General features: G+C 35.0%; 3 protein-coding genes and 1 pseudogene across 7 annotated transcripts; all 4 read left to right on the forward strand.

Moving 5' to 3' along the window:
- Window positions 1–10,445: 10,445 nt before the first annotated feature.
- Window positions 10,446–19,717, forward strand: LOC108209555 (uncharacterized). Of its 4 annotated transcripts, none has more exons than XM_017380518.2 (11): window positions 10,446–10,585; window positions 11,260–11,456; window positions 11,967–12,038; window positions 12,118–12,242; window positions 12,322–12,482; window positions 13,227–13,296; window positions 14,271–14,325; window positions 15,729–15,812; window positions 17,428–17,466; window positions 18,210–18,256; window positions 19,223–19,717. In XM_017380518.2, exons 2-11 carry the CDS (start codon window positions 11,355–11,357, stop codon window positions 19,323–19,325), a joined length of 858 nt encoding a protein of 285 aa, XP_017236007.1. In that variant the 5' UTR covers window positions 10,446–10,585; window positions 11,260–11,354; the 3' UTR covers window positions 19,326–19,717. The 4 variants fall into 4 exon arrangements, with proteins under 4 accessions (XP_017236007.1, XP_017236008.1, XP_063942476.1 ...); XM_017380519.2 differs by lacking the exon at window positions 19,223–19,717 and adding an exon at window positions 18,651–18,940; XM_064086406.1 differs by lacking the exon at window positions 17,428–17,466.
- Window positions 19,718–20,448: 731 nt separating this feature from the next.
- Window positions 20,449–28,676, forward strand: LOC108206325 (E3 ubiquitin-protein ligase COP1). Of its 2 annotated transcripts, XM_017376584.2 has the most exons (14): window positions 20,449–21,228; window positions 21,992–22,069; window positions 22,789–22,944; window positions 23,459–23,818; window positions 24,212–24,369; window positions 24,530–24,595; window positions 25,559–25,637; window positions 26,384–26,539; window positions 26,629–26,727; window positions 27,214–27,318; window positions 27,417–27,596; window positions 27,898–28,008; window positions 28,097–28,265; window positions 28,408–28,676. In XM_017376584.2, exons 1-13 carry the CDS (start codon window positions 20,902–20,904, stop codon window positions 28,259–28,261), a joined length of 2,040 nt encoding a protein of 679 aa, XP_017232073.1. In that variant the 5' UTR covers window positions 20,449–20,901; the 3' UTR covers window positions 28,262–28,265; window positions 28,408–28,676. The 2 variants fall into 2 exon arrangements, with proteins under 2 accessions (XP_017232073.1, XP_017232072.1); XM_017376583.2 differs by lacking the exon at window positions 28,408–28,676 and having other exon boundaries at window positions 28,097–28,395.
- Window positions 28,677–43,027: 14,351 nt separating this feature from the next.
- LOC135150348 (uncharacterized) lies at window positions 43,028–44,748 on the forward strand (annotated as a pseudogene).
- A 3,241-nt stretch (window positions 44,749–47,989) lies between these two features.
- On the forward strand, window positions 47,990–51,694 carry LOC108207037 (probable disease resistance RPP8-like protein 2). The gene is made up of 3 exons (XM_017377503.2): window positions 47,990–48,108; window positions 48,693–49,718; window positions 49,962–51,694. Exons 2-3 carry the CDS (start codon window positions 48,695–48,697, stop codon window positions 51,587–51,589), a joined length of 2,652 nt encoding a protein of 883 aa, XP_017232992.1. The 5' UTR covers window positions 47,990–48,108; window positions 48,693–48,694; the 3' UTR covers window positions 51,590–51,694.
- The last annotated feature ends 12,349 nt before the right edge of the window (window positions 51,695–64,043 follow it).

Here is a 64,043-nt window from a genome sequence, read left to right on the forward strand (position 1 = left end):
TTATGGTCGTGACCAAATTCATATATCCATAGGGACCCATTTATGTGAAAATATTAAAAGAAACTCCCGGTGAAATTTTCATGAAATCCTGTGTACTAACCCCTTTGAGAATTCGTCAAAAACTCGAACTTCATTATATCTGCTACGATTCAGTCCCGACTGCCCCAAATATGGTCGTGACCAAATTCATATATCCATAGGGACCCATTTATGTGAAAATATTAAAAGAAACTTCCCGGTGAAATTTTCATGAAACTCCTGTGTACTATCCCTTTGAGAATTCGTCAAAAACTCGAACTTCATTATATCTGCTCGTATTCAGTCCCGACTGCCCCAAATATGGTCGTGACCAAATTCATATATCCATAGGGACCCATTTATGTGAAAATATCAAAAGAAACTGCCCGGGGATATTTTCAAGAAATTCCCGTGTACTAACCCCTTTGATAATTCGTCAAAAACTCGAACTTCATTATATCTGCTACGATTCAGTCCCGACTGCCCCAAATATGGTCGTGACCAAATTCATATATCCATAGGGACCCATTTATGTGAAAATATTAAAAGAAACTTCCCGGTGAAATTTTCATGAAACTCCTGTGTACTAACCCCTTTGAGAATTCGTCAAAAACTCGAACTTCATTATATCTGCTCGTATTCAGTCCCGACTGCCCCAAATATGGTCGTGACCAAATTCATATATCCATAGGGACCCATTTATGTGAAAATATCAAAAGAAACTGCCCGGGGATATTTTCAAGAAATTCCCGTGTACTAACCCCTTTGATAATTCGTCAAAAACTCGAACTTCATTATATCTGCTACGATTCAGTCCCGACTGCCCCAAATATGGTCGTGACCAAATTCATATATCCATAGGGACCCATTTATGTGAAAATATTAAAAGAAACTTCCCGGTGAAATTTTCATGAAACTCCTGTGTACTAACCCCTTTGAGAATTCGTCAAAAACTCGAACTTCATTATATCTGCTCGTATTCAGTCCCGACTGCCCCAAATATGGTCGTGACCAAATTCATATATCCATAGGGACCCATTTATGTGAAAATATCAAAAGAAACTGCCCGGGGATATTTTCAAGAAATTCCCGTGTACTAACCCCTTTGATAATTCGTCAAAAACTCGAACTTCATTATATCTGCTACGATTCAGTCCCGACTGCCCCAAATATGGTCGTGACCAAATTCATATATCCATAGGGACCCATTTATGTGAAAATATTAAAAGAAACTTCCCGGTGAAATTTTCATGAAACTCCTGTGTACTAACCCCTTTGAGAATTCGTCAAAAACTCGAACTTCATTATATCTGCTCGTATTCAGTCCCGACTGCCCCAAATATGGTCGTGACCAAATTCATATATCCATAGGGACCCATTTATGTGAAAATATCAAAAGAAAGTGCCCGGGGATATTTTCAAGAAATTCCCGTGTACTAACCCCTTTGATAATTCGTCAAAAACTCGAACTTCATTATATCTGCTACGATTCAGTCCCGACTGCCCCAAATATGGTCGTGACCAAATTCATATATCCATAGGGACCCATTTATGTGAAAATATTAAAAGAAACTTCCCGGTGAAATTTTCATGAAACTCCTGTGTACTAACCCCTTTGAGAATTCGTCAAAAACTCGAACTTCATTATATCTGCTCGTATTCAGTCCCGACTGTCCCAAATATGGTCGTGACCAAATTCATATATCCATAGGGACCCATTTATGTGAAAATATCAAAAGAAAGTGCCCGGGGATATTTTCAAGAAATTCCCGTGTACTAACCCCTTTGATAATTCGTCAAAAACTCGAACTTCATTATATCTGCTACGATTCAGTCCCGACTGCCCCAAATATGGTCGTGACCAAATTCATATATCCATAGGGACCCATTTATGTGAAAATATTAAAAGAAACTTCCCGGTGAAATTTTCATGAAACTCCTGTGTACTAACCCCTTTGAGAATTCGTCAAAAACTCGAACTTCATTATATCTGCTCGTATTCAGTCCCGACTGCCCCAAATATGGTCGTGACCAAATTCATATATCCATAGGGACCCATTTATGTGAAAATATCAAAAGAAACTGCCCGGGGATATTTTCAAGAAATTCCCGTGTACTAACCCCTTTGATAATTCGTCAAAAACTCGAACTTCATTATATCTGCTACGATTCAGTCCCGACTGCCCCAAATATGGTCGTGACCAAATTCATATATCCATAGGGACCCATTTATGTGAAAATATTAAAAGAAACTTCCCGGTGAAATTTTCATGAAACTCCTGTGTACTAACCCCTTTGAGAATTCGTCAAAAACTCGAACTTCATTATATCTGCTCGTATTCAGTCCCGACTGCCCCAAATATGGTCGTGACCAAATTCATATATCCATAGGGACCCATTTATGTGAAAATATCAAAAGAAAGTGCCCGGGGATATTTTCAAGAAATTCCCGTGTACTAACCCCTTTGATAATTCGTCAAAAACTCGAACTTCATTATATCTGCTACGATTCAGTCCCGACTGCCCCAAATATGGTCGTGACCAAATTCATATATCCATAGGGACCCATTTATGTGAAAATATTAAAAGAAACTTCCATGTGAAATTTTCATGAAACTCCTGTGTACTATCCCCTTTGAGAATTCGTCAAAAACTCGAACTTCATTATATCTGCTCGTATTCAGTCCCGACTGTCCCAAATATGGTCGTGACCAAATTCATATATCCATAGGGACCCATTTATGTGAAAATATCAAAAGAAAGTGCCCGGGGATATTTTCAAGAAATTCCCGTGTACTAACCCCTTTGGTAATTCGTCAAAAACTCGAACTTCATTATATCTGCTACGATTCAGTCCCGACTGCCCCAAATATGGTCGTGACCAAATTCATATATCCATAGGGACCCATTTATGTGAAAATATCAAAAGAAACTGCCCGGGGATATTTTCAAGAAATTCCCGTGTACTAACCCCTTTGATAATTCGTCAAAAACTCGAACTTCATTATATCTGCTACGATTCAGTCCCGACTGCCCCAAATATGGTCGTGACCAAATTCATATATCCATAGGGACCCATTTATGTGAAAATATTAAAAGAAACTTCCCGGTGAAATTTTCATGAAACTCCTGTGTACTAACCCCTTTGAGAATTCGTCAAAAACTCGAACTTCATTATATCTGCTCGTATTCAGTCCCGACTGCCCCAAATATGGTCGTGACCAAATTCATATATCCATAGGGACCCATTTATGTGAAAATATCAAAAGAAACTGCCCGGGGATATTTTCAAGAAATTCCCGTGTACTAACCCCTTTGATAATTCGTCAAAAACTCGAACTTCATTATATCTGCTACGATTCAGTCCCGACTGCCCCAAATATGGTCGTGACCAAATTCATATATCCATAGGGACCCATTTATGTGAAAATATTAAAAGAAACTTCCCGGTGAAATTTTCATGAAACTCCTGTGTACTAACCCCTTTGAGAATTCGTCAAAAACTCGAACTTCATTATATCTGCTCGTATTCAGTCCCGACTGTCCCAAATATGGTCGTGACCAAATTCATATATCCATAGGGACCCATTTATGTGAAAATATCAAAAGAAAGTGCCCGGGGATATTTTCAAGAAATTCCCGTGTACTAACCCCTTTGATAATTCGTCAAAAACTCGAACTTCATTATATCTGCTACGATTCAGTCCCGACTGCCCCAAATATGGTCGTGACCAAATTCATATATCCATAGGGACCCATTTATGTGAAAATATTAAAAGAAACTTCCCGGTGAAATTTTCATGAAACTCCTGTGTACTAACCCCTTTGAGAATTCGTCAAAAACTCGAACTTCATTATATCTGCTCGTATTCAGTCCCGACTGCCCCAAATATGGTCGTGACCAAATTCATATATCCATAGGGACCCATTTATGTGAAAATATCAAAAGAAACTGCCCGGGGATATTTTCAAGAAATTCCCGTGTACTAACCCCTTTGATAATTCGTCAAAAACTCGAACTTCATTATATCTGCTACGATTCAGTCCCGACTGCCCCAAATATGGTCGTGACCAAATTCATATATCCATAGGGACCCATTTATGTGAAAATATTAAAAGAAACTTCCCGGTGAAATTTTCATGAAACTCCTGTGTACTAACCCCTTTGAGAATTCGTCAAAAACTCGAACTTCATTATATCTGCTCGTATTCAGTCCCGACTGCCCCAAATATGGTCGTGACCAAATTCATATATCCATAGGGACCCATTTATGTGAAAATATCAAAAGAAAGTGCCCGGGGATATTTTCAAGAAATTCCCGTGTACTAACCCCTTTGGTAATTCGTCAAAAACTCGAACTTCATTATATCTGCTACGATTCAGTCCCGACTGCCCCAAATATGGTCGTGACCAAATTCATATATCCATAGGGACCCATTTATGTGAAAATATCAAAAGAAACTGCCCGGGGATATTTTCAAGAAATTCCCGTGTACTAACCCCTTTGAGAATTCGTCAAAAACTCGAACTTCATTATATCTGCTACGATTCAGTCCCGACTGCCCCAAATATGGTCGTGACCAAATTCATATATCCATAGGGACCCATTTATGTGAAAATATTAAAAGAAACTTCCCGGTGAAATTTTCATGAAACTCCTGTGTACTAACCCCTTTGAGAATTCGTCAAAAACTCGAACTTCATTATATCTGCTCGTATTCAGTCCCGACTGCCCAAATATGGTCGTGACCAAATTCATATATCCATAGGGACCCATTTATGTGAAAATATCAAAAGAAACTGCCCGGGGATATTTTCAAGAAATTCCCGTGTACTAACCCCTTTGATAATTCGTCAAAAACTCGAACTTCATTATATCTGCTACGATTCAGTCCCGACTGCCCCAAATATGGTCGTGACCAAATTCATATATCCATAGGGACCCATTTATGTGAAAATATTAAAAGAAACTTCCCGGTGAAATTTTCATGAAACTCCTGTGTACTAACCCCTTTGAGAATTCGTCAAAAACTCGAACTTCATTATATCTGCTCGTATTCAGTCCCGACTGCCCCAAATATGGTCGTGACCAAATTCATATATCCATAGGGACCCATTTATGTGAAAATATCAAAAGAAACTGCCCGGGGATATTTTCAAGAAATTCCCGTGTACTAACCCCTTTGATAATTCGTCAAAAACTCGAACTTCATTATATCTGCTACGATTCAGTCCCGACTGCCCCAAATATGGTCGTGACCAAATTCATATATCCATAGGGACCCATTTACGTGAAAATATTAAAAGAAACTTCCCGGTGAAATTTTCATGAAACTCCTGTGTACTAACCCCTTTGAGAATTCGTCAAAAACTCGAACTTCATTATATCTGCTCGTATTCAGTCCCGACTGCCCCAAATATGGTCGTGACCAAATTCATATATCCATAGGGACCCATTTATGTGAAAATATCAAAAGAAAGTGCCCGGGGATATTTTCAAGAAATTCCCGTGTACTAACCCCTTTGAGAATTCGTCAAAAACTCGAACTTCATTATATCTGCTACGATTCAGTCCCGACTGCCCCAAATATGGTCGTGACCAAATTCATATATCCATAGGGACCCATTTATGTGAAAATATTAAAAGAAACTTCCCGGTGAAATTTTCATGAAACTCCTGTGTACTAACCCCTTTGAGAATTCGTCAAAAACTCGAACTTCATTATATCTGCTCGTATTCAGTCCCGACTGTCCCAAATATGGTCGTGACCAAATTCATATATCCATAGGGACCCATTTATGTGAAAATATCAAAAGAAAGTGCCCGGGGATATTTTCAAGAAATTCCCGTGTACTAACCCCTTTGATAATTCGTCAAAAACTCGAACTTCATTATATCTGCTACGATTCAGTCCCGACTGCCCCAAATATGGTCGTGACCAAATTCATATATCCATAGGGACCCATTTATGTGAAAATATCAAAAGAAACTTCCCGGGGATATTTTCAAGAAATTCCCGTGTACTAACCCCTTTGATAATTCGTCAAAAACTCGAACTTCATTATATCTGCTACGATTCAGTCCCGACTGCCCCAAATATGGTCGTGACCAAATTCATATATCCATAGGGACCCATTTATGTGAAAATATTAAAAGAAACTTCCATGTGAAATTTTCATGAAACTCCTGTGTACTATCCCCTTTGAGAATTCGTCAAAAACTCGAACTTCATTATATCTGCTCGTATTCAGTCCCGACTGTCCCAAATATGGTCGTGACCAAATTCATATATCCATAGGGACCCATTTATGTGAAAATATCAAAAGAAAGTGCCCGGGGATATTTTCAAGAAATTCCCGTGTACTAACCCCTTTGGTAATTCGTCAAAAACTCGAACTTCATTATATCTGCTACGATTCAGTCCCGACTGCCCCAAATATGGTCGTGACCAAATTCATATATCCATAGGGACCCATTTATGTGAAAATATCAAAAAAACTGCCCGGGGATATTTTCAAGAAATTCCCGTGTACTAACCCCTTTGATAATTCGTCAAAAACTCGAACTTCATTATATCTGCTACGATTCAGTCCCGACTGCCCCAAATATGGTCGTGACCAAATTCATATATCCATAGGGACCCATTTATGTGAAAATATTAAAAGAAACTTCCCGGTGAAATTTTCATGAAACTCCTGTGTACTAACCCCTTTGAGAATTCGTCAAAAACTCGAACTTCATTATATCTGCTCGTATTCAGTCCCGACTGCCCAAATATGGTCGTGACCAAATTCATATATCCATAGGGACCCATTTATGTGAAAATATCAAAAGAAAGTGCCCGGGGATATTTTCAAGAAATTCCCGTGTACTAACCCCTTTGATAATTCGTCAAAAACTCGAACTTCATTATATCTGCTACGATTCAGTCCCGACTGCCCCAAATATGGTCGTGACCAAATTCATATATCCATAGGGACCCATTTATGTGAAAATATCAAAAGAAAGTGCCCGGGGATATTTTCAAGAAATTCCCGTGTACTAACCCCTTTGAGTAATTCGTCAAAAACTCGAACTTCATTATATCTGCTACGATTCAGTCCCGACTGCCCCAAATATGGTCGTGACCAAATTCATATATCCATAGGGACCCATTTATGTGAAAATATCAAAAGAAACTGCCCGGGGATATTTTCAAGAAATTCCCGTGTACTAACCCCTTTGAAAATTCGTCAAAAACTCGAACTTCATTATATCTGCTACGATTCAGTCCCGACTGCCCCAAATATGGTCGTGACCAAATTCATATATCCATAGGGACCCATTTACGTGAAAATATTAAAAGAAACTTCCCGGTGAAATTTTCATGAAACTCCTGTGTACTAACCCCTTTGAGAATTCGTCAAAAACTCGAACTTCATTATATCTGCTCGTATTGAGTCCCGACTGCCCCAAATATGGTCGTGACCAAATTCATATATCCATAGGGACCCATTTATGTGAAAATATCAAAAGAAAGTGCCCGGGGATATTTTCAAGAAATTCCCGTGTACTAACCCCTTTGAGAATTCGTCAAAAACTCGAACTTCATTATATCTGCTACGATTCAGTCCCGACTGCCCCAAATATGGTCGTGACCAAATTCATATATCCATAGGGACCCATTTATGTGAAAATATCAAAAGAAAGTGCCCGGGGATATTTTCAAGAAATTCCCGTGTACTAACCCCTTTGGTAATTCGTCAAAAACTCGAACTTCATTATATCTGCTACGATTCAGTCCCGACTGCCCCAAATATGGTCGTGACCAAATTCATATATCCATAGGGACCCATTTATGTGAAAATATCAAAAGAAAGTGCCCGGGGATATTTTCAAGAAATTCCCGTGTACTAACCCCTTTGGTAATTCGTCAAAAACTCGAACTTCATTATATCTGCTACGATTCAGTCCCGACTGCCCCAAATATGGTCGTGACCAAATTCATATATCCATAGGGACCCATTTATGTGAAAATATCAAAAGAAACTGCCCGGGGATATTTTCAAGAAATTCCCGTGTACTAACCCCTTTGATAATTCGTCAAAAACTCGAACTTCATTATATCTGCTACGATTCAGTCCCGACTGCCCCAAATATGGTCGTGACCAAATTCATATATCCATAGGGACCCATTTATGTGAAAATATTAAAATAAACTTCCCGGTGAAATTTTCATGAAACTCTTGTGTACTAAACCCTTTGAGAATTCGTCAAAAACTCGAACTTCATTATATCTGCCCCTATTCAGTCCCGACTGCCCCAAATATGGTCGTGACCAAATTCATATATCCATAGGGACCCATTTATGTGAAAATATCAAAAGAAAGTGCCCGGGGATATTTTCAAGAAATTCCCGTGTACTAACCCCTTTGGTAATTCGTCAAAAACTCGAACTTCATTATATCTGCTACGATTCAGTCCCGACTGCCCCAAATATGGTCGTGACCAAATTCATATATCCATAGGGACCCATTTATGTGAAAATATCAAAAGAAACTGCCCGGGGATATTTTCAAGAAATTCCCGTGTACTAACCCCTTTGATAATTCGTCAAAAACTCGAACTTCATTATATCTGCTACGATTCAGTCCCGACTGCCCCAAATATGGTCGTGACCAAATTCATATATCCATAGGGACCCATTTATGTGAAAATATTAAAATAAACTTCCCGGTGAAATTTTCATGAAACTCCTGTGTACTAACCCCTTTGAGAATTCGTCAAAAACTCGAACTTCATTATATCTGCCCCTATTCAGTCCCGACTGTCCCAAATATGGTCGTAACCAAATTCATATATCCATAGGGACCCATTTATGTGAAAATATCAAAAGAAAGTGTCCGGGGATATTTTCAAGAAATTCCCGTGTACTAACCCCTTTGGTAATTCGTCAAAAACTCGAACTTCATTATATCTGCTACGATTCAGTCCCGACTGCCCCAAATATGGTCGTGACCAAATTCATATATCCATAGGGACCCATTTATGTGAAAATATTAAAAGAAACTTCCCGGTGAAATTTTCATGAAACTCCTGTGTACTAACCCCTTTGAGAATTCGTCAAAAACTCGAACTTCATTATATCTGCTCGTATTCAGTCCCGACTGCCCCAAATATGGTCGTGACCAAATTCATATATCCATAGGGACCCATTTATGTGAAAATATCAAAAGAAACTGCCCGGGGATATTTTCAAGAAATTCCCGTGTACTAACCCCTTTGATAATTCGTCAAAAACTCGAACTTCATTATATCTGCTACGATTCAGTCCCGACTGCCCCAAATATGGTCGTGACCAAATTCATATATCCATAGGGACCCATTTACGTGAAAATATTAAAAGAAACTTCCCGGTGAAATTTTCATGAAACTCCTGTGTACTAACCCCTTTGAGAATTCGTCAAAAACTCGAACTTCATTATATCTGCTCGTATTGAGTCCCGACTGCCCCAAATATGGTCGTGACCAAATTCATATATCCATAGGGACCCATTTATGTGAAAATATCAAAAGAAACTGCCCGGGGATATTTTCAAGAAATTCCCGTGTACTAATACATCTATCATGGCCAAAAATTATAAATAATATGTATATTGTCATACAGGCGTGCGGAAGCGCGACCTGATGCTAATTTTTCGCCTGCGTGATTCCCACCAAAAACCCTTGGTGCCCACCAAAACTCTTGGTGCCTTTCGCCCCGTGGATGTCAAGAACTATACAAGATGATTAGTAGCACAATACACCTCTATGGAAAGAGACACAACGATTTACGGGGAAACCCCCAACCTTTTATTACCTCAAAAGGACCCTAGCAACTTAGTCCTGATGCCTTACAATGTTTGGCTATCTACCTTCTAGCTACTAGCTCTTCCCATGAAGAGTGCTACAAAAAACCTCACTACAATAGCTCTCTCTCTCTCTCAAGACTATTAAGTGACCTCCCTCTTAGATGCTCTCCTTGTGAATGCTCTCTGCTGAGATGAAATGATGAGAATGAAGTTGCTCTTCTTTTTATAGGTGGAACCACGGGCCCTTGTATGGCCTAAAGCCCATCCAATACTCTCCTTTAATGTTGAGATCCTCCCAGATATATTGACTCATCCACGATTCTTTCCCTTATTAAGAGATACACTTGATATCTTTCCCTTTACAAGAGATACACCTGATATCCTTTCCGAGCGCGATCCAATATTATATAATATATATTATATATTATTCAGTTTTTTTTTTCGGGTTTCGTGTTTGGATCGGGTTCGGATTTTCAGGTCGAGTTTCGATACAGAATACTTAATATCCAAATCCAAATATAAACTCGTTCGTGTCTAAAAATCAAATTCAAATCCAAAATATCAGGTTCGATAAAATCCGTTTGGTCGAAACGGTCGGTATCCATTCGGCTCGGATTTTTCTGCCCTGTTAAATAGAAAGCAGGTGATAAGAGTCTAGAAAATAAAAGATAAGCCCCCGCCTGCCCAAGTTAACTCTCCGCTTCATTCCCATTTCTCTTCTACTCTTCACTCAAAGTAAGCCTCTTGAATTGTAATATAACACACACACACACACACACTTGTTCTTGCTGTTTTCTGTTGCCTAATTTACTTGTGTTTAACTTGAGAATTGCTCAACTCGTGACTTTCTGTTTCAAGATTTCAGCTTTTTGAATTTGTGTTTGCAATCTTTCTTTTCTGTGAATGGGTTTTTTTAATCGTGTTAGTTGTAACTTGTAAACCCATCAATTGTAATTTGGCCTTAATTGTTATGTAATTGAGTTGACTAAGTGCTTCTGTTTTTGGGTATCTTGGATTGTACTGATTTTAGACGGGCTAGAATTGGGGGTGGGGATTTCGTGTTTCGGGTTCTTGTATTGAGCTATACATGCTGGACCCTTTAGTATTTGAGGTTCATCCTTGTACTAAATTTTATAAACAAGGCTCTTTTGTGGCCAGAGGGGATGCTGTTTGTAGATTGAATGCTATGCATTGTTAGTTGAGTTTATTTGTATATTGACTCTTGAAATTCCTTTAGCCAGCCTCATGGTTGAATTGCGGATAAGGTGACTATAAATTTATATTTGCTTTAAAACTGAAATGATTAGCAGAAGTTTACTTTCGATGATCATTGATGAATGTCTCTCTCCTGTGTTTTCTGATTTATAGTTCTTTTCTGATTAAAGATAATGGTCCCGTTTATCTTATAGGTATTAAGGAATTATAGAAATGAATGGCTGCTGCTGCTTCTTGTGGGATGCATCAAGATGATGAATATTGTAATTAATATTATGGTAGTAGACTAATGAAAGCCATTTCTACATTATCACCAGCCTTTGCTTTCTCTTCAAACATTATTGTTGCCCAGAAGAGTAAAAAGCCCAAGTCATCCTCCTCTCCTTCTAAGGTCAACTTTCGTGTTTGTTATTTGTATTTGGTTAAATGGTTATAGATGATGAAATATTATTGTAACCCAGAAGGGTATTTTTGTGTGTTTTGGAATTTGATGAAAGTTTAAGGGGGAGTTTAATGATATCATGTTATGTTGAGGTGTTTATTTGGCTTTTTACTTGGAATTTAATAATAAAAATTGGGATTTTGAGGTTTCAAAGTTTAAGACAGAAATCAATCAAAGGGAAATTGATGTATTTAATATGTATGTCATGCTTTTTTCTTTTCTTTTTGAAAATTATATGTATGTCATGCTTATGTGTTAGTTTTAGTTAATTATTGAACCTGATGAAGGTTTGGGAAATTGTTCTAAGTTTTTTATATTACTAGTAAAACGGGTCTATGAAGAGCATATATAGTGCAAGCTAATAGCAACATCGAGGACCTTTTGGATGTAAGAGAAAAGAATACGTTCGGTTAATTTATAGTTTATGGAGCGAGTTACTAACAAGCTTTGGTCTGATAGAGTTCTGATGTAGCGCCTCCGAGGATTACTTCGAACGTGAAGCAGAACTTGCAGTTCTTGAAGTTGTGGAAGGTAGAGCTTAATATAAAGTTACTTACGAAAAGTTTTTTGTTTTAATCATTGCTCATATATGTATTGATTCCAATTGCAGGAGTTTCAAAAGAGAAAATCTGGTGCACATGTGCCTGCAACTAGTTATCGCAAGAAAAAGGTGGAGAAGGATGATATCCCAGATGATACAGAAGTCTATCGTGACCCCACATTGACCCTTTATTAGTATGTTTTCACAGATTATTTTATATGTTTTTAATAGTAGCAGTTTGAAAACTTCTTAACATTTTAATGTTTGCAACAGTACGAATCAGGGTATCATTACTGCAGTTCCGGTGTTGCTAGTTGATGGTTACAATGTCTGCGGCTACTGGGCGAAACTAAAGAAACATTTTGTCAATGGAAACCTTGATATTGCTCGCCAAAAGCTTATCGACGAGTTAATAACATTCAGTATGCTTAGAGGTTACTTTTGCTTTTCCTTTCACATAAAACAGTAAGCATTTTTAATTAATATGTTGAACAGTCGGGTTGCTTCATTCAAAATTATATCTGGTATAAGTTTATGATCAACACAAATTTTAATTGCAAAATTTGCGGAAACAATCATGGGATGTGCAAAATTCCTGTTTCACCAGGCTAACTGGTCTTGATGACCTCTGCTTAGCTTTCGTTTGGTGCCTGGGCAACATATTATATACTTGTAGCAGAAATATATATAACTGTAATCCTCCAAGTACCAATCTCAGTATGCAAAATAATTTTACCTTGGAGTTAAGTAAGATAGTGGAGTGGTTCACTCAATTAATTAAATCACAATTAAGAAAAAAAAGGGGTAAAGTTAGAACAGATAGCAAACTGAACATGGTCCTTTATTTTAATGATTCAGAGCATTACTTCCTATTCACTATGCAGCACCGAGGCGTGTCCCTGGGTAGTCTGTCTTACAACCATTAAATAAAAGGATTCTGAATCAGGGCAAGAACTGAGAAAGATTTATTAACTTTTTCCTTAAATAATTATATGTATTTTTTTCTTCTTTTGACTCTGTCTTGCTTCCCATTCCACTATAATTTTAGTTTAAAACTTTGTTCTTTATTTTAATGTTTAGGTGCTATGATATTGAATACGATAAAATTAATGAATGTTCTCATGTAGCAATTGTTTAATGGTATCACATAATATCTTATTCCATCATTATATGTGCAGAGGTAAAGGTTGTGGTTGTCTTCGATGCTCTGTTGTCTGGGCTCCCCACACACAAAGAGGAGTTTGTTGGGTAATTTCTCCTGAACTTAAACTAACAGTAAGGAACTTGCACACAATATTAATTCTGTCTACAATTATCTAATTTAGCAAATTTATTATTTTTATATTTTTATATTTTGACTGGATGAATATTTAAAATTAAATTTTACATTCTCCACAAAAATATTGAAATCATAATTATAGTTAACACAAGCATCCCTGTGTTGGTTCCTGTTTCTTAGTCATGAGCATGTTCAAGGATTCAAATGATGAACATTTTGAAATCAATTTCTCAAAAAACCTATAAAAGATGAAAACTTTTGTGAATCTTTTCTTGTTTGTAAGCTAAACACACTAATGACATGTGCAGTCACCCGATTGCACATGTTACAATATTTTGAAGTGCCCCATTTTATATGGCTCGTAATGTATCATAGGTACGGTATAGATATGATCGCAGTCCATATGTTTCTAACTGGCTTCCTCACTCAGAAATGAAAACCACAACTCTTACTCTTCATGTCTAGTTTTATTTGTAATATTTGGTATTATTGAGTGATGCAGTAGATATTTTAATTTTTTTCCTTCGATTTCTAGTGGTTTATTTACTAAATCTTCTAATGACAGATTTTTGAAATTGTGAAAGATTTGGCATTTGATCAATGTAACTCGATATTTTAAAATTTGTTAAGTTGTTTTCTTCTATAAATAACTAACTGTTATATAAAAGAATATAAGAACACATTATGTTTATAATCTGTTATGAAATGAAAAATTACAGATAATATATGTAAGTTGTGATGTCTCACTATTTTCCTTTTCCATGCTTCTCACTATTCACTATGTCATTTATGGATTTTATGATGTCACTATTTACTATTATCATATATGAATGTAGCAAAATAAATTAACGTTCTGTTTTAAATTTCTGGTGCTGTAAAGTTAACTTTAAGTTCTTTCGAGAATCCAATAGAACTTCACTAATAAGATATCATAATCTTGCAGAATTGATGTAGTGTTCTCAAGCGAAACCTGTGCTGATGCCTGGATTGAAAAAGAGGTGTGTGATAACATTGTGTGGTTGTAAATTGTCATGATTATATAGAAGATTAAACCACTATCTCATATCTCACTCACTTGTCCAGTAATATCTACATAACTTCTTTCCTCCGCCGTTTTTATAAAGGTACACAGTTACGAGGTAAATAAAATGAGGCGTATGCCCCTGTACAATAATGCATGTATATCGCAATAGATGTGCAATATATGTTTCTTTAGAAAGAATGTGATGAGCAGGACGAAGCAGATAACTTCCTTCGCCTCTAAATTATTATGATTATTGAATAAGAAAGTAAATGTCCATCACCTTTCCCCTTGACAAGGTCAAGGCTTTGAATCATCGTGCGAGGTAGGGGTCTTCTTTATTACCCTGGCTTGCATTAAAAAATTATATATTTAGTTTAAATTAAGTAATATCAAACAACAGTAGATTAATAATTTGGCTATAGGAAATACTGAAGGATCTGTTTGAAATTGGCCTGAAATCAAAAGTTTGCTAATTCTTCAATAGATGGAGTATTTTCAGTACCTTGTGGCTCTCTTCAGAACTTTCATAAGACGTGCCACGTATTTATGGAATAACTATGTTTTGTTTTATAAATTTCTTCTTATTAGGTCACTGGTAGAAACTTTGGTAAAGAAGTATTTGTATTTTAAAATTTATTTAGAAACTACAATCCCGAAACACTTACTGTTTCTCTCTTTGATTGGTATTAGTTCTGTTATTGTATTGATTCTATTGACTATCCGACTTGGTTTTAAAGTGCATAGAAAATAGTATAACAAGACCGAAAAAATAACAATTTGATTGTATACATGCTTGAATACTTGGGAAAACAACTCTCTTTGCAATTATCTTCAGTGTCCTGAGCATGCAAATTTTATTGAGTGGGCAAGTGGGGAGGTATTGCAACTCCAAGTCTCAGTCAATTTGTTGTTGCTCCTCTAATATATCTTGAGTTTTGTAAAGTTTATCAATACCTATATTTTCGAAAATATACTTAAGCTTCAGGCAGCTGCTCCATAAATTTCTTATTATTACTTATCCCATTTTGGTAATAATTTCATCAATTTCAATGTTATGTCATAATATTATATATTTTGTTGGCTGTTAGAAACTTTGGAATCTTCATTATATCTGATATCTTATGTTTAAAATAAATTGCTTTATTATTCCCAAGTGTTGAGTATTCTTATAGTTAAATCCCTGACACAACTTTTATTTTGTTTTAAAATTTAGAGGCATTTTCTTCAAAAAATAATAATTTAGAGGCATGTAAGCACTGTTACCGATATTTTTTGTGGACACCTATTCTGGTTTGCCTGATTCACATGGTTAATTGTATCTATATATATAGTTTGTTGCCAATTTTTCCGGTAACATTATACTTCTTACATAAACAGGTTGTAGCCTTAAGGGATGATGGATGCCCAAGAGTCTGGGTCGTGACATCTGACCGTTGTCAGCAGCAAGCTGCACACGGTGCGGTATGTCTTCTCATCAAGAAAGCCTGTTAATACTGTGCATGAAATCATGTGAAGATACTATGGATGTACAATAGAGCTTGTATACTTGAAGTTTTGTTTCCGTCTTTTCTACTACCTCTTTTCTTTTATTTGTTAAATTCTAGGAAGCACGAGTGCGGGTGCGGGGGTGCGGGTGCGCGGTACGGGGATACGGGAATTCGTCAAATTCCAAAATATGGGGATACGGATACGGGGGGATACGGCAAATATTAAAATATTAAAAATAATATATATATATATATATATATATATATATAAATAATATTAAATTTAGTGTTTTCCCCTCTTTCTTTGGCTACTGCAACTTCAGTAACATGCCTCCACAATGTGTTTTCTTCCACTGGAATACATTGTGATGGTTGGTTGACAGAATTAGAGCCTCCTGTACTTGTAGTTGTAGCCGAGTTTGACATGAACTCCATTACTGAATAAGATTGCAAGCAACTGAAATTAATAAATATTCTCTTGCGACAAGTAAATCAAGCTGTATAACAGTTCTTAAATTATTGCAATTTACCATTTATAACTCAAGCTTAACACATTGTCAAAATATAAATCAAATCTTCCATATATAATATAACCAACCAAATCAAATCTTCCATATATAACAAACCAAATCTTTTAAAATTCAAAAATCAAAACGTATCAGAGATATATACTAATACCAGTATACCACATAACCCCAAATCACCAATTAATCAATCATACCATACCAAAGATATAAATCACGAGCAATTATATATACATAGAATCTATAGACACACGAGTAGATATACAAAAACACACTCACCAAACGAAATAGTTGAGCTGGAGATCTTGATTTGATTGAAGATTGATGATTGAAGTTGAGCTGGAGTCGATTTGATTGAAGATTGATGATTGAAGTTGAGCTGGAGTCGCCGCCTCTGTTCTCTCTCGTACACAAACCTAATTTTGACCCCAGACCCCTCTTTTCTTTTCTTTTGACCAGGTTATTTTAAGTTTTCATTTTTAAAAAAAAGTTGTTCAAAATTACAATTCGTGCCACTCCCGCACCCCTATTCCCGCACCCCCGCGTATCCCCCTCGCTGCCTCCACCGATACGCCACGTGGCGTATCCCGTGCGTATCCCGCCGCACTCCGCCGCACCCCCGCACCCCCGCGTGTCCCATTCGCAGTTCTTCTCCTCTTTGGAGTATCCCTGCTTTCTAGCACTAAATTAATGCGTATGTATGAGGTGGTAAAGGATAATGTGTATTGGGTCCGTAACTTTATTGACAGTATTTTACGGTTTTAGGTATCTTTCTCCAAGTACATGTCACATAATTGTACACATGCACATACATAGATATACAAAAGCAAATTATTACCCATACTTATTTCAGATAATAATGAATTTCATGTTCATATAAGCAAAATTTAATTCTTTTGGCAGAGAGTGTGTGTGTGTGTGTGTGTGTGTGTTTCTGTTTCTGTAGATAATTAGGTGGGATTAGTTTTAGCTTAGCAAAACTGTGTAAAAACATCTGATATTAGCTGATTGGCTGCTTATGACAAACTTATTTGGTTATATATAAAGTTTTTTAAGTTTTATCAGGGAGCTTTTGTCTGGACTTGCAAGGCACTTATATCAGAGGTTAGTGCAGATTCTGCTTTTCTGTAACATGGATTGGACATTCCGAAAATTATGTTTAAAATCTGAATTCAGGAAACGATGCAATCATTCTACCTGGTTTTCTGTTTTTTGATAGATATAATGATCAATAGTATATGTAATTGACTTGCCCTGCTCAAACACGTACTTCATACCTCCAAAGGAATTTTTTTTCAACAGGCCACCTGAAATTGTTTTTTTCTTTTACTTAAAAGTTCAATCTGTATATAGTTTTGAATAGCATTTAATTAGGTTTAGAAGCTTCCGATCCCTTCACCTCCAGCTGTGATATTTCCTTAATGAAGATGATGTTCATTTTAATTTGAACACATTCCAAAAGCTGAATTCTAGATGAGGACAAGAGATATATCATATTAGTATCTGGCCAGTATCTTCCTTTCAAATGTTGATATTTTTTTTTTGCCAAACCAAATGTTGATATTAAGAATATGTAAAAATACAAATATAAAATAATACAATATAACCTTCAGATAGGTAATGTAGGTGTGCTGACTAAACAATAATATGGAACTGGATCTGATAAAAAAGGGCTTTCAAATAAGTCGAACATTGGCAAGAAATAAAGGGTATTCCTATGAGGATTTGCGGATACATGGCATGTTCTAATAAAAATCATTTGCAACTAAATAGTCCATGTCCTCAGTAGTACATGCATTATAAGCTTGATTGCAATTTATCCTGATATGTGCTGTATTGCAATACAGATCAAAGCTTCACAAAAGGAGGTTGAGACAATGCTTCATGAACAAAGGTTTGTCCTTTGCTGTAACTGTATTTCTACAATATCCTGTTCAATTTTACTAGTCATAAATTTAAATAGTGCCCAAAAGTGATCTTGACTTGCATAGTATGAAACAGTGAAAGTAAGACAATTTGGCAGTACTTCTTTAAATTTAATTACGGAAGTATATAATGTATATTATTCAGCCAATGTTTCATAAGAATTAATCGAATCTTTTTGGTGCAAAGAGATCAAAGAGAGATGCAAAATACAGGAGAGTTGTACAAATTCAAGATTAGAACTTCATAAGAAAACTAGCAAAATTATAATTCTGATTATATAAGAATATTCAATCAAATTTAGTAGGAATTTCTAGCAATATATATAGGTAAACCTAATTTTTTTGCTAATTAATGCATGACAGAAATTGAGGGAGTCAAATGACTAACCATGGACTCGTCCTCGTCCCTGACTAGAGTTTTGGAGAGCGAAATTATAAGCTTTTACTTGCAGTCTAGAACTTTCGAGATGAGATTTGTGTAATTAGTGTTCTCTTTCATCATTACAGGAGATATTAAAAGATTACAATTATGTTTGTGTATGAACCTTGAATTTTCGGAAGTAACACAACCAATGTGCTATCTAGAAAGAGGGAAAATTGTAATAGTAGGGCCTTATATTCAATTCAGGAACCAGAGCAACTTAAAACTTTTATGGGTAACGCCTCTTTCCATTTAGTCACTGGTTTTTAAATGTTGAGATTGCAAAGTCGATTTAGTTGATTTGAATTATAACTAGAATCTAAGTATTATCAAGTTTAGAATAACAAAGACCACACTTCCAAAACGATGGTTTAGATATATGAAGGATACTGAGGCAGTGAGGCTAAAAACCAAAACAAAATGTTCTTACCGTAATCAGTTGTTTGTTTATAATAATTTTTAATCTTCATTGCTATAGTCATTTATGTTTTGCAATTCGTATGTGCAATTTTAGGAGTTCCTCTATGCAAGGTAAATTGTTGAAGCACAATCTTGATTCTCAAGTTGTAAACGCACTCAAGGATCTCAGGAATAAGCTATCTGAAAATGAGATGTGAATGTGCTCAAGAATCTCCAGAACAAACTATCTGAAAATGATTCACAATTAATTAAGAGATATCAGACCTTTCTAACTTCAGTTCTACTGAAAGCACCAGTATAAACCAACAAATGACATCATCCATTTGGTCCTCTAAATTTGACCTTACCCTCTGGTTGTACAGCTTGGGAATTTGATGTCGTAAATTTTCTGGCGAAGCACTTTCGTTTTATATTATCTTTTAAATGATATGCAAATTGCAATACATTACAGTTTTGCAGGGAGTTTTCTTTTCCTTCTGTTTTTCCTCTTTTCGCCTTTTTTTGAACTCTGTACAGTGTATATGTTTCATTCTTTTACTGATAACATGTATGTAATACAATATTTTATCATATAAATATTTAGTTCATGTAATATGTTTTGACTGTTTAACTTATCATTATATTATTATTTTATTATATATATAGTTGATAAGTTTGCTCATGATAAAAAGAGAAGAAAGATATCAAAAAAAAAGATGAAGAGAATACTAGAGCAGGTGATGGATGGAATAAAAAGTGATGGAATAGATTAGTATAACATATTCTGGATGACATCTCCACATGTGATGTAAACATGATGGTTTTATTATAATATCTTGCTTTATTTATGAATTCATGAAAGATATCTATCAAGGTTCAAAATTTTGTAGACATATGTTTCAATTTTTTTAATCTTGATATTAGCATTAAATTGAAATGTTTAATAAAATTTAATTTAATTTTATAAATATTGTTTTTAAATTGTTGATATATTATTAAAGAGCCATCGTGAATATATGACGAGTCTTAAAAACTGTTATGTTAGTAAAAATGCTGGTAAAAATATATTATTACGAAAATCATATAATTTTTGAATTTTTTTTTGATATTATAATTTTGAATTATAACATATAAAATAATATTTTTGGTGAAGTTCGATAATAAATTTTCTGAAAAACAGTTTTTTTTTCAAAATTATGGAGTACCTGATTTTTCTAAAACAACTTTTAAACTTATTCAGAAAAAACCAACTGATTTTAAATTTAGCAAACAGTGTAGCAAGATATTTGTAGCAGCAGCAGATATGCAAAGAAACAAGTTGATATAAACAAAGTCGAAGAATGAGAAAAAGAATTCCTGCATGAACGTGGTCTGTTTCTGCCCTCACAAATATCTGCTTTCTCTCTCTAAACCTCCCACACACACATAAAGTAATCTCACTCCTCTCCTCTTTCCATTCTCTCTGATGCATTCTACGCTTACATCTTCATATTTGTACACATCTGCTCAGATTACAGTAAGAAAATGCAGCTCTTTCGTGTATGATGTCACTGTAGAGCCACAAGATAAGATTATAATATACATGAAATAGAAATACATCGGTGCATGGTTTCCTGCCAGCTTTACATAGTGACGGAACGAGGGGAGGCTAATCCAGACTGAAGTCAGGTCTCGGCTTGGTCAGAAAAATTAATAAAATAATCATTTGACTTATTTCAAATCTATTTGGAATCCTGGTTCCGCGACTGGCTATATATACGCGGGTTTAGAGTGTATTGTGAATATTGTTTATTTATGGTGGGGAGTAGCTCAGTAGGTGGAGTTGTTCCGCGGGTAAAATCCGAGCAAGTTATGATGGCGAGCGGTGGCGGGATCACACAGCCTCAAGGGCAAGTGATGCCGAAAGTGGAGGAAGGAGTGGAGGCGGAGATGATGGAGATGGACAAGGATTTTTTGTGTCCGATTTGCATGCAAGTGATTAAGGATGCGTTCTTGACTTCGTGTGGACATAGTTTTTGTTACATGTGTGTGGTTACTCATTTGGAGAATAAGAGTGATTGTCCTTGTTGTGCTCATTTTCTGACCACTAGTCATCTGCACCCGAATTTTCTTCTCAATAAGGTTTGCTTTCGACCTCCTTGTTCGTGTTGCAATTCGTGTGATTTTGGTTTATTTGTCTGATCTTTGCTGTTTTCAGAATTTGTTTGAAAGTTATTAGCTCATGATGTTAATTAGTTGATAGTACCTTGAGTACCTCTGGCATGTAGTTGCTGAATTGCTTTGATGTTTGCTCAAATGTACTTGTAGCACCTTAATGTTGGTTCGTTAAAATCTTTTGGAATAAAGCTGACTATGTTTTAGGCATCGAAGAATTAGCATAAGGGGTATTTGGGAAATTAAGATGGGGAATTGCACGCCAAATTCTATTGAGGACTTTATAGTGCAGACATAATAGTTGTCTATTTGTCAATTGTTTCATGTCTTATGTATATGTGGTTTATTCGTTCACAACTGATTTGTGGGAGATTCGCCTATCTTTGTTCACAACTTTGTACCAGAAATGCATGTCTATTTCACCTTATTATGAAATGTATTCAAGACGATATTGTTAGTAAGCCGATCTAGCGGTAGACTCTAGTAAACTTGACCTCAGTGTGAACCTAGATGCATATAGGAAATAGTTCTGATGTACTAATGATGTGAAAACTGAATCTCCATATTTCGGACCTGATGGTTAACTGAAGTTCTGTTTGCCCCATGAAGCTCTGCATCAGCTTTAACATTTGATTTCCGTAGTAACTTGGGCTTTTCAAAATTTAAGGTAGCACACAAATTTTCTTTTGCATCTACCTATCATTTTATGAGTGTGTATTAAATTTTGCAGTTACTGGCAAAGACCTCTGCTCGCCAAATAGCAAAATCTTCAACTCCATTCGAACAACTTTGTCAGGCACTACAACAGGTCAGTTTGTTATTGAATCAAATAAAGCTCAACAGAGTACTTCATTATTATATCAATAATTATGTGATAGAAAAACAATGCTTGCTGTCAAGTTGCGTTAAGATGTTTTGTCTGCTTCTAAGGCTCTGCTGATGATATAAAAATAACAATGAGAATTGTAGTCTCTATCATTAGCAAAAAAAAGAAATGAAAATTGTAGTCCCTATGTAATTCATATTAAAGGAACAGTAGGCTAGTATATAAGAAGGATCTTCCCATTTCAATGACATGATATTGAAATGCGAAGAGGGTTATAGGAGCTGAAAATTGTGTATCTTCCCATTCCGAGGAAAGTTGTAGCATCCGATGTGTGAAAATGTATGCTAGCTTAGTAATTCATTGTGAATTTGTGGTCATGAAAACATTGAAAACTTCATACAGTTCCCTCGCCGATTGGATATCTTAATGCATTACAAGCCTTGTATGTTGAACATATAATTACTAATTGCTAAAAACATAAAGCTAGTAAGACTATATGGCTTGCAATTTTGTTACACGAAACTGATGGTACTAAACTCTAAATAAATGAGTACAGGTGGGATCATATTTATGAATTTCTTTTAAACTTTCTTCCATTTAAAAATTGTAGAAACCTTCCACACTAATTTTTTTTCCCTCAATAGTTTCACAACTTTGCATCACTTTTTATCTAAGAATGTAACCCTTGCCTACTTAGACAGGGATGTGAGGTATCAGTCAAGGAGCTCGACAGCCTTTTAGCTATGTTGGCTGAGAAGAAGCGGAAAATGGAGCAGGAAGAAGCCGAGACAAATTTACAGATAATGCACGACTTTTTGCAATGCTTAAGAAAGCAAAAGCTTGATGAGCTCAATGGGGTCAGTTAAATCAAATTCATAATTTTATCTTAATTATTGTTATGAGGCTCACGTTGGAAACAACTCCTTTGGCATGTGTTTGGGTTGGAAAACCATGTCGGTGACCTATAAATAAGTAAGAATAACAAGAATTATTATGCAGGTGACTACGTAAATTTGACATGTATTTCAATATGATTAACAAACATGATACTTGAAGATGTACAGAAGCAGCCAATAGATGAACTAAAATATAACTTTGCAGTATGTGATACTGTGATAATATCTTCAGATTGTACATTAGCTTAATTTTGGAGATTATTGTCACCGAGGAGCAACTATATATAACGCTTTTAACATCATTAATTTCTAGTAAGAGTTTTATGTTCTTCAAGATAATTGTTTTCTTAAACTTTTAAATTCTCTACCAATACTTATTACACTTTTTTGATGGTGACCAAAAAACTGGAAGCATGGCATCTCACGAAAGATTTTCAACTTTCTAATTGGTTGTTTCCTGCAATTCCTTTTATAGGTACAAACTGATCTCCATTACATCAAGGAGGACATAGGTGCTGTTGAGAGGCAAAGAATAGAGTTGTATCGAGCACGAGAAAGATATATGGTAAAAATGAGGATGCCTACAGAGGACACTTCAGCAAAACCAGCATGGCACTCCTTGATTGATAAACGTAGTAGCGCAATAATGTCTAGTCCCAATGTGCAAGGTCAGTCCTGGATGGGTTCAGGCAGTTTGCAAAATAGGAGAGCCGATGCAAAGGCTCTGGAAAATCCTCAAATGCTACAAAGGAAGGATGCTTGTAGTGGATCTGACTCACCACACAGCACCCAGTCAGCAGTCTCTGTAGCACGAAAGAGGCGGATTCATGCACAGGTCAACCCTTTTGTACCATATTTCAGAAACTAGGGAAGTGTTATGTGAAAGACACTCTATTAAAAATTAATTAGTATAAATATGTAGTAGTCGGATGGTAGAGACTAGAGACACGTGAAGTTCAGCTGGTTAATACCATAAAACAGAGGCTGCATCATGCAACTTTAAAATATTTTGGGGATACAGTGTTCCAATAGTAGGTTTAATAATTGTGATAGAGGGTTTCCATCCTTCACGGAATCACAGGTTGTCTGAGTTAGCTTGGTGCCTATTCTTTAAGCTTCTAGTTTTGCACAGCCGAACTTTTAGTATATTATTTGGTTAAGAATATCCAAGTTACAATTGTAATTCAGACCTGTTCAAATTTGTTTTCTCGTATATTTATTTAAACAGTTCAATGAGCTACAAGAATGTTATCTACAAAGGAGGCGCCACCAGGATAGAAAAGCACATAAGCAGGAAGATGGGGATATAACAGCTGTAAGCAGACAAGGATATTGCGCAGGACTTGAAGATTTTCAATCTGTTCTGTCAAGTTTTACACGCTACAGGTTCTAATTTTACTTGTATATGTTAAGACTTCTCCTAAAAGTTTTTCTAAATATTCTTTCTTGTTTTACTTTAGTTTTCTCTAACGCGCATGAGGACTAGTCTTATTTTCATATTTTTTACTTTAATGATTAAGTTACGACTATTGTTTGTTTTAAATAGCCGGCTTCGGGTTATAGCTGAGCTCAGACATGGGGATCTTTTTCATGCTACCAATATTGTTTCAAGGTGAGGTTATCTTATCTAAAAACTAAGAAATTCAGTTCCTGACTGAATACCACTTTCTCAAATTGTGAAACCTAGCAGTTTAAACTGTCGATCATAAATGTTTGTAGAACTTTTGGTAACAACTATAAGTTCTTGGCTAATCCTTAATAATTGTTCTACATGCTACCGCAAGGAAAGTCAAAACTAGAAAGAACGTCAGTCAACCCAACCCAGGAAAGGGTGTTATCTGTTTCCCACTAACCTTTACTCTGATAATAAAGTTGCATTGGACGAAGAATCATGTAACTTGGTGGTTTTCGTTAGCATTTAGCTTGATTTAAATGGATGGCTCCCTTTTCTAGTCAGACAGTCTTATAAAAGTGTAGATGGTGAGCATGGTAGAATATAGTAGAACCTAATTTGATAGGAGTGATGCCGATGCGTTTATACCAACCAAGTTTAAATGCATATAAATTGACCAAGACTTGAAACTTTTTCTGGCTTATGTTGTTTAGTACTCTTTTTTTTTTTGAGATACTGATTTGACTTCGGATCTCTAATAATATATACTTTAGATTGCTTTTTGATAGACTTGGTGTTCAAGATAGTTCTTACTGGAGTTAGATTTTGTTAGATTTGATCTTTTCTGTGACTGATTACTTTAAGCTCTGTGCTCAGCACTTTCTTGTTACATCAACGTGTTTTAATCATTATTATTATCTAGTTTTCTTGGGAAATTTCATTTTCATTCATGGCTTTGTTTAGAAGTGAATAGGATGAAATAGAAATACTTGATTACTTATCATAAAGTATGTTTTCATTAATTCTATTTATCGATTCAATTTTGTTGGCCTAGGTAGACAGTCAATTAACATTTTGATTTTTGGTTGCTGGAGTAATTTGTGATCAATAATCAGTCCTATGTGACTTCACATCTTTACTTACACTTTTGTTGACGGTTAGCATCTGCTCTCTCTTTTATAGTATAGAATTTGATCGAGATGATGAATTTTTTGCTACTGCTGGAGTTTCTCGGCGTATTAAAGTGTTTGAATTTTCTTCGGTAAGTCTGAAGTTCTATATGCTAATGAGCTTTTATGTTAGTTGTCACTATCGTGAAATTATTGAAGTATTATCGAACAACCAACAAATTGATAAAAAAAAAATTAGAAGATCATTTGTATAAACTTACCCTTGTACTGGTGATTTCTTACCAAAAGGAAGGTTGGATTTATGCCCTTAAGATTGTCACAACTGAAGTAAGTATAAGACAAACAAGATTGAAAAAAGTTTGATATATAAATTACAGATATCAGAGTATCAATAAAGGGTTCATGTGTCCATCAAAATACTTTGACGGGAAAGGTATTTGTGTATTGATTTGGGGCTCAAGATCTTAATTTGAAGGGAACTAGCTGTCACATTAATGCAAAATACAAGTTCTGTTGTTGCCTTTCAGAGACTATCAGTGGTTTACTCTTTATACTAATGTTTTTTGTATAGGTTTTTTTTTTCACATCAGTACCAACACATTAGCTTTTATAAAATCATGTGGAGAAAATTGAATATGAATAAAACGAATATTATTATATTATTTCAATTTATATGAATAACTAAAATAAGTAATTCTAGGTAAGCCTAGATCTCATTATTTTTTGGTTGGTGTCATTTTGAAACGAAATTCGATTGATATATCTGATGCAAAGTAGTAGCCCTCAGAGAAAAGGGACAGCTAGAGCAATTTTTATGAAGTAAAAAGTTTTGTTGTTTTACTACATTAGTGATTTCACTCGTACATACATACTGCAGGTGGTTAATGAATCAGCAGATGTGCAATGCCCTGTCGTTGAAATGTCTACTCGCTCTAAACTTAGTTGCTTAAGCTGGAACAAGTACACCAAAAACCACTTAGCCAGCAGTGATTATGAGGGTATCGTAACTGTCTGGGATGTAAATACCCGTCAGGTGATCTCTCTTAGTAATCATGAGTATATATTTTGTTTGTGTAAGTGATTTAAATGTGTAGCCGTCTGAAGTTGTGAATTCTCTTGCAGAGTGTGATGGAATATGAGGAACATGAGAAAAGAGCGTGGAGTGTTGATTTTTCTAAAACAGAGCCTTCAATGCTTGTGTCTGGGAGTGATGACTGCAAGGTATATAAAATTCCAGAAAACATATGTCCCTTTTTCAAAATTTTCAATTGAAGTAATCAAGATTATTGATTTATGATTTATTTAAGATTAATCAAAGTAAGAGTTTATTTGGCTTGATAATTAGGTCAAGTTATATGTATTTTATAGGTCAAGTTACATGTATTTTATGTATTTTAGTCTGTCTGATAAGACAGTTTCAGAGTTTTAGTCCACCTGTAAAATCAGAATTAGCATAGAATTGCTTTGCTCATCAGCTTCTCACACATGGCTGGTTGGGCTCGAGACAGGAAGAAGAGTTTATGTAATAAAATTTTAATTGGCCGCATGTGCTTGGTGAGAGAGAAGGCTAAGCATTTATTATAAAAGCTTAAACTAAACAGATAAAGCTAGTCATTCAATATTTATAGATAAACGAGAATGTTTTGTTTGAAGCAAATAAACGAGATATTAATATCATTGTTCCTTGTATCTACTTGGTTTCAACAGGTCAAGATCTGGTGTATGAAACAGGAAGCAAGTGTTCTTAATATAGACATGAAAGCGAATATATGTTCTGTGAAGTATAATCCTGGATCTAGCTATCATGTGGCTGTAAGTTCCAACGAGTTAAAAAGTATAAAATGCTAATCTTATTAGGGAATGATATGTGTGGCTATCACTATAATCTTTTCCATGCATGAATTTTACAGGTGGGCTCTGCAGATCATAACATTCACTATTATGACCTGAGAAATATAAGCCAGCCACTACATATCTTTAAAGGTCACAGAAAAGCTGTTTCCTATGTAAAATTTGTGTCTAACAACGAGCTTGCCTCTGCATCTACCGACAGCACATTGCGATTGTGGGATGTGAAGGAAAACATACCAGTAAGTTGTAAATTTCATGATGTTGCGTCGGGCACACACATATATGATATATGTACTTCATGAATATTACATAATTTCTTTTAAAGGTAATGTGATACAAGAAAATTATAATGATATTATTTGAGTAATATTATAAACAGTACTGTAGGCATGTGAATTTACCCTTTTATTCTAGAAACCATTGCAATAAACAAATTTAAGTATTATTTAATTTTTGATTTCAGAAGCTGCAAATTCTGCTGATGTTTAGAGTAGTCATTCCTTTTCTTGTATCTGATTACGTATAATCTTTTCTTCACAGTTGCGCACATTTAGAGGACACACCAATGAGAAGAATTTTGTAGGTCTCTCAGTAAATAGTGAATACCTTGCTTGTGGCAGTGAAACAAACGATGTGTTTGCATATCAGAAGGTTGTTAAATATTGTGAAGAAATTTTGATGAGTAGTAAGCCTCAAATATCTATGATTTAAAAAGTTACATGTTGTATTCGTACTGCAGGCTATCTCGAAACCAGCAGCATGGCATAGATTTGGTGCTGACTCAGAAGGGGAGGAAGATCCCGCTTCTTACTTCATTAGTGCCGTTTGTTGGAAAAGTGATAGTCCAACAATGTTAACGGCAAACAGTCAAGGAACAATAAAAGTTCTTGTGCTTGCTGCATAACTAGGTATACATGTAAAATGAAACTGTACTAATATAGGGTTATATTGAGTTTATTAAAATCTTGGCCATCAAGTTCAACTGCATTTTAAGCATGTTAAGTTCCTATGGTATGGCATATTGATTTTTCATTCTCATCATTCTTTCAGCTGCATTTGCTTACTTGACACTGACTGCATTATGGTGGTCATCACTTCTGTATAAGCATTTTAACTTCGGAGTCTTTGCATTACTAATGCGTTGATGCGTTGAAGTGATAGCTCCCTTGTAATTAAATATAAACTCGACAGATAGACGCTTATGAGGTTTAATTGTCACTGTTTCACTCTTCGCACCGGCTCTCACCTTACCTTCCTTCATCATCATCTCTTTTCCCCTGCAATTAATGTATGTGGTGACCCAATTTTCATTGGTTCTACTTTCTTTATTCATACTTATGTTGCTATTTTGTTTTCAAATGCATGATAAGATGAATATGATTACAATGTCTGTATGATCTCTTCTAGATATGCAGCAGTCTAAAATAGTTATCATATTTGATTAGAAAAATTATTTGAATGAAAGAAAAGTCGAGAGAATTAATAATCATGTAATGTTGTCTATCATTTTCTGTTTTTGTTAAATTAAGAAATTATATATGGAGTAAGCGACCAAACTAGTGAGAGATCACCTGAGCTGGAACGAATGCAAATTTTCTTAGAAGAATGATGAAACGAATCATTAATGTTATTCATTTGCAGCATGAACATGTCCATGAATCCAAAGCAAACATAGTAGGTAGATTACGTATCCATTTATATGATGATGGGATGTGTCGACTTTAAGACATCATGATCAACATCCACCACAAGAAACTAGGCCATTTACGACGGATAACTTACGACGGATCTGATGGACGCGCGAACTTACAACAGAAGTCAAATATCTGTCGCAATTACTTACGACGGAAAACAAGTCCATAGTAAAGTCGATCATTTAAATATTTTCCCTAATTTAAGAAAAAATCAAAAAGTTCCAATGCTCAGACCAGCGTCCTTTTACTGGACGGAGAGTATAGATCAGTCCTCGATCTGTGCAAGGTTTAGTTCTTGTCTCTTCTCTCGTTCTCGTCGTGGTTTACTACATTTTGAAGCATAGTGACCCATGATGTTACAATTGTAACACTTTATCCTACTCTTGTCATGGAAAGAAGTCAAGAACCACCTCTAGCTCTTTGATTCCGAGATGCCAGGAGAAGTTGTCCATCTTGTCCACCTGCGCTCTCGTTCCTGCCCTGCATCCTTAACTCGTGAGCCTTGAGACGACCTACTACCTCTTCAACTGTCATCACCTTAACTTTTCCAAATTGCTCTATGTTTGAAGCTATTTGAAGAAATTTATCCGCAACTGCACGTAGAATTTTCCTCACAACACTTGATTCTTCCATTGTTTCTCCGAGGACCCGGATATTAGTCACAATCCCGCTCAGCTTCATACAAAAATCTTCAATCTTTTCTGTTTCATTCATGATTAGGGACTCAAATTCTCCCTTTAACGCCTGCACTTTTGCTTCTTTTACTCGTTCTACACCCATACACATCGTTTTAATCGCCTCCCACGCCTCCTTAGCAGTTTCTTTCTCCGCAATGGTCAGCAACACTTCTTCAGGCACACCCTGATATATTGCTGCAAGGGCCATCTGCACCGTTTTATCATCTACGGTTACTTTGGGATCCTTCTGCTCGATTGCACCCCAAACTCCTTGCGCCTTCATCAAAACTTTCATTTTCAGGGACCACGTTGTGTAGTTGTTTCTGGTCAGCATCGGGTAGCTTAAACCCACAGAACTTTCTTTTGTCTTGATTGTTCCATGGTTACGTTTGTGTGTTTGGATTAATATTTAGGCATACAATAAACCTGGCTCTGATACCAAGTGTAGGATATAAGGCTGGTGTTTAAACTATTACGACATATGTATATAATATGTTAGACATGAAACTGAGAAGATAAACACACATAAAAGCATACGTCAAAAACCTGACTTCATATTAGATACTACATGCATTGCTGATATATATAACCGAGCCAAAACAGAGTTGTCCTTGAATGAGGAAACTAGAGAAGTAATCTAAACCAAACTGAAAAACAATCTAAATCAACTAACTCTTAGAAAAGCTCTACTTCCACGCTTAATCATCTTCATCCTACGCCATCCCCGCTGAGGTAGTGATTCACAGAGGCATGCACGCAGATAACTCAAAACCAAATTAAAACATAATTAAAAAAACAAATTAGTTTAAGATTAATATCCAACAAAATCCGTACTCTCGGTACTTACGTATGTCCAAATCTGGAGATGCTTCCTGAAGAGCTAACACACCTCACTACCTTGGAACACAGTGTACACAGTGTAATATTGTAATGATTGCACACTTTCTGCTCAAGCTGATGTTTAAGTGTTTCTGCCTTTTCAGTTTTAGATCCTATCTGAAATTTTGTTTTGATTTTATTAAATATTCTCAAACACATATTATATCATAATAATAGGTTTTAGTTTAGTAAAATTTTCCTCGTCTTTGCAGGATGTGTGTATACTTACTCAGTTTACTTTATACAAAAGAACACAAAAGTTTTCTTTTTCAGCTTCACATATGAAAATGCTACAATCACGTGTTTATGATTTTGTATCTGTCGTTCTTAGGCCCTTGTCATAATAATACATGAATTGATGCAGTGCTTTGAAAAGTATCTCTGACTGTTCTATTTCAGCCCTACCCAGCCCGGTAGGGTGTTTAATTGCACATTCACATCTAACAAGTAACAAGACACTTGATTTATAAAATTGTCAGATCAAAGCCTTTGTACAACGATCATTCATGTATTATACAAAATGGGTGGAAGTTCCGATGCGGCCTCGAAGTTTAAAATCGTTCGATTTGACCCTTAAAGTTTCACTATTGTATCTTTTAGCCCTTTCTTCAAATAACGGTATATAACGGGGGTAAACTTGACAATTCATATTCAGGGTAAAATTTGGGCGTATCTTTTAACCCCTAAAGTATACATCTCGTTCCTTTTAACCCCTAAAGAATACATTAAAATACATTAGATGTTCCTTTTAACCCTCGATGTTTAATGCCCCTTTTAACCCTCACGTGTGAAATGTCAACTTTGTCCATCTCGTTATATACCGGTATACGCCATAAGGGTTAAAAGGTACACTCGGAAAACTTGGAGGGTTGAATCGAACGACTTTAAACTTCGATGCTGCATCGGAACTCCCACCCATACTTTGAGAATGGAATTATTAAGGATTCGTAGGTGTAAACCTTGTGTTATTTTAAAGTTGAAGTAACTCCACAATATATTCACTTTTCCTGAAATACTATGTGCTGTAAGTTCATATGGTTCTTTATACCGTTCTCTCAAATTCTCTTATGAAAAATAACGGGAAATACCTGTATTAATTTGCTAAAGGCTAATGGAGCATATATTTTCCGTCCAAATAGTTCATTTCCCATCGATTTTAAAGGATAGGTATATAATTACTCAGTCAGACAAAGAGCAAGTCTTATATCTCAACCAAATGACTTCCTAAGCAAAATTCAACGCAAAACATATAATCTTGTTTGTGATTAGTACACTTAAAAGACATTTAAGTTTCTTAAGTGTTATTTTTTTTACGACTCTTGTAGTTCATAATTTCAGCCATATGTGCTTCGAAGATTGTGCGATTTTATTATTAACTGCTGCTTCATTCTTTACTAATATTTCTCCCTCATTTGGAGCTTACGAAATTAATTTGTGCTTTTCCTTGTTCCTTTTTAGAAGTTACTTATTTTATATTTATAGTTGTGTGAAGCAAGGATGGGTGCAAATAGTTATGGATGTCAAGCTATGATTATTTATGAACATTGATATTGTAGAAATGGTGGAGGATCGCAGGGGGCTGAAACCTCTCTGTAATAATTCTTGGCTCTCTGTAATAATTCTTGGTGGAACTTTGGTATGTCTTGTGAGACTATAGATTCATGTGAGGGATCCCTTTCTCTTGCTAGGTTCTGCTCACCTTTTATTTGTATTTAAGTTTTGATGATACCAATTTAATTATTCTACTCTTAAATTCCTCTCATGCAAGATGTGGTTAATTCCCGCGTATGTTATAATGGTCTCAATTTGCCCGATGGTGGTCTTGATAGGTAACTATATCATCTTGCTGTGTGTGAATTTAATATTTAGTCTCCAACTAAAATTTGATTATTTAATATTAAAATTTAGTTCACCTCTAACTTGGTTATATATAAAAAAATGTGGTTATAACTATAGCCACATTGAAACAAAGTATTCAGTTATTGATATCAATAATGAATCGAATTGTGATCAACATATGATTTTTTATGTGTTATTTATTTTGATTTACAAGGGTATAAAATTTTAAAAGTTAAAGAACTTTGGCCGACCTATTTAAAATTTAAGAGCATATACAATATAAAAATAAATTTGAAATTGATAATGTGACATAACAAGAGTTGATCATAAATATTATTTTATTTAATATTATTATTATTATCAATTAAAGCTTAGATGGAATCAACTCACAAGCTCAACTCTTAACTAAAGATAAGAGTTGAACACAACCTCATATAGAATATTATCGATTTCAAAAAGTGCAGGGAATTGCCGTACTCATATCTTCATATCAAGGGAAAAGGTAGAAGACTGTGTATGGTTTATTTGTTAGAACGTAATTTTAGTGATTTCATGAGAATAAATACTTTCCAACTTATGCACGCACTATTTGCTTGAGAACACGTATTTGGGGAGCAGAGATGGTGTGCTGACCTACTTAAGATTGACCTACTTAAGAAAGTGGATTCTAGATGAAGGAGCCATACCAAATATATATTCTCTCAATATGAGATACGTAAAGAGCGAGATACTCCCCAAAGGCCTAATACACCTCACTACCTTGGAACACATCATTCTTGATTGCATGCCTACCATATTCACATATAAGAGTAAGGTGATAGATGGTGTACAGGGTGCAGATATGTACAAGATTTGTTACACTAAAATAACATTAATTTATCATTTCAATAAAGATTTATATTGTATTTCAGATGTATTGTATAAGCTATTTTAAGAACATGACAAGAATAGTGATAACTATTGTATTTCGGATGTATGAACTATACTGTTGTGCATTAACTTTTAAACAATTGTTCTAAGCTATATAAACCATTGTGTGTCGAATTAAAAAAATATGAGTTTTGGACCTAAATTGTTGTACGTAAGCTTTCAAATAACAGTTTTTATATGTTAAACCATTGTGTGTGTATAATAATTACAATGGGGTAAATAAGCTTTGACATTGTGCTTGAGCTTTCAAACAATCGTGCATTCCTACAGAACACTTGTATAGAAAACAAAGGTAGCATTAAAAAAATTGTTGTGGGAAAGTATTTAATACAAGTATTTCTTCCATCAAACTATTGTGTTAAGTAGTTCCAACAATAGGTTTTCTTTTACCAGCCGTTGTGTCGTGTTTTTTCTAACAAGTGTTCTGAAACCGTTGCGGCACTCTCATTTCAACAACGGTTGAATAACCATTGTCTGATACTTAATCAGATATCGCCTCGATATTCAACGGAATCCTGGTATGACAGACAATGGTGATAAACCGTTGTATGACTCTCTTTTTCTTGTAGTGCACCTGAATTTAACTGCGTATGAATTTGTTTTTTGACACCTATAAAAAGGTCTTGTATTATGAGCATATCCTCGCTATAATCGTTGAGTAAATTGGACGTGTGAGACATTATATAAAATTTTCCGAACTTGTAAGACATTGTGCTTCGATGGTATTGGCTATATTGGTTGCTTATAATTTAAAAATAGTACGTTATTAATATTTTAGATTTTTTATATAGAATATATCATTTCAATATGATAATAAATGATGTGTAATCTTTCTACAGATTTGTTACAGAGGTTCAACACATATAGTCATGGCTAAAATTATAGACAAGAGGCGAGGATGATTGAAGTGTGATATTTTCAAGACATATTATATTTTTTATTTTTGACATACCAACTCATTTTTTAATTAAAACTTTTTCATGGTTAAAGTTGCTCTATGTGATCCATTTTTTATTTAGTGATTGAAATATAGTAGAGATTGTAGTCGTGTTCAAATTTAGTTCTTAATATAGCAGAAATTCTCTAGTTTGCAAGTGGTAATAAATTTTTTGGTTGCAACACATCTTAATTTGACTACGTATGAATTTGGTTTTGACACCTATAAAAAAGCCTTGTACTACATGAGCCATTTTTTATTTAGTGACCGAAACATGACAGAGATAGGGTTAAATGGTGTTTTGATCACTCAACTGACCTGGAGCTTGCAATTGGGTCATCCAACTCAAAAAACTGTCAGTCACATCATTATACTCTTAAAAATTTTCATTCAGGTCACTGGCCGTTAAACTCCGTTAAAAATTTGACAGAAAGCTGACTAAGCGTCGTGATTTGGCTTAAATAAATCCACTGTGGCATGTGAAGTGTCATTTTGGTCACTCAATTGACTACAAACTTGCAATCGGGTCATCAAACTCAAAAAACTTTCATTTAGGTCACTTATCATAATATCCGTTAAAAATTGAAAAAGGAAGAATTAAAAACTATCATGCAGCATCTCTTTTTCTCTCTTGAAAATTTCGAAACTTATTAACAAATGAAACAAATACACACACATAAAATCAATAACTTCACCCACAAAAACTTAATCTTTGTTTATCTCTTATCGTTGTATATATCTTGAGGACATTTTGGAAAAACTCATTCAATTTTTGATGGACTTTTCCACAATGACCAAAAGATATAATAAAGAGTTAATGACACTTTGTAACCCCTAAGTTTGCTCCAAATCGCAGTTTAGTATCTAAACTTTAAAACGTGCCAATAGGCACCCTAAACTTAACATTCCCGTGCAAGTTGTAACCCTTAGTCACTATTCCGTTCAAATCTACTGTTAACTTTAACTGTTTGAGCGGTAACTGTGTGTATATCAGTTTCTAACAGCTACTTTATCCATTGTGACCCCTCAAAAATTATGTATTATATTTTGAAATTATTTCTGAACACACACAACGATGTAAAAAAAATTCAAAATAATTTCAAAAATATGTATCTAGATTTAGAATCTGAAAATTTATATTTTTAAAATTATTTTAAATTTTTTTTACATCGTTGTGTATGTTCAGAAATAATTTCAAAATATAATACATAATTTTTGAGGGGTCACAGTGGGTAAAGTAGCTGTTAGAAACTGATATACACACAGTTACCGCTCAAACAGTTAAAGTTAACGGTAGATTTGAACGGAATAGTGACTAGGGGTTACAACTTGCACGGGAATGTTAAGTTTAGGGTGCATATTGACACGTTTTAAAGTTTAGGTACTAAACTGCGATTTGGAGCAAACTTAGGGGTTACAAAGTGTCATTAACTCTATAATAAAATAACACTAGATTTATAAGTATGAAGTTTTTCCAAAATGACCTTAAAATATATAGAACGATAAGAGATAAACAAATATTAAGTTTTTGTGGGTGAAACTAATGATTTTATGTGTGTGTATTTCTTTCATTTGTTAATAATTAAGTTTTGAAATTTTTAAGAGAGAAAAAAAGTGTTGCATGATAGTTTTTATTTCTTTCTTTTTTTCAATTTTTAACGGATATTGTGATAAGTGACCTAAATGAAAGTTTTTTGAGTTTGATGACCCGATTGCAAGTTTGTAGTCAGTTGAGTGACCAAAATGCCACTTCAGCTGACTGTACATGCCATGGTGGATTTTTTTAAGCCAAGTCACGACGCTTAGTCAGCTTTCCGTCAAATTTTTAACGGAGTATAACGGCTAGTGACCTGAATGAAAATTTTTAAGAGTATAATGATGTGACTGACAGCTTTTTGAGTTGGATGACCCGATTGCAAGTTTCGAGTCAGTTGAGTGATCAAAACGCCATTTAACCCGACAGAGATAGTACTCAGACTTCTTAATCTTTCTAGCGTAGTCATGGAGGCCTTTGAAATAGCTATTTGGGTCATTCACAAAACTCCTTCCTGATTATGATAACCGCCTCGCTCCTGGAACCAGAAAACATTTAGCACTGTAGTTTTTGCCTTTTTAATTTTCCATAGAGAAAGTTCTTCCTGTTATTCATGGTGTTGCTTGTCGTATTTTTTTTTCCCTAACGCGCTTCGCGCGAGTGAGAAAATATAATATTAAAATAATTTAAAAGATTTGTATGATCTATAATTTCTGAATCCTTTTATTTTGTATTTGTTGTTAAAATATAAGAAAATATAGCTTCCTCTCAAACTCATTAATCTTCAGCACTTACTAAAAGAAACACATGTCTAACTTGAATCTTTGACAATTAAACTCATTCTAACCAAGGCAAGGCAAGAAGCTTATTTCACCTCTGATTATACAAAACTTCTTGAAAGCCTGTATGGCCTGTAACTGATAACAATTAATAAGCTGGGAAAATAAAGAATTAATTAATTTAATCACAAGCAAAAATCAAGAAAACATAGAAGCCCTAGAAAAATAGGAAAATTAGATGGAGAGCCTTGAGCTTTTCAACTTCGACAATTCCTTGACCTTTATCAGAGAAGCTGATTCTGTATTTTGAAGCTCTTTATTCTCCTGAATAACACTCAGTTTCCTTTGTCCGTTAAGCTTTCCTGCAGTTTCATGCTTTCAGATTTTGCTTCCCCAAGAACTTCCTTTAAATAGTGCATCTCAGATTCAGCTTCCTCTAGGGTATTCTTAAGTCAAGCTTCTTCTTCCTTTGTTGCAAATACTTCATCCTCGGCTTCTTTAAGTGCATTAACCAGCCTGCTAACTTCTTTTGTCATTAAGAGCATTCTTCTTCGGATTTATTAATGCAATCTATTAGATGAATCTTTCTTTGTTCCCTCTTAGCCATGGCAGTCTGCTTATCATGCTCGGTTTGCTGGATCGAATTAGTAAGAACATTATTCTCATGTTTAGCATTATCAGGCATACTCTGATAATTCTCATTTGATGCTCTTAAATTGAACCTGCTTTAAATTTTCCACTTGGGTTTCAAGATTTTCATGCTCCTCTTCAGTAGATATTAGTTTTTGTTTGGCTTCTCTCGCTTCTGAAGAAGCCTTTTGTAATGCTGAAGGAAGACTTTCCATTGTTTTTAACTTTTCTCTTCGTCTATCCTTAAAGTTTCCAACTCATTTATAAGTGTGTTTTTCTCTTTTAGCAGTCTGACACTTACAGGAGCCAACTTCTCATTGTTTAAAGCCTGGATTTTTTCATACTTCAAAGTACCATACTCACACTTAATAGATTCAATCTTCTTTTCCATCTCAGAAGTTTGTTCCTTGGCAATATTAAGACTACACTCCGAAATCTCAAGATCACCTCTCTGTTTCAGATTCTTTAAGAGAAGCAATTTCAGATTCTGCATCATGCAATGAACCATTACTTTCCACTAAGTATTTCATGATCGAGTCTAAAGACTCTGATGCAGATTTTTCCAGCAGATCAGCAGATTTGCTTTTCTCAGCATGAGAGTGAATAAACATTTAGCTATATTTTAATTTAATTGACTTATTTTTTTTGAGTAAATGAGAGCGACACCTCGTATAATTCTAAAAATAAGGAAATAAATATACATAAATATGCGCTAACCTCACAGCCATCCTAGCCAAGGTACTAAACACATACCAGAAAAATCAGTTTTAACAAAACACATACTATTGCAGCATAACAGATTTTGCATGTAAGACCATGCCTCCTTTGCGGACGACAACATCTTAAAATAGAGAATCATAGCACATCAGATTGATCTACATATGGCACCAAAAACCACTGCAAAGCACTATAATCCAACCAATGCATATGAAGAACTTCTGTTTAGAAAGATAACACATAAATATGAAAATAGTTATCAAAGAAGTAGGTTCAAATGGTTTTAATAAATACTTAATGAATAATTTTTGCCTAATATTAAGAGACGAATCCCTTTTCACCTGAACCATGATTGATAAGTTAACAAAAAATCAATTTGTAATGCGCTTTTCATACTTGAAATATATATATATGGCATCTTCTAGATATATATGTATTATGGCCTGGAAAACAATTAAAAGGTCTGCAACGGATATATATACATGTTATTTTAGAGAGCTTTGGAGATTTTACATTTGGTAAAGTAGGTCAGGAACTTGGGAGATTAAGTTTTAAGTTTGTGATAAAGTTTTTGTTTAAATTAGGTTTCTTAGGTTGGGTGCACCTAAATTGGGTTCTTCCACCGTCTTTGCCTGCTTCATACCAAAGAGAGGAAACTCTTGGTGAAGCTATATGTCAAACAGTGAGTCTTTCGACATTGTGAAGGATGTGCCACTGGAAGGAAGGTACCCAAAGAAAATATTCAGAAGCAATATAGAAGGCTGTGCAAGCCAGATAAGTTTTATCACAGTTTCGACCTTTGTCCTACATCATTAAATCTCATTCAAAATAATTTGCACAGTATATAAAGAACTACAACAATTCCAATTGTGATTGGAGACTATAAAACGGATTCGATCCTGTGCGCTCACGTAGGAGATGGAGCATAACACATTAAACACAAGTAAACACCACATGAGTGTTCTACTATATGAAGGCAATAAAAGCTCATATCCTTTTCAATGTGGGATATGAGTTCCAAACAACATTTTCCACTTCTAAGAGACCAACTTTGGATACTTCTATCTCATTCATCTCTTAGTCATTTTGAGTGATTCACAGTGCCCGGTAAAGATCTCTCGGAGGAGAACATATTCCAATGCTCACTCAAACAATGTGACTCAAAATTGACACAACAATGCGGCCTTAAACCCACATTTTTCCAACAAATACAAACCCGTATAAGCAAGTTTCCTAAGGTGTATGACCATACTGACTTCTCTCGGCGTCTCAAATTTTTAAGTTTCGCCGCTTGCGAAATGGAAGAAAACCCAGTGATAGTGCTAGAGAAACTTCCCAACTTGCACAGTCTCTTGATTCTTCTGAATGCGTATTTGGGAGAAGAGATGGTATGTTCAGCTACCGGATTTCCACAACTCAAAATTTTAATCTTGGCCGGATGGACTGCTTAAAGAAGTTGAGTCTTCATCGAGGAACCATGCCAAAAATCTGTAAAGTCCATATTTATAATTGTGGATAAAGCTCAAGATGCTTCCCCAAGAGCTAGCGCACCTCCCTACCTTAGAACACACTAAAATATGGTAAATAATCATAAAATGTTGTGTATGATTTTTTGTTTTTTTTAAATCAAGAAACTATATTTGGAGTAAGCGACAAAATTAATGAGATTTACAGCTGGGAAGAATGCAATGTTTCTTAGAAGAGGCTGATAAGAAACAAAATGGAGATAAAAGAGTACGAAAGAAGGCTAAGGAGGAAAAGAATCATCAATGTTATTCATTTGCAGCATGAACCTGTCCATGAATCCAAAGGAAACATAGTAGGCAGATTACGTATCCATTCATATGATGATGGGGATGTGTCAACTTTAAGACATCATGATCAATATCTGCTTTGAGAACTCATATTTGGGAGGAGAGATGGTATGCTCATCTATGGAATCCCCACAACTTTAATACTCCCTTGGTCCCAATTCTTTTGTCTTGTTTGACTTTTTGTAGTCAAATTGACTAAATTTTGACAGAAATTTACATGTATTAAATAGTTGAAAAAAATTATAAAAAATATATCACTAAAATCTACATTTGTTCTACTTTAAGATGTATTTTTCGATTTTTAAAAATCATGTAAGAATAATTATTTATTACCGGTCAAAGTTTATGCATATCTTAGGACGGAGGAAGTATATGCATATCTCAGAGCAACTCCAATGCACCCGTTCCTTACCTATATTTGATCTACATGGACAAGATTTGAGGATTGAGAAAAAAAAGAGCTCCTCCAACGCAACTCCCTATCCCCTATTAATTTTAGGTGAGAGAAAGTTCAACCCCTTATTTGAGGGATGAAAAACCACCCCCTATATGCTCCATGTCATCACCAGCTCATATCTCCTCTTATTTTTCTGTTATTTATTAGTGCAATCTTTCTCTCTCCTTGAGTTGTATATATAGATTTAAAATATAGGGAATCAAATAGGGAACACCGTTGGAGCAAAATAACTTTTTGATCCCAATATTTTAGGTAACCATTAATATATAATATTTTAGGAGTTGAAAATAGGGAATTGCATTGGGCTTGCTCTTAGGCCCGGCTTAAGAAAGTGGATTGTGCATGAAGGAGCCATGCCAAATATATATTCTCTCAATATTATGAGATGTGAAAAGGTGGAGATATTCCCCGATGGGCTAATACAACTTACTACCTTGGAACAAATTTTCTTGATTACAGGCCTACCCGATTCACAAATTTTCTTGAATTTATCTAAATGTTTGAATCAAATTTTCTTGATTAAATAAATTGAAAAATTGTGACTCGAAATATGTGTGTTTGACGGACATGCAGTATAATGAGTCGTATATTGTGGCATTCTTATTAAATAGAGTTGCAACAAAACTTTCCGAAAGAGATAATATAATAACTATTTAAAAAAATATTATTGCAGAATTATAATAGTTCAGATTTATTAGAAAAATGAGCGTTTGTAGTGGGGAATGTTAATTTAAGTAAGAGATAATAACCATAATTAAAATGACGAGTTTTAGTTCTTGCTTGTAAAGAAAGAGAGAAATGCTAATAATAATAATAATAAATAAAAAAATAATAATAATAATAATAATACAATGGCGAAGAAGCAAAAAACATGAATGAAGGGGTAATAATAATCATGAATGAAGGAGATTATTTCTTGCACCCGGAGTCATGGCCAGGAAGCAAAAATCAGGCTTCAAGGAGAATTTACTTAGATTTGCTTGCATCTTGAATGAAGGGGTCAGCGGTCATAATATTGCTATGGAGATCAATGCTATAAAAGCTGAGCTAGCTAATCTCACTGCAAGTTTCCTTGTCAATGTAAAAGAAGGTCTAAAAGAAGGAGAAGCCTGACATCCACTGGTCGATCTGAAAAGCTGGAGGACCTGTTCTCATGACGTCGAATATGATTTGGTTGGAATGGGACCTATTCTGTCATTTGAAGAATGAAGGCAATGGTTGTGAAGTTGTCTCAATTTGTGGCATGGGATTTTAGGAAAAACTACCCTTACTAAAAAATTATCGAAGCTTTTGCTTGGGTTTGTAACAATCAACAATTTGAAAGGGAAAAAGTTCTCAAGGGACTCCTCAAAGAACTTTTCCCCGCTGACAGGGAGGGAGAAGTTTCGAAGATGGATGATGCAAAACTTGTTAAAGAACTCTACAAAGTTTAATAAGAAAAAAATTGTTTAATTGTCATTGATGACATTTTGATAGTCGATTCCTTCAAAAGCATCCAGCGAGCATTTCCTGTTCAAGAGGCAATTAGTAATAGCAAAACCTTATTCACAACTCGTGATGTGATGTAGAACAAGAGGCTCAGAATTTTGAAGAGAAGCTTGACATGAAAAGGCCTGCAAAGAAGAAGGGAGGAAAACAGCATGAGCATGCTAAAGGGCTGCATGATCATGCCAAAGCAGGAAAAAGCTCTAGAGGCTAGAGAGGACAACAACATGATCACGCTGACTGGCTGCATGATCATGCCACTTATATTAAATATTTTATTTTAAGTAGAATTTGTTTTTTATTATTATGTTTTAGGGTTTTATATTCCTATATAAACAATATTGTAAGCAAACAATCGGCAGCTTATGATTGAATAAACAAAACCCTTGAGAGTTTTCTCATCTTTTCTGGTGGATTTCAGATTTAACTTTCAAATTTGCGTTGGCGGATTTGTGTGTGTGTGCATAAGGATTAACGTTTGTTGATCCGAGTGTTCCGTTCTGCGTCAAGTGGCATCAGAGCCAGGTTCCTTTTCTCGTTCTACGATGACCGGGAGAGGCACATCCGGAGGTTCTAACGATGGTGATCGTGTGGCTGCTAATACAAGGGCAATTGAAGAGTTGAGACAATCTATGACAAGATTGGAGACGATGTGTCAACAATTGCTTAACAATCAAGCCAACCTTAATAATAATCAGAATCTTCATCAAAGACGGAGGGGAGGAAAAAAAACCGAAATTGATGATTCTGATAGTGGGGAGTCGGAGGAGGAACAAATTGGATTTGAAAATCTGGAGAACAACCAGCCTCGTAATGACTATAAGATTCGGGCTGATATTCCATTGTTTCATGGGAGATTAGGGATTGAAGACTTTTTGGACTGGGTTTCGGAAGTTGAGCGTTTCTTTGAGTTTGCAGAGGTTACTGAACATAGACAAGTGAAACTGGTGGCTTATAAACTAAGAAGTGGCGCTGCTGTATGGTGGGAGAAGCTGCAAACAGATAGGAGGCGTAAAGGTAAAACACCGATTCAGTCCTGGAGGAGGATGAAGCAGATGTTGATGAGCAGATTTTTACCCCCAGATTATGAGCAGTTTATTTTTCAGAGTTACCAGAATTGTACACAAGGTAATCGATCTGTGACGGAGTATACAGAGGAGTGGTATAGACTATCAGTTCGTAATAATCTGAATGAGACAGATGCACAACAAGTATCAAGGTATGTTGGTGGATTGAAAGCTGCGATTAGAGAGAAAATAGGGTTGCAAGTGATTTGGACAGTAGAGTAGGCCCAAAACATGGCATTGAAGGCAGAGATGATGGAGAAGACAACAAGTAAATTTTCGAGCTATAAAAAGGATGTTGTTGACTTTTCGGGTAATACTTCGACCAACGGAAACAAATCTCAGGAGCTTAACCAAAATAACACCAAAACTATGCCTGCAAATAGCCAACCCCAGAAAAATACTTCAACCACAGCTCAACAAAAGACACCTAATCCTTACATCAAGTCAGGAGGATTCAAATGTTATAGGTGTGGCCAGCCTGGTCATCGATCTAATGAGTGTTCTCAAAGAAAGCCTGTGAATCTTGTTGGTATGGATAATGAGGATAACTATGAACATGGTGATTCTGATGATGAGTCGGAGGAGTTGGAAGGAGCGGAAATAGCTGAAGAAGAAGGAGAGCGAGTTAATTGCGTAATTCAGCGTGTTATGTGTTCTGAAAAAGTAGATGATCGTTCGCAAAGGAACAATATTTTCAAAGCCTGCTGCAGTATTCAAGGCCGAGTTTGTGATCTTATTGTAGACAGTGGTAGCTGTGAAAACTTTGTGTCCAGAAAATTGGTGGAACATCTCGGGCTAAAGACTGAAAGGCACCCTAAACCTTATACTATTGGATGGATTCAGAAAGGTCCCAAGGTTGACGTGACAGAGATCTGCCGGGTACCGCTTTCGATTGGAAAATATTATCGAGAGGAGGTGTTTTGTGATGTTATTGATATGGATGCTGGTCATGTTTTGTTGGGTAGACCATGGCAATTTGATGTCGACATTACATATAAAGGAAGGAAAAACATCTATCTCTTTGATTGGGGCGGCAAGAAAATAGCAATGGCTCCAAAAGACAATGAAGTGTCTGAAATGAATAAAGGTGTAAAATCTCGTTCATTGGTTTCACTGGTGACTTCTGAAAGAGAGTTAGAGGCAGATATAAAAGAAGTTAAAGAAGTGCACTTGGTAATGGTGAGAGCACTGGTGATAGAAGCGAAGGAAAAAGAGAAAGTGACAGCGCCTAAGATCATTCAACCGCTTTTTGAGGAGTTTCGAGAAATTTTGACTGAAGACTTACCCAATGACCTCCCTCCTTTGTGTAATATTCAACATCATATAGACCTGGTTCCTGGAGCGAGTCTACCAAACCTGCCACATTATAGGATGAGCCCAAAAGAAAATCAGATTTTACAAGAAAAGGTAGAAGAGTTGTTGCAGAAGGGGTTTATTCGTGAGAGCATGAGTCCGTGTGCGGTACCTGCATTGTTAGTGCCGAAGAAAGATGGTAGTTGGAGGATGTGTGTTGATAGTCGAGCTATAAACAAAATAACTGTGAGATATAATTTTCCTATTCCACGGTTGGATGATATGTTAGACATGTTGGAGGGTTCCACATTATTTTCAAAGATAGATTTACGAAGTGGTTATCATCAGATTCAAGTGAAGCCTGGAGATGAGTGGAAAACAGCCTTTAAAATATAATGAAAGATGGACTTTATGAGTGGATGGTGATGCCTTTCGGATTGTGTAATGCTCCAAGCACTTTCATGCGACTAATGAATCAGGTATTACGTCCTTTCATTGGTAAATTCGTCGTGGTATATTTTGATGATATTTTGATCTATAGCCGATGTGAAAAAGATCATATAGAGCATCTGAGACAGGTTCTTGAGGTCCTAAATGCCAATAAGTTGTTTATTAATCTGAAAAAGTGTAGTATTTGTGGTGACAAGCCGAAGCAATAGGATATAGCGTTAGCACAGGCAGAATTCGCATACAACAATGCAGTCCATTCGGCTACAGGGCAGTCTCCTTTTTCATTGGTTTATGTGCAACCCCCAAGGCATGCATTGGATTTGGCTAAATTACCCAAGACTGGTTCGAGTATAGCAGCAGAAAATTTAGCTACACAAGTGCGTGATGTGCAGGCTGAAGTAAAAGCAAAACTCGAGGCTCAGAATGAAAAGTACAAGAAAGTTGCTGATACAAAGCGATGACAAAAATTGTTTACTGAAGGAGATCAGGTGATGGTTTTTCTAAGGAAGGAGAGATTTCCAGTGGGAACATTCAACAAGCTTAAGCCGAGAAAATATGGTCCGTACAAGATACTGAAAAAAATTAATGATAATGCTTATGTAATTGATCTTCCTGGAGATATGAGTATTTCAAAAACTTTCAACGTGGCGGACCTACATGACTTTCATGATGATGTTCCTTTGTATCCAGATATTAACTCGAGGTCGAGTTTTTCACAGGTGGGAGAGACTGATGTAGAACAAGAGGCTCAGAATTTTGAAGAGAAGCTTGACATGAAAAGGCCTGCAAAGAAGAAGGGAGGAAAACAGCATGAGCATGCTAAAGGGCTGCATGATCATGCCAAAGCAGGAAAAAGCTCCAGAGGCTAGAGAGGACAACAACATGATCACGCTGACTGGCTGCATGATCATGCCACTTATATTAAATATTTTATTTTAAGTAGAATTTGTTTTTTATTATTATGTTTTAGGGTTTTATATTCCTATATAAACAATATTGTAAGCAAACAGTCGGCAGCTTATGATTGAATAAACAAAACCCTTGAGAGTTTTCTCATCTTATTCCAGATTTAACTTTCAAATTCGCGTTGGCGGATTTGTGTGTGTGTGCATAAGGATTAACGTTTGTTGATCCGAGTGTTCCGTTCTGCGTCAAGATGTTACGGTGGCATCAAACAATGGGCAAAAACCGTTTTCTCATTTGTTTTTCCTTGTAGTGACTTTCCAGGTTAGTTCTGTAATAATTCTTTATTTTTGTGTTATGTAAAAAAATATTGATAATGGTATAAATACTAGTGTATAATTAGGTGGACTTCGCAGAAGCAAGTTGTTGAGAGAGTGGGAGATGATAAATAGAGATACTTCTTTTTTACTTGGCCAAGGGTCAGGGTGATGCAGGTTTTAGGGTTGAGTTATGACAGTTTACCTCTGGTCTGAGACAATGTTTTCAAAGGATCTCATTGGACTATTTAAGCTCAATGAATTTTGTGGAAAAATAAGAGTTGAACACACTCTTCACATCAAGGAGGACATAGGTGCTGTTGAGAGGCAAAGAATAGAGTTGTATCGAGCACGAGATAGATATATGGTAAAAATGAAGACGCCTACGGAGGACACTTCAGCAAAACCAGCATGGCCTTGATTGATAAATGTAGTACCGCAATAATGTCTAGTCCCAATGTGCAAGGTCATGAGTCCTGGATGGGTTCAGGCACTTTGCAAAATAGGAGAGCCGATGCAAAGGCTCTGGAAAGTCCTCAAATGCTACAAAGGAAGGATGCTTGTAGTGGATCTGACTCACCACACAACACCTAGTCAGCAGTCTTTGTAGCACGAAAGAGGCGGATTTATGCACAGGTCAACCCTTTTGTACCATATTTCAGAAACTAGGGAAGTGTTATGTGAAAGACACGCTATTATAAATTAATTAGTATATAAATATGTAGTATAAAAAATTTAGACAACGGGTTAAAAACTATTGTCTGAAATATTATCACTCAATACAACGTAAACCGTCGTCTGAGCTCAGGGGTTAGACAACACCGCTGTTAAAAAAACACTTGTATGTTTTGATTTGCTAGACAACGTTTTTGAAAGTCTTGTAAGATTCATGGTTCAGACAATACTTTCTGAATGCTGAAAATGAACAGTTGTCAGTCGTATTCAGGCAACACTTTTTCGACCGAGCATTGTCTTATTGCGTTTTTTTTGTAGTGTAGAGAAATTCTCAGGTTTGTAGTGGATCTGACTCACCACACAGCACCTAGTCAGCAGTCTTTGTAGCACGAAAGAGGCGAATTTATGCACAGGTCAACCCTTTTGTACCATATTTCAGAAACTAGGAAGGTGTTATGTGAAAGACACGCTATTATAAATTAATTAGTATATAAATATGTAGTATAAAAAATTTAGACAACGGGTTAAAAACTATTGTCTGAAATATTATCACTCAATACAACGTAAACCGTCGTCTGAGCTCAGGGTTAGACAACACTGCTGTTAAAAAAACAACGGTTTTGAAAGTCTTGTAAGATTCATGGTTCAGACAATACTTTCTGAATGCTGAAAATTAACAGTTGTCAGTCGTATTCAGGCAACACTTTTTCGACCGAGCATTGTCTGATTAATGTTGTGTGATTGCGTTTTCTTTGTAGTGTAGAGAAATTCTCAAGTTTGCAAGCGCTAATAAAAATTTTTGTTGCAACACTCCTTAATTTAACTACTGTGAATTTTTTTTTGACACCTATAAAATGGTCTTGTACTACGTGAGCCATTTTTTATTAGTATAATATTAGTTTAATTCCCTTTAAATCTTTTATTGTGGATAATTTGCTTAATTGGATTAATTCATAAAAATAATGAGTGATTGATACGTTTATCTGTATGTGAACCACTATGACTTATCCTATTACAAGCTAAAAGGTTTGGTTACATTTTATTATTTGATAGTCACGCCACAGTCCTGTCAATATATATAATATATATTTTGTTGTATATATAAACTCCTATTTATTCATGATTTTTGACCTCGTTTTGGAGCAGCTATTAGACATTTATTTTTATTTAGAAGAAATATCTTATTTATACAAGGGTTCGTCCAGTGTGTGTCCATGGGCACATGCTAAGCACGGAAACTCATAAATTTGGTGTGTTTTGATTGGTGTGGTTGGTGTGAATGCAGGGGGACCATCATTATTAAAAGAGTGTAAGCTAATCAAAACAAAAGAAAGTCATCAAATTTTGTGCTTATTGTGTGCCCATGGGCACACCAGAGAAAAACCGTTTATACAATAAGATCTTCATTAATGCCACACCAAGTGTAGCATTGGAAAATGTGCACGGGCCTATATTTTGAAGTTAGAGCTGGCCCACCAACGACAACAGATTTTGTACTTATATTTATTTATTTATTTTGTTGTTTTATGATTACACCTCAATTACAGCTGTTTTATGTTATTTGTACATGTACACAATCCCTCACAGATGGACATGGACTTCATTGCAAAAAACTCAATTTTCACACATATGGCGTGTTAGTTGATCTTGCACTCGAGTCTTTTCATGTGACTGGTAACAAATTCTTCTTTGCTTTTTTTTTTTTATAAGCGTAACTGATAACAATTTCTTCTTTTATCATTAATATTAGTATGTGATTTTGGATTCCTTTGCTTATTTGTAAATAAAAATCTTGATTTTATATCTTTACTCATCAACTTTTCAAATCGAAATATATTTTAATTGCTTGTGCAAAACTCAAAAGATTAGGACAATTAAATGTGATTCGAAGAAAATCATGGAAAGAGCCCATATGATGTCTTGTATAATTTTGTGTTATTGCTAGTTCCTGAATTTATATGTGAGTACTAATACATCTTTGTACAGAAAAGACGGAAATCATCAAATACTTGCTTTTACTCAGGGGCGGATCTAGGAAGAGGCAGGGGGGACACGTGCCCCCCCTAAAATTTTTTTTTACATTTTTTCACCATTCTAAATTTTACAAAATTATAGAAGTGCCCCCCCCAAATTTTGAAAATATATAGGTGTTTTCCTGAAAATTTGCTTGGTGCCCCCCTAAGATTATGGGTCTAGATCCGCCCCTGCTTTTACTACATTACCAGCTTTTCTAATTGATTCTCACTGCTAATATGTAGAAATGGCTGAGGCAGTAGTCTCTTTTGCTGTGGAAAGACTTGGAGAGTTGTTGATCTCTGAAGCTAAACATTTGCTTGGAGTAGAGAAGGAGATCAAGTATATTCAAGATGAGCTGGTACCAATGAAAGGTTTATTAAAAGAGGCTGATAAGAAACAAAATCGAGATGAAACAGTACGAAAGTGCGTGTTAAAAATGAGAGAACTTGCATTTAAGATAGAAGATGTTGTTGAGACTTTTGCACTGGAAGTCAGGGCCAAGCAGCAAATATCAGGCTTCATGGCGACATTACTTAGAATTGCTTGCATCTTGGATGAATGGGTAAGGCGTCATAATATTGCTACGGAGATCAATGATATAAAAGATGAAATACATCATCTCTTTGAGATTCTCCAAAAATGTGGTGTTATTGAGAGTTTAAAAGGAGAAAACTCGCGTTCATTGGTCGATCTGAAAAGCCGGAGAACCTATTCTCATGATGTCGAAAGAGATTTTGTTGGAATGGAGAATGAAATAGAGCAGCTGATCTCTCATCTGAAGAATAAAGACAATGGTTGTGAAGTCGTCTCAATTTGTGGAATGGGAGGTTTAGGAAAAACTACCCTGGCTAAAAAACTTTATAATCATGTTGAAATTAAAGCTCATTTCGAAGCTTTTGCTTGGGTTTGTATCACTCAACAATTTGAAAAGGAAAAAGTTTTCAAAGGACTCCTTAAACAACTTCTCCCAGCCACAGATGTTTCGAAGATGGACGATGCAAAAGTTGTAAAAGAACTCTATAAAGTTCAACAAGGAAAGAACTGCTTAATTGTCATTGATGACATTTGGAGTGTCAAATCTTGGGTAGACATCAGCGCTGCATTTCCAGTTCAAGACACTACTGGTAATAGCAAAATCTTACTCACAACTCGTAATGAAATTGTGGCAAAAAAGAGCGAAGGTTCCATTTATAAAATCCAGGGATTGACTGAAGAGCAAGGCTGGCAACTACTTTCTAAGAAAGCAGGAATATCAAGAGACCCTTCAGGTAATTAGTACCGTAAAAATTCCCAAATTTTACAAATATACAATTTTGACAAAATAGTTATAAGTGATTGCAATGAATACCTGTTTGCTATGCCGATACAATTAAATGTGTTTCTATAATGAATATTGTATATATACTATTGTTGAGTTTATCGAGCAATAAGAGTTGAAAAGGTTAAACAAATTTACTTTACATTTATACTTTGTGGATTCGACCAACTATCCTACATCATGTTGTTTGCAGCAAAAGGAGAGATGGAAGAAATAGGAAGGAACATGGTTAAGAGATGCAGAGGTTTACCACTAGCTATTTCAACATTAGGGGGACTTCTTAAGGGCGAGTTGTTGAGTGAGTGGGAGAGAATAAACCGAAATATTTCATCTTACTTATCCAGGGGTGAGAGTGTAGCTGATGAGTACGGCAGTGTGAAATGGGTTTTAGGAATGAGTTATGACAGTTTACTTCCTCATCTGAGACATTGTTTTCTCTGTTTTGCAAATTATAAGGAGGATGAAATAATTGATACCATGGGACTCTATATGCATTGGATTGCACAAGGTTTGATTCGCGTTGAAGATAAAAGGGAAGGGGAGATGATGTTGGATGTAGCCGAACGCTATCTGGATGAATTAGTATATCGAAGTCTGGTTCAAATCGAACCAATTACAATAGAAGAAGAAGGAGAGTTCTGGCTCAAGTACAACAAATGCCGTGTTCATGATCTTATCCTGGACTTATGCCGGTCCAAAGCCCAGGAGGAAAATTTCACCAATTTGATTACTGATTTACGGGACCCACCTGACCCTAAACTGAAACCAAGCATAACACGCAGATTGTGTATCCATTCAGATGGTGATGATGTGGATTTGTCGATGTTAGCAAATCATGATGAACATATAATGTCACTTGTTCGATATCTTCTGTTTTTCAACCATTATAAGGACTGCTGGCCGCTACCCAAAATACTAGGTCTGGAAACATTAAAGCTGCTGCGAGTTTTAACAGCGGGTGGGTACAAATTTAGCAAGCAGGATATGACAAGCATATCAGAGCTTATCTACTTGAAATATTTGTGTTTATGCAACTGTTATGTTGAAGAGATTCCCACATCGTTTGGTAACCTGACAAATTTGGAAACACTTGATCTAAGAGTGAATGCTTGTGTTATAATACCAAATTTTTTATGCAAACTAGAACACTTAAAGCGCTTGTACCTTCCACAATGTTGTCTTGTAGCGGAGAAGTTGAGACTTGAAGGATTAGATGATCTAGAACTGCTATACAACTATAACTCAGAGTATTGTGATTCAAAGGATCTCATTCAACTACGTAGGCTCAAAGTTTTCGATGCAGAACTTTCTAATGGACGAGTAGTTGAAGAGAATATTATTCATTTCATAAAACACAGGGAATGGCGCTACTCGTCTATTACTATTATGGGAGGAGTGCTCTGTTTGGTTTATTTGTTAGAATGTCGTTTTATTGATTTTATGAGAATACAAACCCGTATATGCAAGCTTCCAAAGGAGTATGACCACACTCACTTCTCTCGGCGTCTCAGATTTCTAAATTTGGCCTTTTGCGAAATGGAAGAAGACCCAATGATAGTACTAGAGAAACTACCCAACTTGCACAGTCTAGAAATTCTTCTGAAGGCGTATTTGGGAGAAGAGATGGTATGTTCAGCTACCGGATTTCCAGAACTCATGAGTTTATATCTCGGCCAGATGGACTGCTTAAAGAAGTTGAGTCTTCATCGAGGAACCATGCCAAAAATCAGGAAACTCCATATTTATAATTGTCGAAAGCTGGAGATGATTCCCGAAGAGCTAACGCACCTCACTACCTTGGAACACACTAAAATATGGTAATGATTGCACACTTTTTGTGCAAGGTGATGTTTATATAGTTGCTTCGCTTTTCAGTTTCGGACATGTGTCATCAGGGACATGTTTTTTTCCCTTGCTTTCATGAATTTATCCGGATGTTTGAATGAAATTGTTTTATTTTCAAAAAGATTTCAATTATAAGTGGTTTGACTTACCAATTAAAAACATAATTAGACAGTGGTTAAATGAATTAAAAAATTGTGACTTGAAATATGTGTTTGACGGACATGCAACAAAATGAGTCGTATATTGTGGTGTTCTTATTAAATAGAGTTAGGCAATACTTTAAGAAAGAGATAATATAATAACTATTCAAAAAAAATATTATTACAGAATAGTAATAATTGAGATTTATGAGAAAAATGAGGGAAAATGTTAATTTAAGTAAGAGATAATATCTATAATTAAAATTTCGAGATTATTTCTTGCTTCTAGAGAAAGAGAGAAATGTTAATAATAACAATAATAACTATAGTACCATGGCCAAGAAGCAAAAATCACGAATGAAGGAGATTATGGGGCCGTTTGTGTTAGCTTAAAAAAAGTGACTTCTTGCTTATAGTAAAGAAGTGGAATAGAAGTGAGAAGTAAATAAATGAATAAAGTGTTTGGAAAAGAAGCAGAAGCTGTGAGAGAGAAGCTAGCATTCTCAGCTTCTTAAAAGTGCTTCTACTTCTTTGCACAAACGGGTCAAGAGAAGCAGAAGCCAGAAGTAGCTTCTGCTTCTCTTGGCCAAACAGGCCCTATTTCTTGCATGGGAAGTCGGCCAAGAAGCAAAAATCTGGCTTCAAGGAAAATTTACTTAGATTTGCTTGCATCTTGAATGATGGGGTAATCCGTCATAATATTGCTAGGGAGATCAATGCTACAAAAGCTGAGCTAGCTGATCTCACTGCAAGTTTCCTAGTTGATCTAAAAGGAGTAGCCTGACCCACTAGTCGATCTGAAAAGCTGGAGGATCTATTCTCATGACGTCGAATAAGATTTGGTAGGGATGAGATCTATTCTGTCATTTGAAGAATGAAGGCTGGTTGTGAAATTGTCTCAATTTGTGGCATGGGAGTTTAGGAAAAACTACCCTTGCTAAAAAAGGATCGAAACTTTTGCTTAGGTTTGTATCACTCAACAATTTGAAAGGGAAAAAGTTCTCAAGGGAGTCCTCAAAGAACTTTTCCCAGCTGACAGGAGGGAGAAGTTTCGAAGATGGATGATGCAATACTTTTTAAAAAACTCTACAAAGTTTAACAAGAAAAGAATTTTTTAATTGTCATTGATGACATTTGGATAGTCGATTCTTGGAAAAGCATCAAGCCTGCATTTCTAAGAAAGCATGAATTTAAATTACTTTCAAGGTTCGTTCTGTAATAATTCTTTATTTTGTGTTATGTAAAAAATTATTGACAATGGTATAAATACTAGTGTACAATTAGGAGGACTTCTCTTTGGCATTGATGACATTTTGATAGTCGATTCCTTGAAAAGCATCCAGCCAGCATTTCCTGTTCAAGAGGCAACAAGTAATAGCAAAATCTTACTCACAACTCGTGATGTTATGGTGTATTTTTGTTGGGATTTAGATTAAAATCCCAACAAAAATACACTTATCTTCTCGATAAAGACAAATACTTACATTGTACTTGCGGATTTATTGTATAAGCTATTTTAAGAACATGACAAGAATAGTGATTAATGTATCATGTTTACCAACTTGTGATTATATTTCATTTCATTTGCAATATTTAGTTAACTAAAATGACATTTGAATTTATTATGCTTGAAAATGATGCTTATAGGTCCAATGTCAATATCAACAGTCGTGAATATGTAATAATGATTAATCCATATAACCCGAAGCATGCATGGGGATATACTTCAGTTCAATTTGTTGTTGAGTTTGAACCATGATAATTTTAGGATTGATGATTATTTATCAGAAATGTTGGCTATGAGAAATTCTCAGGTTTGCAAGTGGTAATAATTTTTTGGTTGCAACACACCTTAATTTGACTACGTATGAATTTGTTTTTTAACACCTATAAAAAGGTCTTATACTAAGTGAGCCATTTTTTATTTAGTGATTGAAATATGGCAGAGATAGCACTCGAGTGAGCCATTTTTTATTTAGTGATTGAAATATGTCAGAGATAGCACTCGAGCTCTTAATTTCTAGCGTAGTCAAGGAAGGCTTTGATATATCTATTCCGGTCATTCACAAACTCCTTCGAGATTATGATAATTAACCTCTCCTCCCTCCTCGAACGAGAACCATTTAGGGCAGTAGTTTTTGCGATTTTAGAACCTCCCATTTTAATTTTCATAGAGAAAATTCTTCTTGTTAATTATTCATCCTGTTGTTGCTTGTGAGTTGTTATATCTTGTTTTTACAAATTAATTGCATGTCTAGCTAGGTGTTCCAAATCATTTAGTAGCCAGATCTGTTTAATGGTATCTAAGTGTTCTAATTTTCTTTTTGCCTATTTGATATGAATTTTTTGATTATTTTTTTTCGGTGATTCGAGAGACTTGATAATTTTCTCTAGTTACATCTTCTCCGCTCTTTTTAGTATTATTTTAAATTTAACTAATTAATTTCATCTTTGTGATTTTAATTTACTTGATATGTGGGGTACAATTGTTATACATAATTTTTTTGGTTTCTCATCTAAACCCGTAGATTTTTTGTTAGTAACTTTTAGATAAATAATTAAGTATTTTAACAGATATTTTCGCTGATTATTTTGAAGATGTATTTGCTTATAATTATATATTATGTTTTATTCTTTTTTTTTTAGCGCCTTTATACTCATTAGTATGTTATATTTTGTCTTATATTTCATATTTATATTTTTTTAATGTCTCTTACTTTCTTAAATGAGTGAATTGATTGTTTCGCAATTGACCAAGATCGAGATATTGAATGACACTAACTACAATTGACCAAGATCGAGATATTGAATGACACTAACTATAATATGGGGAGATCGAAAGTTAGATATGATCATTTGTTGGTTAATCTTAATTGTTGTTGTTTTTCGTGCTTATTCAATGTCTTAATGTAGTATATCCGTGTGACTGTCGTACTCTTCATCAGATTCTTATAAGAGAAAAAGCAAAATGAATGTGAAGAAATTTTCTATAAAGTGTGAACTTAGGTACAAATTTTTTAGTTAAACCTATAATTTTACTCCATCAGTTGTTATTTGTACTACCAATTAAGGATGCTTTTTTGACTTCGTGTGGACATTAGTTGTTATTTGTACTTACTCATTCGGAGAATAAGAGTGATTGTCCTTGTTGTGCTCATTTTCTGACCACTAGTCATCTGCACCCGAATTACTAGTTGATGATAGTACCTTGAGTACCTCTGGCAAGTACTTGCTGAATTGCTTTGATGTTTGCTCAAATGTACCGGTGGCACCTTAATGTTGGTTCGTTAAAATCTTTTAGAAAAAAGCTATCTATGTTTTAGGCATCGATGAATGAGCATAAGGGGTATTTGGGAAATTAAGATGTTCAATTGTTAGAGGGGAATTGCACGCCAAATTCTTTTGAGGACCTTATTATAGTGCAGGCATAATAGTTTGTTATTCGTCAAGGGTCGCGCTCAAGAGAGAACTCGTCCTTAAAATAGAGACATAGAACAACTAAGGATCTAAATCTAAATACGTGTTTTTCATCGTTGTGTGTGTTCAAAAATAGTTTTAAATTATAATACATAGATATTGATTTTTTTTGCATGTGAAAATCTGCTGCAAAACCCTAACTAATACTAGAAATAATATAAGGGTTCTATGGTTCTCTCTAATGGTCCTCTCTTGAATATGACCCTATTTGTCAATTGTTTCATGTATTATATATATATGTGGTTTACTCATTAACAACTGACATGTGTAAGATTCGCTTATCTTTGTTCACAACTTTGTACCAGAAATGCATGTCTATTTCACCTTATTACGAAACGTATTCAAGACGATATTGTTAGTAAGCCAATCTAACAGTAGACTCTAGTAAACTTGACCTCAGTGTGAACCTAGATGCATAAAGGAAATATTAATGATGTGAAAACTGAATCTTCATATTTCGGACCTGATGGTTAACTGAAGTTTTGTTTGCCGTATGAAGCTCTGCATCAGCTGTAACATTGGATTTCCGTAGTAACTTGGGCTTTTCAAAATTTGAAGTAGCACACAAATTTTCTTTTGCATGTTTTATGGATGTGTATTAAATTTTGCAGTTACTGGCAAAAACCTCTGCTCGCCAAATAGCAAAATCTTCAACTCCATTTGAACAACTTCTTCAGGCACTGCAACAGGTCAGTTTGTTATTGAATCAAATAGGCTCAAAAGTGTAGTTCAATATATATCAAAAATTATGTGATAGAAAAAAAACTGCTTGCTGTCAAGTTGCGTTAAGATGTTTGTCTGCTGCTAAGGCTCTGCTGATGATATAAAAATAACAATGAGAATTGTAGTCTCTATCATTAGCAAAAAAAGAATTGAGAATTGTAGTCCCTGTGTAATTCATATAAAAGAAAGAGCAGGTGGGCTAGATATATAAGAAGGATCTTCGCATTTCAATGACATGAGATTGGAAGGCAAAGAGGGTTATCGGAGCTCAAAATTGTATATCTTCCCATTCCGAGGAAAGTTGTAGCATCCGATGTGTGAAAATGTATTCTAGCTTAGTAATTCAGTAGTTGAGAAGCCTCGGGTTGAGATGGCCTATAAAAATTATATTAATGATTCAATATTAATATTTGTAGAATAAAATAATTTTGTGGCTGTCTATAAAAATTAAAAAGTATATTAATGATTCAAAATTAATATCTGTAGGATAAAATAAATTTTATATTATAAAAATCTTGATGTAATACCAATACTAATATATAAAATTTCAAAATTGGACTATAAATCATGGTGAAAAAATTAAAAAAAAATTTTACGCGTAATTAACAATTTAAAGCACGACGAATCTTAATTTTATTTATGTTTTTTTTAACAATAATCATGTTCTTGTTTATCACCTTCCTCCGATTTTTTTGGATTGATTGTGCACAAAAACATCTAACTTAAATCCGCGATATAGCGGTCTATAACTAACCTTGCTTGTAACAACTTTTATTTTTTAATACTGTATAAACAGCCTTCGCTTAAAAGTTGCTTGCAGGGAGAAAACAAATAATGCATGAATAATATTTTCCTGTATACAAAATAAATCATATAAAATTTAATAACAACAAACATGTTCGACGAATAAAACAAATATTATAAAAGAATAACCAACAAACATACATCATTAATAGTTAATTTATAGATATCATCCATCAATATCATGTCAAGATTATATTCTTCTCCCGTGTTGGATTTGTCGACTTCCACATAGTGGTCTATAACTACCTTTGCTTGCAACAACCTTATTTTCTTAATACTGTATAAACATCTTTCACTTAAAATGTGCTTGAATCGAGCAAACATATATTGTCGAAGTGTTGCATAAATAATATTTTCCTGCAAATATTATAAAAGAATAACCAACAAACATATATCATTGCAGAGGAACGGCAGCACCGAGTTAGAAATCGAGCAAGAGAACTATCACCAAAGAGAGGTAGGGTTGTGGTATTGAGTCAGATTAAAACTTTCAAGCTACTATATTCCATAAATAATCTGAAACTTGCTTCTAATATATCCGAAACTAAAAAAGGTAATCCTTATTTTTTATTTTTTTCATCAAAAAATTCCAGAAAATTAGAAAAATAAAACGGAGCGATGTGAGAGGCGCCACCTATACGTCCATCGCTTCTCCTTTATATAAGTATATTGATGGATTGTGGATCTGTGGTCATGCAAACATTGAAAACTTCATACAGTTCCCTCGCCGAGTGGATATCTTAATGAATTACAAGCCTTGTATGGTAAACTTTCAATTACTAATTGAAATTTGTTTTATTGCTAAGAACACAAAGCTAGTAAGAGTATGTGGCTTGCAATTTTGTTACACGAAAATGATGGAACTAAGCTCTAAATAAATGAGTACAGCTGGGATCATATTTCTGAATTTCTTTTTAAACTTTCTCCCATTTATAAATGGTAGAAACCTTCCACACTAATTTTTTTTCTCAATAGTTTCACAACTTTGCATCACTTTTTGTCTAAGAATATAACCCCTGCCTACTTAGACAGGGATGTGAGGTATCAGTCAAGGAGCTCGACAGCCTTTTAGCTATGTTGGCACTTGGCTAAGAAGAAGCGGAAAATACTAATCATAAAGTATGTTTTCATTAATTCTATTTCTGTCAGCTTACTCTGGTACTTGGTTAAGTCTTTTGCATAAATCATTCTTACATTATTAGGAGTATCGATTCAATTTTGGTGGCCTAGGTAGACAGTCAATTAACACTTTGATTTTTGGTTGCTGTAGTAATTTGTGATCACCACTCAGTCCTCTGTGACTTCACATCTTTACTCCCTCCGTCCCACTTCTTTTGTCATGTTTGACTTTTTATGGTCAAATTGACCAAATTTTGACCGATAATAAGTAATTATTCTTACATAAAAATACATCTTAAAGTAGAATAAATGTAGATTTTAAAATTATATTTCTTATAATTTTTTTTCAATTATATAATACTAGCCTTTAACCCCGTGCAAAGCACGGGCAGGTATATGATTCGTAATTTATTAATTATAATTTAATTCTTAACACCATATTATTAGTATTTTAGTATTAATGAATTGGATTTTAGTTAAATTATATTAACCAACTCGTTATATCTTCTAACGGAAATTTAGCTTTCACAATTAATTATCTATCTATAAATATTTTTCTATATTAATATGTGACAGTTTATTATTCAATTTAAATCAAATTTTTCATATTTCATATATCTTCATATGTTACATAATGGCTCGTGTTTGTAATGAAACAAAATACGTATAATTAAAAAGTAGCGTCTTTAATTATTTATATGTATTTTAGACAAAAGATATTCAATATTGTATATTTATAATTAGTTATACGTTTATCTATAAGTAATTTTTAATATTAATATATGTTATTAACAGTAGTTTCACTTTTTTTTAACTAATTATAAATTATATTTAAAAGATATTAATATACATAAGGAGTGTTTTTAGTATATGAAACTGTTCAATACATATCTACTTGTAGACTTTTAGTTTTGGATGAGAGTACCAAACCAAAATTTTGTACGACTACAAATTATACCTATGTTGGCTTTTTATAGTATAGTATAGTATAGATATGTAAATTTCAGTCAAAGTTTAGTCAATTTGACCACAAAAAGTCAAATAAGACAAAAGAATTGGGACGGAGGGAGTAGTATAGAATTTGATCAAGATGATGAATTGTTTGCTACTACTGGGGTTTCTAGGCGTATTAAAGTGTTTGAATTTTCTTTGGTAAGTCCGAGGTTCTATTTGCTAATGAGCTTCTTTGTTAGTTGTCACTATTGAAAGCTTATTTAAATATCGTGAAATCATTGAAGTATTACCGAACAAGCAACAAAATGATAAAAAAATTAGAAGATCATTTGTAAAAACTTACCCTTGTATTGGTGATTTCTTACCAAAAGGAAGGTTGTTTTTATGCCCTTAAGATTGTCACAAGTGAAGTAAGAATATCAATATAGGATCCATGTGTCCATCAACATACTTTGACGTGGAAGGTATTTCTATAGGGTTTTTTTTTCAAATTAGTACCAACACATTAGTTTTTAAATAAAACCATATGGAAAAAATTGAATATGAATAATGCTCCCCTGTAAGTGGCCTTGCTAAAGCTATAGAAGTTTGGAAAGTCATCATAATCGACATGTTTGTTCAAATATCTGGGAGACGTAAAAGATTAACAAACTATATAACGTTTTTCCTGAATCTGAGTACCTCAAAAGGCTGAATTATGTATAGTCTACATGAAAAATCAACAGATGACCATTGAGGCATCCCTTGCTAAATGAGGGGTTTGCCTAGATCTCATTAATTTTTGGTTGGTGTCATTTTAAATCTAATTTTGATTGATTTATATATATGATGCATAGTAGTAGCCCTCAGAGAAAAGGGACTGCTAGAGCAATTTGTTTAAAATAAAAAGTTTTGTTGTTTTACTACATACAGTGATTTCATTCGTACATACATATTGCAGGTAGTAAATGAATCAGCAGATGTGCAATGCCCTGTCGTTGAAATGTCTATTCGCTCTAAACTTAGTTGCTTAAGCTGGAACAAATACACCAAAAGCCACTTAGCCAGCAGTGATTATGAGGGTATCGTTACTGTCTGGGATGTAAATACCCGTCAGGTGATATCTCTTAGTAATCATGAGTATATATTTTGTTTGTGTAAGTTCTTTAAATTTGTAGCCGTCTGAATTTGTGAATTCTCTTGCAGAGTGTGATGGAATATGAGGAACATGAGAAAAGAGCGTGGAGTGTTGATTTTTCTAAAACAGAGCGTGGAGTGAAATGCTTGTGTTTGGGAGTGATGACTGCAAGGTATATACAATTCCAGAAAACATATGTCCCTTCAAAATTTTCAATTAAAGTAATCAAGATTATTAATATAAGATTAATTGCTGGAAAACCAGTATAAAAAACACTGTATGTTTATTTGGCTAGATAATTAGGTCAAGTTAAATGTATTTTATGGGTAAGATGAAAGTGAGATGAATTGGACACAATCTTCTGTGAAGAAGATTGTGTCCAATTCATTTTCCGTTGTTAAAATCAAGAAACTATATTTGGAGTAAGCGACCAAATTAATGAGATTCAATGTGAGCTGGGACGAATGGAATGAGGTTGATAAGAAACAAAATGGATGTAGCGGAATGCTATCTGGATGAATTAGTACATCAAAATCTTGTTCAGTTCAAACCAACTAAAACAGAAGGAGATTATTGGCTAAAGTACAAAATGTCGTGTTCATGATGATCTTATCCGGGACTTATGCTTGTCTAAGGCTATGGAGGAAAAACTCATCAGTGTTATTCACTTGCAGCATGAACCTGTCCATGAATCCAAAGCAAACATAGTACGCAGATTGTGTATCCATTCATATGATGACGGAGATGTGTCAAAGTTAAGACATATTATGATCAACATGTGCTTGAGAAATCGCATTTCGTTGCAGAGATGAGTGGTATCCGAGCCGATGGTTAAGAAGTTGATTCTAGGGATGCGGACTGAAATTGTGTGATGTGGGAGGCTCCAGAACTACGATTGGAGGTCTTGGACGGCTTGTGTCGAAAGTCTTCCCGACAAAGGTGGTCGGACGGCATGTCCCGCTAGATGAGGAACCGATGAGTAGCGGCGGTATAAGGGTCACAAGGTTGGTGGTTATTTTAATGTTTTGAAGCAATATAAAAATAGAACTCCAAAATCGAGTAGGATTCTTCATCAAAATTTATAGCTGTATTTGGACCTCAATTTATGGGCTTTTCCAGTTAGACTCTGCTAGGGCTGTAATTCGAGCCGAGCCGACCGAGTTTCGAGCCGAGTTTGATTCGAGCCAAGTTTAATCGAGTCGAGCCGAACCGAGCCGGCTCGTTTAACTAATCGAGCTTAAATCTCTGCCCGAACTCGACTCATTTAATTTCATGAGTCGAGTCGAGTCGAGCCGGCTCGTTTAGCTAAACGAGCCAGTTTTAACGAGTCGAGCGAGCGAGCAATCTCGTATAATTTTACACATAATCGAGTCTAAACCTCTACACGAACTCGACTCGTTTATTTTCACGAGTTGAGTTGAATTAAACGAGCCGGAACCTTTACTCGAATTCGACTCGTTTAACGAGTCGAGTCGAGCCGAGCCCAGTTAAATGAGTTCGAGCCGAGCGAGCTCGTGAGCAGCCCGACTCGAATTACAGCTTTAGATTCTGCTTCTTGGACTTTGCCTGTATTAAAGGGAATTTCATGAGTTTCGCGTGGCTATAAAGTCGTCCAAATTCGACATCTTGAACATAATATATGGTCTAAATAGTATAGAAATTAGGTATGCCAAATAGATATGAATTTCGTAGAATTTAGCTTAAACATAGCTATTTTGTTCACAAATCCTTCTCAACTTAGGAATTCTTTATTCCTTACAATAAAATATTAAAATCTATTAATAAAAATTGCTAAATACAATATGGGAATAAAATAAGTTAAACATACACAAAAATATATTTTATTAATAAATGAATCGAATGAATGAGATCTTAAAAGAGTGTTAGTGTGTCAAATATGAAAACGTGTAAATCATAGCGGATGACTGTTGTACAAATCAGTTGCCATAGCCTTATTTTTATGAATTTCTTGGTAGTAGGAAATTTCTCTACCTTCTTCCTCATTTAATCTCGCGCTATCTATAGCATTTTCATGATGCTAATAAAGTCAATAATGTAAACGGATTGCATCAAGAGACAAAATATTAAATGCACATTAAATGATGCCGTTACTTTTTACTGTTAGTGGGTAGACAGCTGACGAACTATCTTTTTACTTTTGAGGGCTTATTTTTGCTATATAAAGCACCGAAACACAGTTCAATGAAGGCATCTTCAAGAGTAAGCAAAGTTCACAATCAATTTGAGCAGATCTTGCTAGCATAATAAATATAGATAAATATATTAACGTATATGAACAATCAGCATCGAAATAGATACAATCCAGCATAATTATTCTAGTGCAGGTGCACCATTGGCTGCTACTACTTCAACTAACCACCACCACCTCCTTCACCTCAGAGAAAAAGAAGGTGACAACAAATCGCTGGCAACCACACACAAAACATATCTGCAACTATTAAAATGATAATAGTATGCAATAAAAAGCACATAACTTCTTATCAATTGTAATAAATTCGACAACATTTTCCATTTATCCTTGCAGATGATCAGGATGTAGAGGGAATTACAAAAGATAGTGCAATCACCTCTATATCATGATCATCTACAAAGAACAATGGAGAACAATGTTGAATTTATTACAATTTATAAAAAAATTATATGCATTTGATTGCATGATATTATCATTTTTTTAGTTGCAGATATATTTTTTGTGTGCTTGTCTGTGATTTGTTGTCGCCTTCTTTTTCACCGGGGGAAGGAGGTGGTGGAGGTATATTTGAAGTAGTAGTAGCCACTGCTGCACCTGCTCCGGAAAAATTTTGCTGGATTATATCGATTTAGGTGTTTATCGTTTATATATATTATTATATTTATGTATATCAATTTTATAGACGGTGTGAGGCACGTGCATGCTCAAGATATAAAAATGCTTGAGCTGTCATAATATTAATTGTAGTGTTTGTTGTGTACTAAGTCTAATCTCTTATGGTGTATCTTTTCATATCTAATGGATATTATATCTATGGTTCTTGTTATCTTGTCACTCAATTATTTTTATAATTGTCGATGAATACTTTATAAGTTTTAACACTCTTTAATGGCGCATTTTGTTCTGTATTATGGTTCACTACCAAGGACTTCCATAATCGAACCTAATTAATGTAACAAAATGATTATGAATTTTCCTCGGCTCACTGCAAGACTTGGAGAAAATCAAAGAGCTGATGCACAACAAAGACCTATATAATATATGCAATGTATTAAAAGAAGACTGCCAAAATTAGTCCTTAATATTTGTTAAAATTTGTCTTAAGAAAGGTAACAAAGTGGAGATGAACTCTGCTTAATTGTACATGAAGTAACTTGCCACGGTTCTTGTAATAACAAGAGCATTCTCTCACTCTGAACGTAAGAGCTAGTACTTCGTTAGTTTCCCGACATAAATGAGAATCTTGTCACAACCTTCATACACGAAGGGAAAAATAACTTCAGTAGCCGGCTCATATTCTGGTTCAGCAACATAGATATCTTCTGTTTCAATATCCTCTAAGATTGTCTTTAAAAAATAGTAGTGATGATAATCAAGTTGGACTACCATTCTAAAGGTAATCAGAGATTCGGTGAAGATTAAGCTTACAATAAGCATATCTATCATGCCGATGCAAGTTTGGAGTTGTCACATCTATTAATAAAGACCTGAAAATTTTAAGCCATTACAACCCGAAAAACTGTGTAAATCGATTAGTGAAGCTTTCAAGGTGATATATCTGTCACATATTAATACTAAATATCCACACCTAGCCTATATCTTATGATAACTTTTGTTTCCTCTAAATATTACTCCCTCGGTCCTGGACAGTATACATTGGGGGACGGGGACTCGGCACGGACTTTAATGCTCCTATATATAAAGTGTAGTTGTGTAATTTGTTTTTAATTTTTTTTTTTCTGAATTAAAGTTTGGATGTTAAATTTTTATTCAGGAAAAAAAATCTCAAAAATAAGTTATGAGACTATATTTTATAAGAGTATTGAAATGCGTGTCGAGCAGTTGAAAAAACGTATAAAATTAAATGGGAAAGAAGGAATATAT

Source organism: Daucus carota, chromosome 2, assembly GCF_001625215.2.
Source record: "Daucus carota subsp. sativus chromosome 2, DH1 v3.0, whole genome shotgun sequence".
Taxonomy (NCBI): Eukaryota; Viridiplantae; Streptophyta; class Magnoliopsida; order Apiales; family Apiaceae; genus Daucus; species Daucus carota.

What these genes read in the sequence shown, in the direction of transcription:
- LOC108209555 (XM_017380518.2), top strand. Translation starts at nt 11,355, where the DNA reads ATGAAAGCCATTTCTACATTATCACCAGCCTTTGCTTTCTCTTCAAAC. An exon ending in CATCCTCCTCTCCTTCTAAG is followed by an intron (nt 11,457 to 11,966) that starts GTCAACTTTCGT and finishes TTGGTCTGATAG; the next exon opens with AGTTCTGATGTAGCGCCTCC. An exon ending in CACAAAGAGGAGTTTGTTGG is followed by an intron (nt 13,297 to 14,270) that starts GTAATTTCTCCT and finishes ATAATCTTGCAG; the next exon opens with AATTGATGTAGTGTTCTCAA.
- LOC108206325 (XM_017376584.2), top strand. Translation starts at nt 20,902, where the DNA reads ATGGTGGGGAGTAGCTCAGTAGGTGGAGTTGTTCCGCGGGTAAAATCC. An exon ending in AGCTTGATGAGCTCAATGGG is followed by an intron (nt 22,945 to 23,458) that starts GTCAGTTAAATC and finishes TTCCTTTTATAG; the next exon opens with GTACAAACTGATCTCCATTA. An exon ending in CTGGGAGTGATGACTGCAAG is followed by an intron (nt 26,728 to 27,213) that starts GTATATAAAATT and finishes TGGTTTCAACAG; the next exon opens with GTCAAGATCTGGTGTATGAA.
- LOC108207037 (XM_017377503.2), top strand. Translation starts at nt 48,695, where the DNA reads ATGGCTGAGGCAGTAGTCTCTTTTGCTGTGGAAAGACTTGGAGAGTTG. An exon ending in AATATCAAGAGACCCTTCAG is followed by an intron (nt 49,719 to 49,961) that starts GTAATTAGTACC and finishes TGTTGTTTGCAG; the next exon opens with CAAAAGGAGAGATGGAAGAA.